This window comes from Microcebus murinus, chromosome 3 (assembly GCF_040939455.1).
Source record: "Microcebus murinus isolate Inina chromosome 3, M.murinus_Inina_mat1.0, whole genome shotgun sequence".
Lineage (NCBI taxonomy): Eukaryota > Metazoa > Chordata > Mammalia > Primates > Cheirogaleidae > Microcebus > Microcebus murinus.
In genome coordinates, this window is record NC_134106.1 from 88,426,555 (window position 1) to 88,498,643 (window position 72,089).

The 72,089-nt window shown below is 41.7% G+C and overlaps 1 protein-coding gene across 1 annotated transcript; it reads right to left on the bottom strand.

Annotated features, from left to right (window-relative positions):
• Nucleotides 1-29,677: 29,677 nt before the first annotated feature.
• Nucleotides 29,678-59,867, bottom strand: HS3ST1 (heparan sulfate-glucosamine 3-sulfotransferase 1). The gene is made up of 2 exons (XM_012737589.3): nucleotides 58,919-59,867; nucleotides 29,678-30,748 (listed from the first exon to the last, which is right to left on the bottom strand). The coding sequence occupies exon 2, from the start codon at nucleotides 30,637-30,639 to the stop codon at nucleotides 29,704-29,706; it is 936 nt and encodes a 311-aa protein (XP_012593043.1). The 5' UTR covers nucleotides 30,640-30,748; nucleotides 58,919-59,867; the 3' UTR covers nucleotides 29,678-29,703.
• Between the last annotated feature and the right edge of the window lie 12,222 nt (nucleotides 59,868-72,089).

Genomic DNA, 72,089 nt, shown 5'->3' on the forward strand with positions numbered 1-72,089 from the left:
ACTTATATGTTCAGTCTTCAGCACTTCTTAGGAAAACACTCTCCCTCCATGTGTTCCTTAATAATGCGAGATGTTCTCTATGAGCATGTCGAATAAAGTATTGATAAAGCACTGATATCCTTTCATTTGTCCTCAGTTTCCTCTGAGAACACACTATACATCTTTAATGTTATTATATTTTCATTGTGAGTGACTGTCAAAGAAACTGGGTGTGAAGGGAGAAGGCAGGAAGGAAAGAGAAAGAAAGAGATCTACCACCTCACCACACCAACCACACGGTTAACTGTGTTTTGAATACTGTATTGCCTTAGTGCACAGAAGAATAAGTTTATGTGTTATAGTTACATTCCCCTTTTTATCCTGTATTTTCCAACTAACATTATATTATAAACATGTTCACACATTTTTATGTAGCTCTCTGAAAAAAAAAACTTTGTGTAGTCAAAAAGAATACATGATACACCATTGTATTCCATGCCACAAAATTACTTAATCTGTCTTATAATTTTTATACATTAAGTCGTTCCTATTTAATATGTTTATAAGCTTTGACTATTATAAATGCTACAACATATATCTTTTGAAGTAATACTTTCTGTTGTTACTCTTTGTTTTCAATTTCTTCCTTTATGTTTTATTCTCAGAATTAACCCTATGTATCAAAACAGTTAAACAATTATCAACCTCTAGTACCATGAAATGTATAAGAATTTCTGTATAACAACACCTAGGCCAGTAAAATGTTGTCATCAATGGAGACCCTGTTAATATTCCAGTCCAACCTTTCTGGTGTTTTTTGTGGTTTTGGTTAGTGTTCAATCTGTTACACAAATGAATTATGGTATTCCAACCAAGAGGTTCAGGATATTAAATGGTTGTAGAGTGTTTTCCTCAGAACAGGATTTGTTCTAGACATTATGTCAGATGGGCCTGATGCTTGTAAAATATTAAACAAGACAGTTGATTCTTGAACAACATGAGTTTGAACTATATGAATTCACTTATATGTAGATATCTTTCAATAAATATATTGGAAACTTTTTAGAGATGTCTGGTGACAATTTGAAAAAACCCACAGACCAATCATATATCCTAGAAATATTTAAAAACATTAAGAATAAATTAGGTATGTCATGAAAGCATAAAATATATGGAGGTACTAGTTTATTTATTATATACTTTATTATATACTACCATAAAATACTTTATTATATACTACCATAAAATATAAAAAAATCTAATATAGTTAAGTTAAAGTTTAATACACACTGTATATGTTACCATCCGAAGTCAAGAGAAAAGTAAACAAATATAAATGCAGTATTATATTATAATTGTATGTATTATAACTGCATAAAATTAACTGTAGTATGTATTGTACTATTGTTTAATAATTATTTTGTAGCCACCTTCTGGGGCTATTACTCAAAAGTTACCAGTATCCACTTAAAATGCTATGCAACACTAATCATATGATTAGGAACAGTTTGTCTCTTTGGTAAATTGCATATCACAGTAAAAAGTGATCACTTGCAGTTCTCATACATTTTTCTATTTGTTTAATGCAATATCGTAAACCTTGAATAACACCATGGGACCTATACAAAGTGCCACTAGGAATGCTGGAAGTGCTCCTGAAAAGCAGAGAAAAGTCATAACATTACAAAAAACATTAAATTGTTTGCTATGTATCATAGATTGAGGTCTCCGACTGTGGTTGCCCCCCATTTCAAGATAAATAAATACAGTGAGAGGATCATTGTAAAAAAAGAAAAGAAAATTTGTAAAGATGTTGCTGCAGCTGTGCCAGCAGGAATGAAATCTTGCATTTATTTGTGAAATACCTTTTTATCTTGTATTGAAAATGCAGCTTTTATGTGGGTACAGGATTGCTAAAGAAAGTCTATATGCATACATATAGACTATAATATTTTTTAAAAGTGAATTTGTTTTTATGACAACTTAAAGAAAAAGGAAGGTGAAGGAGGTAAATCTGGAGAATTTAATGCCAGCAAAGGATGGTTTGATAATCTTAAAAGAGATTTGGCTTAAAATATGTCAAGATAATAGGAAAAACAGCTCCTAAAAACAAAAGATGAGTTCCCAGATGCCATTAAGAAAATATTAAGGAGAAAGGATATCATGTTTTTAATGCAGAAAAAAGTATTCTAAAAAAAAATACCACAAAGCATATTTCTTAGTAGTGAAGAGAAGCAAGCATCGAGCTTCAAGGCAAGAAGAGAGGAGCTCAAAACCAAAGGCATCAAAGTAGTCTACTTGCCCCCAAACACAATGTTCCTAATTCGACCTCTAGATCAGTGGGCCATAAGGACCTTTAAGCCCCATTACACATGGTACTCCCTGGAAAGTATTATCAATGCTATGAAAGAGAACCTTGATAGAGAGAACATCATGAAAGACCTGAAGAGTGACACCACTGAAGATGTTATCCTTGCTATAGAAAAAAGCCATGAAAACCACCAAGCCTGAAATGATAACTTTCTGCTAAAGAAAACTATGCCCAGATGTTGTGCATAACTTCCCAGGATTCGTGACAAAGCCAATCAAGTAAATCATGCAAGAGATTACGGACATGGCAAAACAAGGGGACGGGAGGGTGAAAAGTTTCAAGATATGGATCTTGGAGAAAGTCAAGAGCTATTAGACGCCACACCAGAGGAATTAACAAAAGATGACTTCATGAGATTCGTGCTTCTAAACCAGTTCTAGATGATGAGGAAGAAGATGTAGAGAAAGCAGTGCCAGAAAACAAATTGACATTACACAATCTGACAGAAGGGTTCCAATTATTCAAGACTCCTTTTGTCTTCTTTAACAACATGAATTCTTCTATGACATGGGCTCTGAAGCTAAAGCACATGGTGGAAAAAGGATCGGGGCCACATAAAGTATCTGTAGAGAAATAAAAAGCTAAAAGTCAGACAGAAATTATGATGAATTTCCATAAATTTACATGGAGCATGTCTGCCTCCCCTTCTACCTCCTCCACCTCATCCTCTTTGGCCAACCGTGAAATAGTGAGATCAATCCCTCCTCTTCTTTCTCCTCCTCAGCCTACTCAACTTGGATAAAAAGAGGATGAAGACCTTCCTGATGATCCACGTGTCAATTTCTTGAATAGTAAATATATTTTCTCTTCCTTATAATTTTCTTAATGACATTTTCCCTAGCTTACTTTATTGCAAGAGTACAGTATAAAATACATATAACATTCAAAATATATGTTAATTGACTGTTTATGTTATTGGTAAGGCTGTCTGTCAAGAAGACGCTATTAGTAGTTAAGTTTTGGGGGGCTAAATTATACTAGAATTTTGATGGTTTGAGGGGTCAGAATCCTTCATCCCCATGTCATTCAAGGCTCAACTGTACATATGATTGCATAGCACATAATAACATTTTAACAGATATTTCAATTGTTTTCAATATCACTTTTGCAATATTGCTATTATAGGATCACTTAATGAAATCTTTGTTCATAAATCTTTGCTTCAGATATTATTATTTCCTAAAAGAGATTTCTTGAAGCAGTAATAGAATTACTCAACAAAAGACTATACTCATTGTTACAGACCTCAGTACGTATTATTCAATTGCTTTCTGGAATGTTTTAACCATTTGAACTTCAGATGTCCTATTTCATAGAGATTGTACAGTCATATACTAGTTGACAGATACTAATCAATATTAAACAATACAGAATTATAAATTATATATTTTGTCAATAATTTCCTAGGTGAAAGTCATTCACTTATGTTACAATTACCCATATTCCTAAAGTATCCTAGAGCTTGAGCAATTATCTGTATCTTTGCTTAGTAATTATTTTACCTTTTGGGAGCATAAATTTTCCCCTGCTGCTTCTAGCATAATAGGCCTTATGAAAAGTCTCCTTACTATACTCACATTTCTTAAAGTTGACACAGCCCCTCAGTTTTCCACTTTTCAAAGTGAAGAGAACAGACAGCCTAGGAGGCAGAGAAGGAGAATTTGAGGATTGCAGCTGGTTGGTGGTTGTCAAAGCGTATCCCACTAATGTTCCAATTCCATCTGCTCTGGTGGTGTTTGTAGTCCTGGGTGATGCTGAATCCGTTACACAACTAGTTAGTGACCCAGAGGCATTGAGGTATCAATGATTTTAAAGTGTAGCCCACTGTGCCAGATATTATACAGACAGGTCTACAGTAAAAACCTAGCATGTATCTATAGGGGTCCCCAGAAGTGCCTATAGCCTGGGTGTGGTGGCTCACTCCTTAATTCCAGGCTGAGGTGGGAAGATCACTTGAGGCCAAGAATTCAGTACCAGCCCGGGCAACATAGTGAGACCCCTATATCTACAAAAAATAAAAAAAAATGTTAGCCAAGCACAGTGGCATGCTCCTGTAGCCCCAGCTACTCAGGAGACTGAAGCAGGAGGCTCAATGGAGCCCAGGAGTTGGGGCTTGCAGTGAGCTATGATCTTGCCACTGCACTCGAGCCTCAGCAAGACATTGTCTCTTAAAAAAAAAAAGTGTCTATAAAAATGGGCCTATATATTTTGAAAGGCATATTCATCTTGAGACAATGTGAGATACATAAAGGAGAAAGAGATTTTTCTCTTGAAAATCTCTGGTAACAGCCACTTAATTAGGATTTCTCACTTCATTTTCTTTCCTATAACATCTGGGACTATTGAGAAAAGAGATAGTCTGTGTGAAGTGCCTTTCACATTGTTCAGCATACACTCGGTATTTAGGGAAAGGTAACACATATTATTAGCTCAAGCACTACCACTAAATACCTGTGTGACTCGAAGTAAGCAACTCAACCACTCTGAGCTTTACCTAAGGAATTAATGTGCCCGATGAGATGAACCAAAACTCCAGGAATGCAACATAGACTAGACAGGAAGGAAAACTATTGGACCTGCTTTGTTTGCCCATTGGAACCGTGTGATGGAGAGCAAGAGGTGATGATTGTGTGGACTAAAGTAAAATTGTAAGGCTCAACCCCCACCTGCTGACTGAATAGACCCCCTCGTGGTCAAAGTAATATTCTAAAACTAAATTGTCTGCCAAGAGGAGGGAGGTCAGACATGCCTCATCATGCCCCCCTCCCTTCTTGGGGACTTCCTTTGTAACCCATTAACAGGCCTAAGGGTATGTGAGACAGACCTGCAGGTCCTCAATTTATACAACAAATCTATGTCCCCTGACTTATCTCTGATAACAGCTCCTTATTTTAAAACATTCCAAGCCTTTAGACAAAGCTTCATGTCTTTAACCAATTACAATCCAAAGAATCTTTAAACCCACCTATAACCTGTAAGACACACTCCCCCTTCAAGATGTCCCACCTTTTTGGGCCAAACCAATGTATGCCTCCCACATATTGATTGATGACTTTACCTGTAACCCCTGTTTCCCTGAAATGTATAAAAAACAAACTGTAACCCAGTCACATCGAGTCCACTTGCCCAAAGCCTCTTGAGAGTGGCTCCAGGTCATGGTCCTCAAATTTGACTTAGAATAAATCTCTTTGAAATTATTTTACAGAGTTTGGCTTTTTTTCCATTGACAATTGAAGAGAGAGACATAGAACCCTCTGTCTGCATTCACATGCCCAGTGCTACCAACCACAAGAGCCGGCCACAGAGAAACAGGCACTGGGACAACACGCACTCCATTTCTTTGCCAGACTTTGCCCTGTGCTGTCCAGAAAACTCAGAAGAGTATGCAGAGCACAGCTAAGCTGAAGTGGTAGCCTAAGAACAGGATTTAAAAGACAGGAGAAGCATAGCACCCATGGTCCTTACTGGGGACTTGGCAGGTGTTGTCCTGTAATATCCTTTTCCGACCTCAGGGCTTCACACTTGGTGTTCTCTCTGCTGAGAGCCTTCTTTTTGTTACTCACATTTCTGCTCCTTCTCTTTCCTCAGAACTCAGATCACCTTGCACCACCCCAGGCACCATCACTGCCACCATGTCTGAAGGCACCTGTCCTCCGTCACCATCACATCATCCTGGGTTGCTCTCCTCAAGCTGTTGTCACCCCTAAGTGTGTGTGTGTTTGTGTGTGTGTGTGCACATGCATTGAGTGGATACTCATTTTAATCTGTCCTCAACTGCAACTTAAGCTCTAAGAGAGGAGGAGCACCTCTTTCTTGTTCATCTTTGTATACCAATGCCTGCTCTATGTTAATAACTATGCAAATATCTGTCAAATGGATGGATGGATTAATAAGTCCTAGGAGAAATCCCTACAGAAACGGTGTGCATGACCGAAATGTTCTGCACAGAGAAGGGACCCATGAGTGATCCTGGCACTGCCCTATCAAGGATGGATTGGGGCTAAGAGTGGGCTAAAGGGGACTATTTTCATCACTGCCATTGGTTAGCATCACCTGTGCCTGGCAATAATAAAAAGAAGACCTACTTTCAATTGTTCTTATTACTGTTTTTATAATCCAGACCCCTCATTGCCTGCACTCAGGACAAACTGTTCCCAGTGCCCTGTCCTTGGTACACTACTGGATTTAAAAGTGAGTCCTCTGCTCAATGTGGACCAAGAAAATATTAAATTAAGGAAGGTGGAGGAACCTCAATTATCTATGAGCTCTCTGTCAAATATTTAAATATTCCTTCAACAAACATTCCTTGAGTACTTACTATGAGCCAATGGTGTATGAAGTGCAAGGGACAGAAGGTGATAAATGCGTAACTCCTGGGCACTGTGCCTTGTTGAGGACTCAGGGGCAGGAGGGACACTGAATGGTCGGGTCTTCCCCATAGGTGAGATTCAAGTGCTTGGTAGAAGCTATGGAAGTGCTGAATGCTTCTACCTTTGAGTACCAGGGGACATTAAACCCAAGAGCCAATGTATCAGGTGGGCTCTGAAAGTCACATAAGCCACTCTGGGTAGCAGAGGGAGGGAAATGTTTTGAGCAAAGCATAGAGACATGAAAAGATATGACCTGTTTCGGAATATAGGCTAGTATGTCTGGTACTCTTGTGGCTTGACATGTAGCCAAATACATAGAAGAGCAGGGAAAGAGGTCAAAAAAGTTAAAGTGGGTTAGGCATGCAACCAGATTTGACTGCTACATTGAAAATAAAATCCAAGAAAGAACAAAGAAAAATGACCTTACATCCATGGGAAGCCAGCCATCAAGGCAGGTAAGTGGGGAGTGACATCACGAGCCCTGTACTTTTGGAAAATTGCCCTGCTGGCTGTGAATATCAGAGCCAATGTGGCTGAGCTGAACTCTGTGCAAGCATCAGCCAGTGGAGCTCCCTATACCGTGCACCTGTTTTCTGCATCAATGTTTCCATTTCTTTATTTACTGCCATTTTTCTGAACCTCAAAAACTCATTCATGTTTATTAATGACTACCTATAGTACATCACAAGTGTGACATTTAAAAACTTGAAGCTGTTTGAATTATAAGATTGCCAAGGAAACAAAAATTCCTCTACATTTGAAACTCTTTCAATCCTACCAGCCCCCACAGCTGTGGAAGAAGAGCTTAAGGGTTTTCAAACTCCAAAGCATTTTTCATGGGAAGAAGAACTAACCGTGAAGTATTTCAAATAATAGTTGTTGTTATTGTCGTTGTTTTAAGCTATGACTATGTCAAGGTCTTCAGTAGGAAAGACTCATTTTCTCTAGAGTAGTCATAATAAAATACATAACATGGTATGATTACACATATTTTAAAATGACGCATGTGCAAGCACAGAGACCAAAACAGAGCAAAATGGAAAGCAGACTCAGTGTTGTGTGATAGAAAGAATATTGGCTTCAGTGTGAGACAGCCCTGGTCTGAACCCTAGCCTCAGCTTCCTCCCTAAGGTTCAAGGAGACAGAATACACCAAAGAATTAATTCTGTGCCCCAACAAGGTCAAATTACATTTAATTCAAAATGGTAGTGGCATTGTACCCTCCTAGCTTGATTGCAGGATCTCTATTCCTCTCATCAGAATCTTCCAATTCTTCCTTCCATCCCCAAAAGGAGTATATCATGTACTCACACTTAGTCCACTCATGGTTATTGCTCTATGGCAGGCGTCCTCAAACTACGGACCGAGGGCCACTTGCGACCCAAGGAGGACATTTATCGGGCCCGCCGGGTCAGGTGTGTTTGCCATCGCTGCCTGTCCTGCTAAGCAGCCAACTCGTTCCGCACCCACAGTCTGGATGTGTGGAATGTGCGCTTCATTCTTCAATGGCCCTCCAACAGTCTAGGGACAGTGAACTGCCTGTTTAAAAAGTTTGAGGACCCCTGCTCTATGGGTTGTGTTAGTCTGGTTAAGCTTTGGTTGTGTTACAATAGCAATGTCCCTAAATCTCTCTACTGTGGTGCTGCAGCTGTACAAAGCTCTATTTTATTTACACACTAATGTGTGTTTCTAGCTCACACTAAACCTACTGAAAGTCTAGGTGACTTTGGCACAGTTGTCTCCCATGCCACTCGTGCCCACTGTACATATGTCTGGGGAGTAAGGGGTCTGGGGTGTGGACGCTCGCCCTGCCCTCGCTCAGAGCTATTATCCACTGGAACTCAAGAAGTCTTGTTAGGTAAAGACGAGGGTATTCATGCAGCAAAGCAGGTGGTTAGACATGTAGGTGGCAGGACAGGCAATAGGGGGATGTGGTCAAGGGCTGAGGGTCGGGACCAATAAAAAGAGAGAAAGCAACCACAACAGCAAGAACTTGAGGATAGGGACTTTCCCAAACAGGAGCATGCAGAGAGGTTAGGAGCTTATGACCAAAAGTAACCTTTCCCTCATTAAATAGTAAAATTCACACTCCCTAGCACCATGACAGTTCTGTAAACAGCCACACAAAGAAAATGGGAGGATACATGATTCCAGGAATCTCCACCCACTTCCCCAAAAAGACATGAATATTCCACCCACAGCTTAACATATTATTAGGGATTAGCATAAAGGACAGATCCTAACCCTGGGATGACGCTGTTCCTTATTGGAGCAGTCCTCTCTCTACTGACTTTGAGAGTGTACTATACACTCTGTCTTTAAACTCAGGGTCATCTCCACTTATGGGTACAGACCTGTTCCTCTCTCTGGAACTTACTTTCCCTTTGCAACAAAGCTGCTTGTGTGGAAGTGCTTTGTGTCTGTCAGTACTCAGTCCCACCAGTCCTGCTTGCAATTCTTCCAAGCAAGGAGCCAAAGAACCAGGACAACACCTCTCAAAAACCACCCCTGATGGTCTCGCTTTTCTAGAACTCCACAATATCTCTCATGAAATCAGCTCCTCCAGTTAGCCTTTTTTTGTCTTCTCTCCTGTATGGAAATCTCAACAAAGTTTCACAAACCATCTCCACTTCTACCATGATTAAGATACAGTTTGTGGAACATTTTAAATCACTTTCCTTTCACCATTTCTTTGCCTGTCCCCAGCGCTAGACCAAGATGCTGCTGACTTGCTGACATAACCACTCCTACCACAGAAAGGACTGACTAGTATAGCGTGGGGAATGCAAATGTGCTTCTGTTACCCAGCCTAGCACTGAGCTCCTCTACGTAAAACGTCAGGATGAAGGAAGTGACTTCCCAAGAAAGGAGATTTGTATATGTTATAGATGACTCTAAGAACAGAGGAAAAGAAAACTGCAAAGGAATCGTCAAGTTTCCTCACCTAAGGAGCATGACAAAATGTCTATAGCTTTTTAGAGATTATTTTCCTGGCTTTTACCTATGACAAATTCAAAACTTGAAGTTACTAATTTCAGCCAGAGCACCCTGTTACTTACTTAAAATCTTGACAAAGTAAAGAGAGAGAGGGAGGAAGGAAGAAGAGAAGGAGGAGGAGGAGAGAGGGAAAAAGGGAGGGAAGAAAGACAAAACTTCCCTTTTCTTTACCTAGGAGAAGTTATCACATTTTAGAACTTGCCAGGAACTTGAAGATTATCTAGTTCTGTGACCTTTTTCAGAGAAGGAACTCTGAGGCTGGCAGAAGCGAAGCTCATTGTCTAAAACCATAGAGGTAGCAAACGGATGAACTAAACTATTGTGCAGTGCTTTCCACAGCTCTGTGTTGTATTCTCCAGCTAAACAACAGCTTAGGTGAGAGGAAGACCTTGCTGGGCAATTATCTCTCCCAGGTCCCAGGCATAGAATCCAGCCTTCCCGTGTATAAAAGCACTTCGTTTCTGTGCTAAATGAACAGTGTTTGTTTGAGCCTCTGGCCACTGGCCAGAGAAGCTGGGCTCTGGAAGCAGTTCAGGGAGACTTCAGTGAATGGGAAGGAGGCTCCCAGCTGGGAGGAGGCCCTTGCCCGGTAATGCTCCAGGGTGGTAAGCAACTTCAAGTGTGCAACAGGTGGCCAAGGATGAAGTACTAATGTGAGCAAAAAGCCAATTAAATGTCCCACCTGGTTACTCTTTTCTCCTCCCCCTCCTCCCTCTCCTCCCTCTCCCCTCCCCCTCTCCCCCTCCCTTTCCTCCTCCTCTACCTCTCCTTTCTCCTCCTTCCCTTCTTTTCATAAACCACCAAAAGTGATTTATTTTTTTAGATATCAAAACCCTGAATATTAAAAATTTCCCAGCATACATTTTAGAGAGAGCATGTGGTGATGCCTAAAGCACAGAGAAACTCCTTGTGTAATTGGGGTCTTTGCTGATCCTTCACCATTTCTTCTTGTCTCTGATCCATAATTCTGTGCTATTCTGTACAGATAGAGCATGGAGCTGGTGGTCAAATCTGCAGATTAGAATTCTAAATCTGCCCCTATCCAGCTGAGTGTCCTTGAGGATGTTACTTGTTGTCTCTGAGTCTTACTTGTCACAGGGAGAATAGAGTTAAGACACAGACCACATACACACATGAAGGTGAAATTGCAGATGTGTTTCATCACTCAGATCTCCATGTGTTGAAAATCTTCAAGCTTTACCCCCTTTTCTTCTCTTGGTGACAATTTTTCTGTGCCAGATAAAAATATCATCCATTCATTCATTATTGATTGACTCTATGGGTCAGGCATTATTCTAGGTTCTGAGGATTCAGGAGTGAACAGAAAACACAAAGTCTCTATCTTCATGGTGGTCAAGGTTGATAATGAAGTACTACCAGAAGAAAAACTTTATGATGAGATAAATTTCACCTTTTACTTACCGTTTCAGGCCCATGACTAGTGGCTGGCACATGGCAAATGTTCAGTTAATATCCATAAAATGATTAAATGAATTACATTTGGTACATAAATAAATGGAACAAGGGATAAAATATTAAAAAATAATACATAATCTATAAATATATAATATTCTATCCAACAATGATAGTTCTATGAAGAAAAATAAAGTACAAGAAAAAAAATAGACAGTTATCAGAAGTTACAAGGTGGTAGGGGAAACCCTTTCTAGAGAAGTAATATTTGAGTAGAGAGCTAGTTAAATTAAGGTAACAATCAAAGTGAATATTTGTTAATCACCTAATTAGGTAAGCACAATTCTTAATTCTCCATGTGTTATATTATTCAGCTGTCCTGTAGCCCAGTGAGGAGGTGTTATTCTCATTGCCATTTTAACGTTGATGACAGGAGGCATTTGTCTACAGTCAACCTCTCTTCTGTCTATCTGGATCTTTAGATATCTCTAGGACAGCCATGTGTCTCTAGGACTGTACATTCAAACTTTATGTGGCCCTACCTAAATTCATCAAGTAAGGACACATTCCTAAGCCTTGAACCCCTCAGATCCAATTATAATATTATAATTCATGGTATGGTGTCTTCATTCAGTGTGTTTCAGAATAACCTGTACTTAAAGTGTCAATGGCAGTTGGAGATGTTGTTTGGAGCCTTTAGCAGGCCCCCCATAGGTGAATTGCAGTGCAGGCCCTTAAGATTTTGGATCAAGACCCTGCCATCATCCCCAGATAGCCACCCTCCCTTTGAGAGACAGCTCTTGGCCTGCTACTAGGCCTTAGTAGAAACTGAATGCTTGACTATGGGCTGCTAAGTTACCCTGCAGCCTGAGCTTCCTATCATGAACTGGGTGTTATACAACCTACTAAGCCCTTACATTAGACACACACAGCAACGCTGCATCACCAAATGGAAGTGGTATATATGTGATCAGGCCCAAGCAAGTCCTAAAGGCACAAGCAAGTTACACAAAGAGGAGGCTCAAATGCCCCTAATCTCCACCCCTACTATCCTGCCTTCTGTCCCCCAGCCTGCACCTACGGCTTCATGGGCAGTTTCCTATGATCCTTTGACAGAGAAAGAAAAGACTTGGGCCTGGTTTCAGATGATTCTGCACAATAAGCAGATACCACCAAATGTGGACAGCCACAGCATCGCAGCCCGTTTCTGGAACATTCCTGAAGAATCGTGGCAAAGGGAAATCTTCCCAGTGGTAGAATTTTGGGCAATGCATCTAGCAGTGTACTTTGCCAGGGAAGAGAAATAGCCAGACTTGCATATATATCAGCTCACAAGCTGTATAATCAAAGGTTTCCTGCATGGTCAAGGACTTAGAAGGAAATGCAGTCTCCATTTATATTTCTGTCTTCTCCACTGGACAGTGGACTTCTTCAGGACAAGGACTGCACCTGAGCCACTTTTCATTCACTAGGATTTTGTGGTGCAGACAGAGAGGTCCAGGCTGTGGGAAGGGAAGACGGGACAGGATGGCCTAAGAAGGAAAGAACCTGAGGAAAGACAGCTGACCTTGTTGACTCCATCCCTCAAACTGTCCCAGGGATGGGCATCAGAAAGCAGCCCTGAGCTAGGAGAACTCCAGTTAAAACCAAAAATTCCACTCTCACAACTTTTATTTTTGAAATAGCTACACTCCCTTTCAGGGGTCCCTGGGTATGGTTAAGGGTCTTCCTTGAAGGAAGTCAATTGAGTTTCCTTTTATCTTGTGTCCTGAACTCTAGGCTCCTCAAAGACCTGGAGTTCATCTTTCAAGGCACAATGTGGCACTGCCCTAGAGGCCCATGGGAGGCTGATCCATGCCCCCAAAGATGTCCCTGCCCTAATCCCTAGAACATATGAATTATGTTACCCTGCATGGCAAAGGAGTGCATATGTAATTAGGGTGATAATCTTGAAATGGGGAGATTATCCTGCATAATCTGCATGGGCCCGGTGTGATCATAAGAACCCTTAGAAGAGGCAAGCAGAGGTCAGGTTCAGAAAAAAAAAAAAAAAGTAATTTGATGTGAAACCATTAGCCAAGGAATAAGGATGTTCTCTAAAAGCTAGAAAAGACTATGCAAAGATGTTCCCTAGTACCACTAGAAGGAACAGATCCTTGTCACTACTTTGATTTTAGCTCACCAGGACTGATTTTGGACATCCAAATTCTAGAACTATAATGAAAATAGATCTATACTGTATAAGGCACTAAAATTCTGGTGACGTGTTACAGTGACAACAGGAAACTAAGACATGGTGCTTGGTGGACCTTCTGAGTTGACAGAGCTCACTTGAAGATGAACAACCCATTTATTTTCTTTTAAAAAATTATTATGGGTACATAATAGTTGTATGTATTTATAGGGTACATGTGATGTTTTGATATAGGGATACAGTGTGAATTAATCAAATCAGAGTAACTGGGGTATCCATCACCTCAGGCATTTCTCATTTCTTTGTGTTAGGAACGTTGCGCTGCTACTCCTTTAGTTATTTTAAAGTATACTCTGACTAAGTGCTCATTTTAGTCACTTTTTTGTGCTATCAAATGTTGAACAACCCATTTCTATACAAGGCAGACACTCTTGTTTCTTATGGTTATGCAAATGAGCCGAAGATGACCTCTATGTATTGGTCACTAAGTTGTTTATTTCTCCACAGTAGGTGGCGATCCCTTAGCTCAAAAGCCCACCAGCTCCAAACTCAAATTTTTGCATATCTAATTATTTTAAACATAACCCAAATAATCCATTTAGAACCTGCCTGCTTTGCATACCCTGGGAAACCTAACCGGACAGCTGTCACCCTTTGATAAAATAATGCTCTGTAATTACCAATCCAGAAGAAGCAGTTGCTGTTCTTGGGAGGCCACTGACCCAGAGACTCGTAACCCTGCAGCTGAGCACTGCCTGAACACACGAGCCTCTCTCTGATCCCCCTCTCTCTTGGGAGTTCCCTGCTTTCACCCACTGCTGGATGCTGGTCACCTTGCCCTAAGCCCTAAGTGTCTGGATGGTCTCATGCCGTGAGACCTCTCCTCTTATGCAACCCTCTTATAGCAGCTCAAGATCATATCTTACTTCTTGCTCAACCCACAAACCCCTTAAAACTCCTATATTTATAAGCCTTTATTAGGTAAAATGTACACTTGCCCAAAACTTCTTTTGAGCAACTGAACTTAGTTTATCCATTCATTAGTTGATGGACATTTGGTTTGTTCCTGACTGTGAATAAGAGTTAGACTGGATTTTAATAAATAGATGGGTGTGGCTGAGTGTCCCTTAAACTACAACATTCTCCTTAAGTATCCTTTTCAATGTTCCCATTTCTCACCCCTCCAGAAAAAAAAAAGTTTGGAATCAAACTAAACTTTAAGTTGTCAAATTCTCTCTATATAAGGCTATGCATATTTGTATAATTAACTCTATGAATAAAGTTAACTACATAAACTCAGTCTTATTTCCAACTATAGAACTTTTTTCACTTGGTATCTAGCAGGAAGTGTTGCCATACGAAACTTAGTGGTAACTACTCAATCAATTAGCTTATGTGTGTGATGAAAATAAACAAAATAAAAAGATGGTATTTTAAGGTGTCCACTCTATTAATTTATTCTTTTGGTTATTTGAGGGCTAGCAAATGTATCATCTGCTTTTGACGATTAAGGAGGTCATCTTTTTAGTATTTATTTCAATTTGGTCAACTATGCTCAACCCATGATCAGAAATTTTTGTCAAACACAACTGAAAGGGTAATGGGTTAATTTTCACCCTGGGAATAGCTGACTGATGATGCATTCACACTGAGGTTGTAATATTAAAATTTCACAAGTGGATTTGGAACATGATTTGAGGAGGCAGTAATGTACTTCTCAGGATGGGAGAAAATGAAAACTCTGTGTACAGTAGTTTAAATTATAAGTGTAAATGATTTATTAGGTTTGAAGCTAATTCACAAGTTATGCACATGAAAAGTGGGTGTAATTCGGCCTGCTTCACATTAAGTACCATGTTTATTTCCCATCTATAAACTGATAAATAATGCAGCAATTGGAAACTGAAATTGTCACGCAACCATGATGCATAGATTTAGTGCTTCTGTGGAAGTTTTTATGCATATATTGCAAATGAATCAAGAACATGGTTGACTTGTTTGCAATTAAATACAAAGTTCATATACAGCCTAAGATTAATTTTTCCCCTTTTTTGGGATCTATGGGTATATATATATATATATATATATATATATATATATATATATATTAAAAAGTATATAATATTCATTTACCATTTTTATCATTTTAAAGTGTATAATTATAATTCAGAGGCACTAATTACATAAATAATGTTGTGCATCCATCACAACCATTTCCAAGTATTTTTCATTACCAAAATAGAAACTTTGTCCCTATTAGGTAATAACTCCTCACTGTCCCTTCCTCTTAGCTCCTGGTAACGTCTACTCTACTTCCTGTCTCTATGAATGTTTGCCCATTCTAGATATTCCATATAAGTAAAATCATACATATTCATTCTTTTGTTTCTGGTTTATGTCACTTAGCGTAAAGTTCCTAAGGTTTATCCTGTGATAGTCTGTATCAAAACTTCATTACTTTTCATGCCTAAATAATATTTTATTATATGTATATATCACACTTAGTTTATCCATTCATTAGTTGATGGACACTTGGGCTGTTTCTACATTTTGGTGACTGTGAATAAGAGTTAGATTGGATTTTAATAAATAGATAGGCATGGCTGAGTATTCCTTGAACTATAAAATTCTCCTTAAATGTCCTTTTTAAAGTTTGTATTCCTCACCACTCCAGGAAAAAAAAAAAAGAAAAAAAAAGTTAAATAGGACTCTCCATTTGGAGAGAGGAGAAACAAATTTTAAAGGAATAACTTCGGTAAACATGAAAAAATATATAGCTAACTGAAAATAGTAATTTTGTGTTTTTGAAAAGCAATTAACAGTCTTCTCTCAAAAGAGAGGTAAATTTCCAAGCTATTTGATAGGAGAATTTTTTTTTAATTAGCTTTTATCTGTATCTGTCTATGTATACAGAAGAAAGGAAAAGGAAGACCATTTAACATTTTGTTTTTCTTTATTTCCTTAATTAAAAAAATAAAATGATCTTCATTATTCTGATAATTATCTCAAAAATGGTTGTTGTTTTTTTGTATAGGAAAAAATAAACTTTTTTTTCTGTACTCTCTCTCAACTTCCACATCACCATTTCACTTCTGATCACCAAAAGTGTTTTCCCCCCATTCCCACCGAGAGATTTTTCAGTTCTTGACCAATATCAACTGAGAATCTTATGATTTAACTCAATCCTGAAACTATCCTGAGTTGATATCAGACCTCACTGGTTAAGGTCTCATTCCCACAAGACTACTCCCACTTCAGAAGCCAAGAACAAGTCTTAGTTTGTCATCGGCACTTCTGACTTGGCCAGGTATACATTGAAGTGTTTCCATCACCCCCTTCAGGTCAATAATTTCCTACAATGGCTCATAAAACTCAAGAAAGCCCTTTACATGCTATTACCAGTTAATTATAAAAATTACATCTTCAGAAACAGCCAAATGGAAGAGATGTACTGTGGCTTGAATGTGTCCCCCAAAAGTCATGTGCTGGAAGCTTAATCCCCAGTGCAATAGTGCTGGGAGTGGGGCCTGTTAAGACGTGATCGTCAGGATAGCTCTACTCTCATAAAGAGGTTAATGTCATTATCATGGGAGTGGTTAGTTATTCAGAGAGTAGGTTTGTAACAAAAGATAGTTTAACCCCATCCTGTTCTCTCTCACCCTTGCTTGTCTTTCTGCCTTCTTCTGTGGGATGACACAGCACTAAGGATCTTGCATGCTCTTGGACTTCCCCGTTTTCAGAACCATGAGCCAGATAAATTTACGTTCATTATAATTTACCCAGTCTATGGTATGCTGTTGTAGCAACAGAGAATGAACTGAGACAGAAAACTGGTACAGGGGAAGTGAGGTTGTTGCTATAACAAATATCTGAACATGTCAAAGTAGCTTTGGAACTGGGTAATGGGCACAGAGTAAAATAATTTAGAAGAGCAAGCTTAATATGATAGAACAAACCCAGGTTCCATCAAGACAATGAGAAAATTACCCAGAAAAAATTTCAAAGATCTTCTGTTCAAGCCATATGCTCGAGAGCAAGGTTTCCAGAGAGGAGCTCAAGGGAACTCAGCATTTGCTGTTTTATGCTATTTCAAGACTCCCTACTTGAATTCCAGTGCAGCACCTCTTAGCTGCCTCAGATATGGCTCAACTTGGTCTCGGTGTGGCTCTACCCACTGCTCCAAAAGGCACAAGCCATAAACTTAGCAGCATTTATGTGATTCTAATTCTGCAAGCATACAGAGTGCAAGGGCTATGGAGCCATGGAAACCTCCACCAAGATTTTAAAGGCTGTCTCAGACAGCCTGGGGGCTTACACTTGCCACAGGTGTGGAGCCACCACAGAAAATCCCAAGTAGGGCAAAGCCTACTGACATTGTGGGAGTGGGACAGCCCCTAAAACCCCAGAACTGTAAATCCACTAGAATGCAACTCTAGCCTGGGGAATTTCAGGCATAAGACTCCAACCTATGAGAGTTTCTGAGGGTACTGAACTTTGCAAAACCATAGGGTAGGACTCCCTGAGGCATTGGGGGCCCAACCTCTGCCTCAGTGTGCTCAGGCTGTAGGACATGAAATGAAAGGAAATTATTCTCCAACTTTAAGACTTATGCTGTTTTCAACTTTAATTTGAGTTTGGGACTTACTTGGGACAAGTTACCCTCTTCTTCTTGTATATTTCTTCCTTTTTAAATGGTAATATTTATCCTATGCCTGCTCCACCATTGTATTTTGGAAGCATATAGCTTGTTAATTTTACAACCTTACAATTGTAGAGGAATTTGCCTCAGGATGAATCCTGCCTTGAGTCTCATCCAGATTTGATTTAGAAGAGACTCTGGACTCTGGACTTTGCAATTGATGATGGAATGAGTTAAGACTTTTGAGACTATTGGGTTGGGATGAATGTATTTTGCATTGTGAGAAAGGCATACATTTTAAGGTCATACATTTGAATTTTAAAGGGTGGAATTCTATGGTTTGAATGAATTCCAAAATGATTCGTGTGTGGGAAACTTAATCCCCTACGCAACAGTGTTGAGAGTTTGGATCTAGTAAGAGATGATTAGGTCTTGAGGGCTCTGCCAGAATAAATGGATTAATGTCATTGTCTCAGAAGTGGGCTAGTTATTGCAAGAATAAATTTGTTATAAAAGCCACTTGAGCCCCTATTTGTTCCCTCACACTTACCCTCACTTGCCCTTCCACTTTCTGCCCTGGGATGGCTCAGCATGAAGGCCTTCACCAGATGCCAGCACCCTGCTCTTGGACTTCCCAGACTCCAGAACCATGAGCCAAATAAATTTGTGTTCATTAAAAGTCACCAAGCCTGTGGTGTTCTGTTATAGCAGCATAAAACAGACTAAGACAAGACACGTAGGGCAAAACATGTGGGAAGAAATGCAGAGCTTCAATGCCTTGTTTGGGCATGTCATCCTCCTAGCATCTCTACATGTTTATCAACCTGGAAGCTTTCTGAACTCTAACCTTGGATTTTTATGGTGGCTTCATTAAGTAGGTATGCTTGATTAAATCATGGGACATTGGTGATCAGCAAAATTGCCAGCCCCTCCCTCTCTCCTTCCTGGGAGATTAGAGTTGAGAAAGGGTGAGAGGTAGGACTGAAAGTTCAGCCCCTCTAATCACATGGTTGGTTCCCCTGGGAACCAGACTATATCCTATGGTTATTTAGGGCCTTTCCGATAGTCACTTCACTAATATAAACTCGGGTGTGGTTGAAAGGGGCTTGCTATGAGTAAGAAAAGACTCCTCTCCCAGCTTTATCACTTTTATCATTTAAGAAATTCCCAGGGTTTTAGAAACTCTGTGCCAGGAATAGGGATGAAGATCAACCAACGTGCAGATGGTGCCTGACTTACAATGACTTGACATACAATATTTTGACTTCACGATGGTATGAAAGCCATACAAATTCATCAGCAACCATACTTCAAATTTTAAATGTTCATCTTTTCCTGGGGTAGTGAGATCTGTGGCATGATACTCTTTTGTGATGCTGGGCAGAGGCAGAAAGCTTACCATTCAGTCACCCATGTGATCACCAGGGTAAACAACTGACATCTGATATCTTCCTGCAGCACACTCTTCTTGCTAAACCATCAATAGGTGTCCATGCCCCAGTGCCTTCTACCAGAGATTCTTGGGCTTCATTGGAAGAGAGAAATTGATGAGCTGTCAGTGTAGTATCTGCATTCCCAGCAATTAATTTTAGTTCAATGCTTCAGAGATTCTTTAGGCACAATGTGCTTTCAGCTGTGTATGTAAATGGTGAGCACCCACACAACTATTTTGTTTTTCAATAAAGTATTCAATAAATTACATGAGATATTCAACACGTTACTATAAAATAAGCTTTATGTTAGATGATTTTGCCCCACTGTAGGCAAACTGTTAGTGTTCTATGTGTGGTTAAGGTAGGCTAGGCCAAGCTATAGTATTCTGAAGGTTAGATGAATTAAATGTATTTTGGACTTACGATATTTTCAACTTATTGAGATATTTCAACTTATTGAGATATTTCAACTTATAAGGCTTCTCAGGATGTAGCTCCATTGTAAGTTGAGGAGCATTTGTGCATATTTTTTATTATGTCACTGTATCATACTTATTCATGGATTGTATTTATGCAAGTGGTTATTATTGGTTGTTTATACATTGGCCTTGAAGTTCATGATGGTACAATGATAGCTAAAGAGCTGTTCTATTGCAGATAGTGAATTCCTATTTATAGACCCTTTGAATGGGCTCAGGAAATGTATATTAAAAGAGCAACTACTATATGCTGGGCCGTGCTCACAGTCTTTAAGATCCACAATAATTTCTTAAATAAAATCTTATTTCCATTTAACATGCCAGCAAACTGACCCTCTGCAATGGATAATCAAATTTGCCCGGTATTACTCAAAATTTAAATGATGATGCCAAGATTTAAAACCTAGTTTTCTTTCTGAGAAGATAAACAGATAAGTAGGAAAAAAAATGTAAATCACAGATGAATTGGATACTTGAAGTGCAAATCAGAACTAGGTACAGTATTTAATTGTGTGGAAAATGTAAATTGCAACTAAACATAGAACTCCCAAATTAAAGAAAGTGGAAATCAAGTCTGCCATGCATTCTCTTTTAAATGCTGTGTGCAGCTTTTAATATCCAGTATTAAATGCCTCAGCAAGCCACATTCTTTCACGTTTGACAAATTATCTAAGAGGTCTTGCAGATCTATCAGGCTGTGTGCTTTCATGTAACACAAAATTCTCCAAGCTGACCCTAGCTCACAGTTTGTTCTAAGTGTATACTATATTTTCCTCTCATGGTTTCGCGGAGCCATAAGAAAATTCAGAAGAAGCAAACAGTGCTCGTGCCTGCATTCTACTTGTGGAACAAATTGATTTATGTAAAAACACTTAATCACCATCACATATAATCAAAAGATTGGAGTGAAAATAGTCAAATGCCTTAGGTCAAAATAGTTGAAATTATATAGCAGTCTCATGGACTTTTAATAATGATATCTTACATTTGTATAATGGATTCTAATATCATGAAAGCTTACACCTATATTAATCTCCCTTTTTAAGTATGTCCAAAAATCCATTAGGCAGGTGTTCTGTCCATTTGATTGTCAAGGAACAACCAAATATGGTAGCTAGTCTCCAAAGAGGGCCCCTCTGTGAACCACGCCTCCTATTATTCAGCCTCTTATGTGGTCCGTTCCCACACTGAATCTGAGCTGGCCTTGTTGAAACAATAAAATGTAGCAATACTTTCTCCATGAAATACTTGCAACTTTTCTTTGGCTTCTTGGAACATTCTCAGAGAAAGCCAACCGCCTTATAAAAATTCCCACCCATATCCCTAAATCTGCCATGCTGTAAAGAAGCCCAGGTGGCCACGTGGAGGTGTTGCAATCATCCCAACTTAGGTATCAAACTCCTGATGAAAGAAGCCACTTGAGACATCTAGCTCAGTTCGGCCTTCATATGACCTCAGTCCTAGCCACCATCTGACTATGACTGTGTGAGACCCCATGCGAGACCTGCCCAGCTGTGCCCAACTTACCCACAGAACCACAGGAGACAATTTAGACTGTTTTATTGTTTTTCCCATCTCACCAAAACATTATCAAATAAGGAACATAACTTTAATCACCAACTCTTAGTTGGATATCTGCTCTATGCAGAGAACTGTGTGAGGTCCTGGTTTCCACACTAAGCAACAGGTCTTCACTTGGGGAGCAACTGATTAGACAAGAGACATTCAGTGTGGGAGGTGTCAGGAAGTAGTTCTGAGTTCTCATGTGGACTCTGCCACTATTTATGTGAACGTGAACAGTGACTTTACTCCTCCCGGCTTCAAGTCTTCCACGAAACCAGAAGTTCAGCTCAAATGGCCCCTAAGATCCCTATCAACTGATGAAGCTGTAGTTTTACTTTTGTTTGTTCATTTTGTTTTGTTTTTAAATCTGGAAAGATACAAACCAAAATGTTGAAATGTTGTCAACTGTTATCTTTGAATAATCTTAGTTGGAGGTCCTGGTTATACAATGGGCATGTATTTTGGAGGCAGCAAAAAGGCCACAAATTTTGTTCGTTCTCAAGAGAGCATACAAAAAAGTGAGTGTAAGGCAAGATGAACAGGTTAGAAAATAGACTTAAGTCTTTGTATTAGTTACCTATTACCTAACAAACCGCTGCAAACTTAGCAGCTTAAATCAACACACATTTATGATCTCTGCTTCCAAGGTGCAGAGCCCTGAGCATGCGGAACTTCTGCTGCAGTCTCCTTAGGCAACAATCAAGGTTTTTGGCCAGATTGCTTTCTCAACTGAGTTTGGGGCCCTCTTCCAAGATGACAGGTTGGAAAAATTTTGTTCTTTGTAACTGTAGGACTGAGGTCTTTGTCTTCTTGCTGGATGTTGACTGGGAACACTCTCAGCTACCACTGGTCCCTGTAGCATCTTGCTCCATCACCCTCTCATAGGCCTCTCACAATATGGCAGGTGATGCCTCCAAGGCCATAGGAGACTTCTTCTCTCCAGTCTGCTAAATCGGAGTCTTATATAACGTAAATGTAGTTATAACCCATCATCTTTGTCATATAATCTAACCATGAGAGTCAATATTCCATCTTACTTACATTTCTGCTCACATTCAAAGGGAGGGGACCATGCGAGGTTCATATATCAGCAGGTGGGAATCTTGAGGGAATCATCCTATGATTCTGCCTACCACAGTCTTTTTCCTCCTATTTCTATTAATTTCCTGATTTTTATCTCTGCCTCATTTGTGTTCTAGCTCTTTCCATGAGCAGTTACATTGGAGAAGGGATTCTCTCTTGCTTTGAAAGGTGGCGTAGCATCCTCTTAATGAAGGATCTGAGTTCTACCATATGGTGTCATGAAGAAACAAGTCTAATGCCACTTTCTCATGTTGGTCTACTGTCAAGAGTACTGGCCTGAGACAACTTAGAGGTTTATCCACACCTACATGGAGGTGATGCATCTTAGCTATGAAGAGACTGATCAAGGAACAAAACTGACACTAACACTTACCAGGCATGTGAAATTTGGCAGAGTACTTGATATCTCTGTGCCTTGGTTCTCCATCCATACATAAAGCAAGGTTAATAGTAGTACTTAGCTCATAGGTTGATATGAAGTTTAAATGAGATAATAATACTCACCTAGATTTTAGTAAACACTCAGCCATTTATTTATTAACCTTCTATAGAGGATGACACCAGTCATGATAGCTAACTAGGAATTAGAGGGCTTACTTTTCAATATTAAGAGACTGTTTATGGAGTTATGATCTCTTATACTTATACATTGTTCATTATCCATGGAATACTCACAGAGGCTCTGTGAAGAAGGCATAATCATTCCTGTTTACAAAAAGGTACTGGAAGTTCAGAGAAGTTAAGGAAATTTCCCAAGGTCACACAGCTATTAAAAGATGGGATAAACCTCTAAATTTAGGTCTTCAGAATCTCAGGCCAGTGTTCTTTCCAGTAGGGCAACATGAGAAAATGGCATTAGACTTGGTCTCCATGAAACTGTGTTAAAGAACTTAGATCCATGAGAGGAAGCTAGAGGAATATAGGTTTAGGTGCAGGAAGTAGGGATTCAATAGCCAATTTGGAAATGTAATGGGTTGCTTCAGATAATACTGAATTATCCACTAGTTCATTATTCAACAAAAGGTTGTGTACTATGGCATAGTGGGAAAAGTTTGGGTATTAGGGTGATTTCTTTATTTAATAAATATTTATAGCTTCTATGTTGAGTATTGTACTATTTGCTGGGGATATTATGGTAAGCCAACATACGAAGTGTGGCTTGATTATTTTTAGAGGGGTTTGTGAGGATTAAATAAAACAGCATATTGTAAAATTCCTACAAGTGCCTGCACCAAAGAAGGCACTCCAAGGACACCTGCCAGATTATGAGGCTGGGATGTGGTGGAGAAGATTTTCACATTGGATTGACAACTAGTCCAGAGTTACCATTCAGTCCACAAACAATATTCGCTGTTTACCATGTGCCAGGCACTGGGCTGGCTATCAAGGGGCTTGCAGTAAAGAGGAAGAAACACCCATGTATTATCTCTGAGTGGAATACTCACCAAACAACAGTGATACAAGACCCTGTAACATAAGATGGAAAAATACATTGAGATTTGCAGGACCCAGAAAGGTTTCGTGAAGGTAGAGCTTACACTTGATAATAATGTGTTAATATTAATACTATTCGATAGTCTAATAAGCCAAAAAAGAGCCCATTATTAATACTTGGTAATAATTTTATCTATTATCATATTTAACACTTTTATGTGCCAGCTAATAAAATAGGCTCATCCTCTGTGATCTCTCGCTTAACTGGAAGAAGTATAGTAGCCCTGTAAGTTGGTAATATTACCCATACGAAAGAACAAAAGAAAAAGCCAGGCATGCAAGGTTACTATCTTGGATCGGATTCCCTAGAAGCAAAGACTCAGATGGGGATTTCTGTATTTTTGGGCAAACTGACACTGAGAGTGCAGGAGAAATGGGTAAGGCAGTGAGGGACAAGGATAAAGTTTGGGAGGAAACAAGCAAAAGTGTGGTTTTGGGAGAAGTCTAGCCTCAGCCTGATCGTGGAGGTTGTCCTGCCCAGAGGCAAGGAGGCCTCCCCACTTTCTCCATCTCCTCACCCCACCCTACATCAGTCAGTCAACCATTAGTTATGTGAGTCATGTGCTACCCCCAGGAAAGCAGAGGCCTGGGGTGGACAACACTTTCCAGGCATCTCCAGGTAATATGGCTCCAGCCAACTAAGGGAAATCCTCCTGAAAATAATAAGGTGAGCCACTAGTAGTCAACTCTTGTGGCAGCTGGGTTTGAGGGCACTACCCCAGTAATTGGGATCTGGATGTAGCATTAATATCAACAGCTATAGTCTCATAGCTGGTAAGTAAATGAAGGAAAAAAAGACAATGAGTATCAGCTGACCAGTTCAAAACCAGTTTGTGTCTGTCTCCCAGCGTCCTAAATGCTCTTAGCCACTAAGCCACATATGCATAGAGTTTATGGTTTTTACCTACTTTATCTCACTGAATTTTCCCCAAACAGAGTAAAGTAACTATCAGCCCATTTTTACCAAGAAGGAAATTAATGTTTTGAGAATCTGAATCAAAGGCCACATGCCAATAATTGGTAGAGCCAGGATTCACAAATGGATCTCCTGGCTCGAATTGGTTTTTCTATTCTAACTGAGAAATCTGGGGAAAAACGGATTAAAGATCTTGATATCAGAGATAACTGAAGTGCCAAGGCCATTTTCTATATCAAAATACTTAGGGAAGCAACTAAATCAGATGGCGTGGTCTTTAGCTTTGGTCCCTTCTTGTTTGGCATTTGGAGAGCTCTGTTGTGTTGCTATGGCCTTTAGCTCAAGCTCAGTCTTCCTGAATGAACTTCTGCCAGTTAGGAGCATGTTTTGTCATGTCCCTGTTGCATCAAGTCCCAGCCACTGTTTTGCCTGCAGGTGATCTTGGCATCCTCTTATCTGTCCAACCTCGAGTCCTAGATGGCCATAATTTCCCTGGAAGGCTCTGCTTAATAGACACTCATGCTTTATTTCTCCTTCTGTTTACCTACAATTGGATGGGGTGAAAAGTAGCAGAGCAAGGATACTGGAGACAAAATTTCAGTTGTAACAAGCAATGGCTCTGTCATCGTGGGCAAACCCTTTAATCTCTTGAGTTTGAGTTTTCTCTTCTGTAAAATTAGTACTCCATTTCCTACTTCTCAGAATTGTTAGGTGGGTTAGAAGCAACATATTTAAAATATCGAGAACATAGCAGGTGTGCAATCAATGATAGTTATTTTTATGTGACAGACACACCTGCACAGGAGCCAAAGACATACGTAGGGAGCTTGCTAAGTAAGCTTGCAACACTTCAGCCTTGGCAAGCAGTGGCTTCTCAATGCATTTCGCACACTCAGCATGCCACCCAGACAGGTCTCTTGCCTACACCAACCCCTAGCTCCTCCCACCTTTTCCCCACTCCCTGTGTCCACTGTTACAATTCCTTAAGCTTCTCCTGTCCAGAGATCCTGGTGTGGTGGCCTCATTACCTTCCATACTCCAGCTCCATGGTGATTCCACCATGAAATCTTCCTGTGCAAAGAACAGGATCCCTGTGGCCCACAATTTAAGTGACCTAGGTCACAACTCTGTCACATTACCTTTGGGAAGAGTCTTCATCTCTTACCATTTCTAAGAAATGACATTCTGAAGGAGGTCTGTGCCATTTCTCACCTCCTCTTTGTGGTCCTTGATGTTAAACTCCCCATTTCTGGACAGCTATTCCACTAGAGTGAGTAATAATCCTATTTCTTCTAAAGCAGTGACTTAAGGGCAGGACCATTTCTTATACCTCAGTTTCCTCCTTTCTATAATGTGGCTCATTGATTCCCCCCCACCCCCGCCCCGGGATGTTGCTGCATTAAATGGCAAACTACAGAGCACACTGCCCCACCCACTCTTTACACAGCTGAATGTCATTTTTCCAGCCCTCTGAGCCCCTCTTTGTTTTTAAGGCTCAGAGTAAATAATTAATGACTATTAGTTCCAGTTGCATTTTCTTTTCATGTTCTTGAAGGTTTAATACTATGTTGAGCACATAGTAGGGGCCAAGAAGAAAAATATAATTTTAATGAATAACAATGACCTCCAACCCTATGCCTGCAAACAGCAGTCACACTGGGCACTGGCCTCTCATCCCTTCAGCTGAGTAACAGCTCCTGGGATAGAAGTGACAAAGCACCCTGAGCTTAGAAGCACATCATTATTTTTATTGAACTGGAAAATTTTCAGGCTGAGAGCTGATAACCAAATGGTGTTAGCAGGATCACAGCAGTATCTGATTCCTGGAGGAAGGGAGGGGACAGGGCTATTCTGATGCCAGAGCAGTGAATATTCAAATCCAATAGCTGAGGCTTTGCTTAGCTGCTCTCAGTGGCCTCTCTGGAAGGACCTCACCTAGGGTCCCTGGGCTGCCCATGGGTTGGGCTAGTTGGGGCAGGAGCCTCATTCTCTCCAGTTTGTTTTCTGTCTTTGTTGATAGAATTGGTATTTGGCGTGTTTGGGAGAGACTAGGTGCCCATTAGGGCCTTTCACCTTTTTCAGGACAGGCTCGGATCTACTGCAGGGGGGCCTCCTCTGAATTTGACAGTGCTTGGTGAGATCTAAATACCTGGGCTAGGTCTTCAGTGATGGTTTTTTACTTCTATACTTTTCCAATGACTGGCTGGGGTTGTAACAAAAATGAATACATACTGCCCCTAGGACCTTTGACCCCTTGCCTATGGTAGACCCACATGAACACTACCCTGGTCAAGATGCACCCCCAAATTTAAAATGATATATATTGAATTTACATCAACCAATCATTTTACTTCAGACCACCCCCTCCCATCAACTATGTGAGCCCCAGCAGGTAGATCATGACCCAGGGCTGGTCCTGTCTTCCTTCTACCTACCCCCCTTGCCAACAGGGCATGCATCAACCAGACTATCCCCATCAGGGCATTTATAGGCAGTTTGCAAAGAGCATCTTCTTGGGAGTCAGCTACTCTCAATAGAGTTTTCTCTCAGTCACCAAATTCTTGGACAAGCTTAGAAACTCGATTTAACCTCTCTAGGTCCACTTATTTATTCAGCTATTAAATGAGTTTGATAAAAGTAAGATCCAATGATATGCTGCAGAGGAAAGCACTCTGTGTATTGCAAAGCAGCATGTCCATGGGGAGATTGCTATAAATATCTCTGCTACTTCCTCTGGGAAGATGGTGGTTTAATGACAACCTTGATGGGTTCTGAAGAGGAGGGCATCTGCTTTGCTGCGCGTGCATGACCTGGGGTGGGACATGGGCCATGCTAAGGTCAGGCCAGCCTGGAGCTGCTGAAACATAACCAAGGTGACTCACTTCCCTGATAACCTGGCTGAGAAAACTGCAGGCTTCTTCTTGCCCTTCCTCTAGCTGGGCCACACCTCTTAGGACAAAAGATGTTTGGTACCAGAAGAGAAATGTCAAGTCAAGTCAGGAAGAGCTGGCTCTGAGTTTAAGATTTTCCTTTTGAGTTCAGAAAGAGTTTGGCAATAATTAAATAACCTGTGCTTTGTCTTTTAGTGGACTCTAAGCCCTGCCTGAGAGTCAATGTGACCTTGGGCAAATTTCTCAGGTTCTCTGGGCCTATTTCCTCCTCTTTAAACTTGCTATAATTTCACTATTAATGGGGTTACTTGGAGAAATTTCAATGAATTCTTGTAGGAGAAATTTCAATGAATTCGTGTAGGAGATGGCCAATAATGTTTATTTCTGTCCTTTTCCTTAAATATAAACTATATTCAGAAATGGTTTATTTTGCTTGTTTGTATTTTCCCTTTTACTGTGATGAATGTTTTACTTTCATACACACTTGAGGATCTGACTTGAGGGAGGAGGAGGACAAAGGCAATATACATAGCCTTAACATTTATACCCCCACAATATGCTGGGGAAAAGATGCAAATAAAAAAATAAAATTTGGTTTAAAAAAAAGAAAATAATTGCAAACCATTTAATTCTCTAAAAGAAAACCTAAATGAAGAGTGCATAAAAAAAACCTTAGGATCAGAGGGGCTTATATGACCACCTGCAACAACCTGGCTGTTCAAGGGCAGAAGTGAAACTCACATCTTGCCTCTAGCCTTTGGGTGTGGCTTCCAGGGGTTTCATATGTGCTACCCTTAACTCTTTTTAACTTCAAGTCTTGGAGGGTTTACGTTTTCTTTCACATTCAGGGCTCCAAAATTAGAGTTGATTTTGTAAGATACACATATTTATATCTCAATGCATATGGTATATATGTCTATAAATGCATATTGATCTTTCAGGAAATAGATAAACAGACTCCCAGACTAAGTGAAAGGCCAGCCCTTAAGTCAGCTTTTCACAGACTCTACAGGATGAAGACACACACGGATTTTGCAATTTATGTTTTCTATTCTAAGCAGCATTCTGGAAGCCAATTGCCACCTGGGATAAAGTACCCAGCTCTAAAATAATTCTGAAGGCCAAGAGTTTAATCCCCTTTACTGCAGGGTTTGCCCCTTGCTAAAATCGGAAGTGTACGCAAATATTCTCTGAGGCAAAGATGGACCACAGGGGGCCTCTAGCCAGTTGTTAACTACTTCTGCATCCTTAATATTGCCTTGTTCACTTTGAGTTTATATGGGGTTAAAATCCACATTCAAGTACCTGCTGAAGTTGGGAATGGGTAAAATTGCCACCACCAAGAAGCTCAGTGAAGATAAATCTTACAATGCAAGCAAAGAATAAATCTGATGAACACAGTGAGATATTAAAAATTAAAAAGAGCAATGCAGAAAGGAAAAGGGACAGAGAGGAACATAATAGACATGAAAAACACTTTTTTTTTCTTTGAGTAAGGAAAGAATCTAGGTTTTGAAAAGAGTACAACACAGAGAGCTGTTTTGAGTTGGGGGCAAGTTAATTATATTCAAAAAAAGATACTGTCTCCAGAAAAATCTTTTTTTTTTTTTGTTGCAGTGAAATATTTTAGTTCCTTCATATAGAGACATATTACACAATGTTAACAACCATGAAAAACAATACAAAATGCCCTCCATTTAACAAGTAGAAAAATATAACTAGTATATATGGCAATTGTGAATCTAATACTGTACAGAAGTAATTTATGGATTTTACAAATAAATTATAGCTTAAGTTGCCTTTTTAAAATCCTTTCTCCCCCCCGCTAGATGTACACCAGAACTTACAACAGGAAAGTTTCCGAGCCTAGTTTATTGTAAATCAGTGCCAGTCAAATGTTCTGCCGACAAGCTCGAAGAATTTCTTATTTGGCTCGTGAAAATATTCGTGCAGTTTGTTGAGCAGTTTGGGATCGACTTGGGGGTGCGCCCGGCCTTTGGACTCGTGTAAGCAGCGGTCCCGGCCACTGTCCCGCAGGCAGTAAAAGCCCTTGGTTTTGTTAAAGTAGAAGTTCGAGGCATTGATCTGCGGCGACAGCTTCAGGAACCTCTCGACCTTTTGGATCTCGGGGAAGGGGTCCCTGATGAGGCGGTCGCCGTCGACGATGTGGATGCGGCGCAGCGGGAAGAAGCGCAGCCAGTTCTGCATGTGCACGTGGTACAGGCTGCGGTTGAGGGCCTTGTAGTCCACGTTGAGCCGGCCGTCTCGCACCAGGAACTCCTCGATGGACGGGTAGGGCTTGCGCTTCTGCACGTGGTTGTAGAACACTTGGGTGTAGTCGGACAGCACGCGCTCCGACGGGTCGCGCAGGATAAGCAGCAGCCGGATGGCCGGGTTCATGCTGTGGACTCTCTCAGGCACTTTGGGCGACGTGAAGTAAGCGGGGGTCTTTTCCACCGTCAGCTGGCGCGGGGACGAGAAGGGCATCTGGCTGAGGTACCAGCCCAGGCCCTGGCTGTAGTGCTCCTCCCAGTCGAAGAAGTGGACCTCGTTCTCGGCGGCCGCCACGTCGGGGTGCAGGCTGAGCATCTCCAGCAGCGCGCGCGTGCCACCTTTGCGCACGCCGATGATGATGGTCTGCGGCAGCTGCTGGGCAGAGCCGTTGGGAGCCGCGCCATCTCGGACGTCATCCTGGAGGGTCCCCGCTTTCCGCAGAAGCTCCTGCTGACCCGGCTCGACCCCCGGGGCGGCGGGGCGGGAAGGCACTAGCTGGGGCTGGGCCACCAGTAGCACCGCGCCCAGGAGCAGCGCGGCCATGCCGGACACCACCGTGGCTTCACTGGGCCGCGCGCCGCTGGGTCATGAAGCGCTGCAGCGGGGAATGTCTCCCGATCAGTGGCACATGGGTGCCGCAGGCCTCCAGTTACTAGGGAACAAAGGGGGGACATATTAAGCCAAAATAAATGCAGGGGTAATCAATCCAACTGACCACTCTGTAGCCACTCTGTAGTAGGCGCTACACTCCCTTCCCTGCCCGCCCCCCCAGCTCCCCGAATGCTCAGTTTCTTCATCCAATAAAGCACCAGGTGGCCAACATTTCCTACAAAGGGCCAGAAGGTAATTTTTAGGCTTTTGAGGACATAACTGTCTCTATGGCAACTCCACTCTATGCTGATATAGATCTAACGCAGCTATGGAGAACACACAGAGGAATGGCCGTGCTTGTGTTCCAAGAAAACTTTATTTGTAGAAACTAAGATTTGAATTTCATGCAGTTGTCATGTCATTAAATACCGTTCTTCATTCTATTTATTTATTTATGTACTTATTTTTGCAATCATTTATATGTTTAGCTCTTTGGCCACACAAAAATAGGGCCAGGTCTGGCTGACGGGTCATAGTTTGCCAACCCCTGCTATAAAAGGAAATGATTGGGAAGGTCCTTTATACCTCAGCAAACATCAATGAAATATCTACTACTTGCCAGCCCCTGGCAGAGGGGCAAGTGACACAGAAACTGGCTTGTTTCCGTGCCCTACTACCCTGCCAGGGATTCCTAGTCTAATAGAGCAGGTGAATCTGTATGGAAGATTGAATATTTAGTCTTGATGCATTACCCTGCAGCCAACCATCACCATGGCCTCACTGTGGGGGAGTGTGCTTCCTAACAATTTGGTTTGGGCTTGGCCAATGGCATGTGCACAGACAGATAATGGACAGAAGCCTTGTGTGTTTCCACCAGCTCTCTTTTACTCTTGCATGGCCAGGAGAAGAATGCACCCTGGCCAGCTTATGGTCCCAGGGGGAGGATGAGAGCCACGTACAGCAGAGCCGCCCACGAGTCCACTGCATGCAGCATGGCCATCCCAGCTCAGGAGTTGAGAATGCACCAACTGTGGTTTTAAGCCACTGATTTTTGGTGTAGTTTGTATTGCAACATGAATTTCGGAAAGGTTCATTGATGCAACCTGACTACCGGCATCAAGGTGATATATATTATGACTGTAATTTAGATTCTATGAGGACACATGTTCGTTCATTTTGCCTGAAACAATTGGAGATGGCTTTATAGTAGAAGAAATGTTTGAAGTGGGCCTAGAGGAATAAACAGGTGAAGTTACTAGAAAGAACAAAAAGCCCTCATGTGTACAAAGCTTCACTATTTACAAAGTGGTCTCACATTCGGCTCCAGTTGATTGTCACCACAACCCTACAGCACAAGGCAGGGAAGCAGGAAGGGTATCACCACCATTTTCCACATGACAGTCTTGCCTAAGGACATAAACGTGGTCTATTTCAAAATTCACAGCTCAAATTCAAAATTCTAAATGCAAGACCTCTTCCCACAAACCACTTCCCTTCTACCAAACTTCTCCTCTTTACCTATCTGAGGTTTATCACACTTAGGCAAGAAAATCCCTCAGGGACACAACTGCCTGCCTAGATGCTGCCAGTTTCCAAAAGATGGGTGAGTCAAGGGTTCATGTTTTTAAGAAGCTGATAGACAACAATCTGAGTTTGACGATCTCCCTAAAAGAGTAGATTGAAAGTTCTCATTTAAGTCAGCCAAGTTTCAACACATTAAACAAAAGGTTAGAGATAGGCCTGGCCTGGAAACTGTGGGATTTACAAAGCTAGTAAAAATATCTCGATCAAGAGGATTCATCACCTTCTTTATCACAGTTTTAAAGTTTATTTCATTACTTTAAAACTTGTCCAGAATGAATAAATGGATAAAGTCCAAAACTTTCAGTTTTATGACCAACCAGTTGATCTACCTCTGAGATTATGTAATCTGCTTTGAAAAACATATATTAAAGATCAAGCAATTAAACAAACGGAAGCTTTTAGAGAACCACAATACACTGGAGAAGGGCTTGAGAAATTGCGATGAAAGCCTTTAGGAAAAAAACAAATGTTTAGGCAGGGATGGCCAAGCAAGATGTGGTTTCAGGTTGGTTCTTCTGATTGGATGAGCTCAATTTAATGGGACATTTGCTTTAGTCAACTGAAAGTTTCATTACGTTTCAGTCGAATTTCATTTCCTTCTCAATTGCCTAAGTGGGTTGACCAAATGGACCAATTGTGCTTGCCTTTTACATGTCTGGGGTGTGAGTATGTGTGCATGTGTGGCAGGGGGTGGGTGAGCCAGCAAGAGACTCTGTGGTGGGCACTACTGTCACCAGTGTGCAGTTCTGTATTCAGACTCATGCACAACAACCGATGCACGTCTCTCAATACTGAAGTGATAGAGCCAGAAGCCAGATGTGAAATTGATATTGTCTAACTGTTCATGGTCTTTCCACTCTAACATGAGGTGCCCTGGTTAGCACAGTGCACATGTGAGATTTTTTTCCTACCGGGGAATTACCAATAGACAGAAGGGAAGAAACTAAATATAGTTTGCTCTTCATGAAAAAAAGAAAAAGAAAAAGAAAAACCTGGGCAGTTAGTATTATAGTTTAAAAGCTCCTTGTCTGTACTTTAATACTTTCTAAAAATGTATTTACTTATGTCTAGACCTTTTTCATTCCAAAAATATTTGAGGTATATGGAAAAAAATTAGCTGAAGTCTTACATACACATATGGCATATATATACACACATACTATCTATAGCATAAATATATATAGCCCATACATATAGCATGTTTGTATATAAGACTATGTGTGTATATGTATAAACATGTGTATATGCATATATGTATTTGTGTATATGTTACATACATATCTGCATATCTAAATATATGTAACATATATTACACATACACAGTAGGCAATGGGAGCCAACTCCCTTTTTTTTTCCTACCCCTTTAAAAGTAAGATCAACTTCCTCTTGTATGGTTTGAAAATTTAGACTTCCCAGTGGCACAGACAGAATTTCTGGGCCTTTTGGTAACACTCTCAGAAAAGAAAAGATCCCCAAGCTCAGGTGAATCTATAAGCCATCCTGATCTTGACTATGGAATTATAAACATCAGAGCAGAAGAGAATCATTTAGTCTTCACCTCCATACCCCAAGATAACTTGCCCAAAGTCACATAGAAAATCTGCACCTATAACTCTTGGGTCCTCAATTCCAGATCTGTAGTTTAGCTGCTATTATTTCTGTCTCCCGAGTAAGAGGTTATAACACAAAATAATGACAATGTTTTTAGGATTCCAAAGAAGAGACATCCAACAAAATCTACCTAGCAGTGACAACTCTCTGCCAGCCAACTCTAGAGTCAGCTGACACACAGGTTATGTACAGCACAGGGTCATACTCATTCATTTGTTATCTTCAGTACAATGGTCAAAAGGAACTATACAGGCTTTGGAGTCAGAATTCCTATCTCTAGTTTTGACCTTAGTCAAAGTGACTTAAACTTTCCCAGCATCAGTGTCTTCATCTGTAAAACAGTCCTAATTCTACCTGTCTCAAATTGTTACTATGAGACTGAAATGAGATAATGTGTATACTGTGCAATAGAAATATGTGAGCCACATATTCGCGTTAAAATGTTTAAAATGTTCCAGGAGCCACATTCAGAAAATAACATACTTTACGTAACCCAACATATCACTCCAACATATAATCACTCCAACATATAATCACTATACAAAATTAATGAGATAGTTTGCATTTTTTTGTACGAAGTCTTCAAAATCCAGTGTGTATGCATCTAGCCTTACAGTATAGCTCAAGGCCACATGTGGCCAGTGGCAGCTGAGCTGGACAGTACAGAGACAGAGAACCGAGGACAGTTGCAAATCTTAATCCGAAACCTCTTTAAAGTGTGGGAAGCTCTCACTTTCTTAATAGCATGATTTCCTATCTATTCACAGATTAGGAGCTTACTGAACAGGAAAAGGACCAGGGAGGCAAGTTTGAATTTGCAGGCATCACAAAGACAAATTCATTATTCTCTCTCAAGAAATGAGCCAGATAAAATCAAACAAATGAAAGCTTTTGAAAGTTTGGAGTATTTAGATGGCATGTGCATGGGCAGAGAATGCTCAACAGCACCTGGACCTGAGGCCACATCACTTGGCAAAAGCAATGATCGGAGCTTCCATCTGTGGCACTTGCTGAGCAGGCACCAGGCTGACATGCTTGCACACAGGGCTCCCTTCAAGCCTCACTGGAAGTCCTTGAGAGAACTCGGATTATCATAAAAAAAGTGAGGCTCAGAGAAGTGAAGTGGTTTGTCTAGTAAGTTTAAGGCAGAGCAATGATGAGAAATGATTCAAACTCAGTCTGAACACACAAAGCTAGGGACCTTACTGTCCCTTTCACTCCTTGGCAATGTCTGGAGTTAGTATGCAAGTAAGTTCCTGGCCCCCTTTGTTTGATTCTTTGGTCCTGTTGAACATTCATGCCTGGTACCAATTCTTTGATGGGGGACAAAATTTTTTTTTAAGGCCCAGACTGGCTAGGATGGGCAAGATAAATCCTTTCCTTCCTTTTGTAGATGGGTCAATAGGTCCCAATGGGAGATACAGCCGCCTCCCTGTTTATCTCCCTTTATTAGGGAGGCTGTTTTCTGGGTGGTGCAGTGATACACCAAGCCCTGCGTTTTAAGAATTCACTAGAGTCCTTCCCATCAGCAACACTAGGCTTCCATGAGCCTTGCTGTGAGGACATTAACCACACGCCTGGCATGGGAAACCCAATGGAGTCCACAGCATTCTCCAGATGGAGGCTTCCTTTCCACTTGAAATTAAAGCTAAACTTCTTTCCAGGCTGGGGAGGCCCTTAGACATGGACTCTCCTGCCTCAGTTTGCTCCTTCAGCCAAGCTGCAGCCTCACTCACCTTTCTGTCCCTTTGAACCCACCAAACTCATCCCAGCATTGGGCCCTGACTTTGCTACTCCCTCTTTCCAGGATGCTGTGCCCCACGTGGTCTGAGCCTGGCCCTTCCTTGTCATTCTGATTTTATTTCAAATGCTAGCCTTCCCTGTAACATGAGCCCACCCTCACTCTTTTCATCACTTTCTTTCACATCATCCCCTTTCATATTCCTCATATACTAATAAAATGATATTTGCTTGTTTACTGTCTGTCTCTCCACCCAACAATGTATATTTCAGAGTCTATTTGTTAGTGTTTTGCCTTTCTCTGTTGCACACCCCAGGACCTGGCATGATTTCTGGCACATAGTAGGTGCTAGAGGCATAGTTTGCTGAATGAACTTGTTCAATGCAGCACACAGTGGGGCAAATGGCTGGAAGTTGCTGGGAGAGGATTTTAACTCAGTAGAAAGAGAAGCTTTCAGGTGGTGAATCTTCTCTCCCTGGAGAGTCAAGCAGAAACCAGATGTTGAAAGGGGACTCAACATGTCTAATGGTGATTAGAAAAGATCACCTGAAAGTCTAGGAAATATTTTAATTAAAAAAGGAGGGGAAGGTATGGAATAACCCTTCAAAAATATTTTAATTTTCTCCTTACGTCTCCTTATTACATAATTCACATCATGACCTAGATTTCAAATGTAATTAACTATAATATATTCTCTTGGTCCCACTACTAGAATGCATTCATGGATGAAATGAAATATCTAGAATATTTCATAAAAAAGTAGATTTTATACATGAGAAACAGTGATAACTGCCATCCCTCTGTCTGCAGGACACTTGCACAACGCCTCAACAAGAGACGGTGACACAAATGTCACAGGCAAGAATCTCCTCTAGGGTAACAGGGATGATCAAAATGCTCAACCACAAGCAGTTTAATGTATTTAATGAGAGGTTGGAAAGAAAGAGATTTCTTGCTGAACACCCATTGTGGGCCAGGCGGTAGGACTTGCGTATATTATCTCTTCTAATACCTGTGACAATATTGAGAGCTGGTTGTGCTCATTTTGTATTTTTTAAGCAATGAAAAGATGGTGAAGCGTAGTGGATCAGCAAAGAAGGTTTTGCAGTCAGAGAGATCCAGCCTAGAATTCTTACAGGCAACTGACCTCAGGTAAGTTTCTTACTTCTCTGGGGCTCAATGTGCTACTCTGTAAAAATGAGCTTAAATCTACTACATAAGGGCATCATCCTGATTAAATAAGATTACCCTTGCCAAATACTTAGCAGGGTGTCTGGCCTACAGTAGGCATTTAACAAATGCTAATGGCCTGCCTTTCTCCCCGCAAAAGGTATGGAAACATGCTATTAATGTTAAATGACCTTCTCAAGGTCAAAGAACCAGGAAGTATTAAAACTAAAATTCCAAGGGCCATCCCCAAAGCTTCTGCTGTTTTTCCCTCCACCTAAACCTTTTGAATGCTTCCTCTTGGGCAGTGGAGAGTGTTTTTCAGGAAGAAGGGGAACTTACTCAAAAGCAAGATAAGATAGCATAAAGCATGAGATCTATTACACTGTTGCATAAGATCTGCTTCTTTCCAAGCATCCCCTCGTGCTGAGTAATTTAACTTTCTGGCATGTTCTGAAACCTTAGAAAGGCAATCTGAACAACAAACGTGTCACTTTCTTTTTTAATCCAGCCAAACTTCTGGGCAATCAAACGTGTAAGATATTTATTCATCATTAAGATCCAAAATGTCTTTACGTTTGTCTTTGCACAACTACTCAGGAACACCTTGCAGCGGTGTCGAATGTCCATCCTTGCCAGGGCATCTTGGAAACCAAGAGATCAGAAATAGATTTAGTTTATGCCTGTCAATCTGTGAAAGGACAGTGATATTTTAAGACCTGCATAAATATTTATTTTTTTGAAATTGCCTACACTTGACACTCTTCAACAAATGTTGACATTCACTTTTGCTTGGATTTACTCATGGCAACAGTTGTGTGAGGTGGGATGCAGTGGAAAGAGTTCAGGGTAGAAAAACACGAGTCCAGATAATGTTAATAAGTTTCCTGGGACTACATTACTGTCTGGGGGGGGGGGCGGGGGGCGGGGAAATGTGTATTAGCCCCATTTTGCCCTTAAAAAAGAGGAGGACTCTTTGAACATCCCTTCCTCCAGACTTCTTTTCTGTACTCCCTTGAATCCCAGGCAAAGCTTAGAGGTTCCATATTTACAAAAGGTTAAGCATATGATGAACACAACTCTCTGGGACTGAAGGAAGGAGATGCCTTGGCAAGCCAAGGAAGGCTGCATCGTGTGGTAACAGGAGCAGGAATTTCAATCCCCATGTGACTCCTGAGCCTCTGAGTGCCCCATGATAAAGTGAGAATGTTACCTGCAACCTGTCCCGTGGTACCCTGTGGGTCTGAAGTCCCCTCACTCAATATTATTCTCCAGATTAGGGGCAAGATTAGGGTCAAGGATCCCAATAAGAAACTCAGATGGGAGGTGACTAACAATTCCCTCCAAGGATTTCTAACTGCAAATTAAAATCACCAGACATAGCACTTTTCAACCATGTCTATGCACAGGGATCACCTGGAGGTCTAGTTACAAATGCAGATTTTTATTCAGGAGGTCTGAGGAGAAGCCTGAGATTCTGCATTCCTAATGAAGGTGCTGTCCTACCCACCTACAGTCCTAGGAATGGCAAGGACCAGGAGAGCTCAGCATGCTGGTACTTAGATTCTGATCACACTGGCCTAGGGCAGGGGTGGGCAATGTCCTTTGTTTTTTTGTTTCCTAAAGTTGTGGGATTGTTTGTTTTTAATTTCAGGACTGAAAACAATTGTGGTAGACAATATAGGGAAGGATTAGCCTGCCATGAAGGTTGTATTATGGGAGGAGAGAGATGGAGGTGAGATGCTGGAATTAACAGATAATTTAGAGCCACAAACCTGTTCTCAAATGTCAGCTGTATAACTTAAAATCTACAAGACAGCCCTGAAACTCAGAGCCTGAGGATCAAATGCATTGACGCTATATATTTATTGTGGGGATTAAATAACACAGTACTTGTGGAGTGCTTAGGGTATTGTCAAATTGCCTAGCCTGTGACAAGCCCTCAAATCATGGTAGCTATTTTTGTCCCTACAAAAAAAAAAAAAAGAAAAAGAAAAAAATTGCTGTGTGGTATAAATGGGACTCAGGGATGATAATTAGTCAAACTCATTTGTTCATGATCCAAAGTACTGCAGTGACTCAACCAGACAGAGACTCAAAGAAAAGAAAGGACAGTGACACACAGAAATGATCTGGCTGTGTGTGGAACGGCACGCAGTAGGTCCTCTGTAAATGCCTCCTGAATGAATGATGAACAGCCAGGTGTGTGCAGTAGCCAGGCCCCACTGTAGGCAGGGGAGGAGGAGTTACTTCTTGACACATTTAATCTGAGATGCTGTGCACAGAAGGCAGCAGTGACCTAAATAAATCCTTCATTAGAAGCAGAAACGCACTGGCTCAGGCAGTGCGCACACGGCTCTGTGACAGGAGGCGGACGGGCTTCTCTTACTATTCAGTGCAGCTGAGTGGAAAAGGGGAGCCGCAGCAGACAGGCGGCAGGAGCTGGGCTGCCTCAGCCCACTCTGGTGTGTGTGGCTCAGCCCTGCTCCAGGGGTGACTCAAGCACTGCAGGAGCCTCCCTGCCTGAGGTAGACAGTCATCCATCACCCTACAGATGGCGAGCACCCACGAATCCCATGCGTTTCCCCAGAAATGGCCAGGAAAGAGACACAAGGCATCAGAGGCAAAGGGCCATGTGCCTGCCATCATATTGTTTTGTTTTTATCATTTTGCAGAAAGGGAAACTGAGGTAGGCAGAGAATGAGAATCCCAAGGTCAAGCGTGCGAGGGCTGAACTGAGTCAGAAACCTGCAGGGTCTCCTGGTTCTCATCCACTGGACCCCATGTTGCATGTTGGGGCAGGGAAGATTAGAAGAGTTCGAAGCTGAAAACAAATTTGGGCAAACCGAAGTAAATTCTTTTTCTGGGCCGGCAAAGGTAGAGAGACAATTGGTCTCATTTCTTGAGCTGGCCTGTTATGGACTGAATGTGTCCTCCCCAAATTCATATGTCGAGGCCCTAACCCCCAGTGTGATGGTATTTGGAGTTGGGGGCTTTGGGAGGTAATTAGGTTTAGATGAGGTCGAAAGAGTTGGACCCTAACTTGATAGGATTGGTGATCCTATTACAGGAAGAGAAACCAGAACTTGAGTGCATGTGTGCTCTCTCTCTCCTCTCTGAAGTGTGAAGACGAAGTCAGAATGCAGCCCCCTCCCAGCCAAAGAGGCCTCGCCAGAAGCCAAATCTGCAGACACCTTGATCTTGGACTTATAGCCTCTAGAACTGCAAGAAATAAATATCTATTGTTTAAATCACCCATTCCATAGTATTTGGTTGTAGCTGTCCAAGCTAATACACAGTCCTCAGAAAACATAATAAGGACAAGGAGTTTGCCTGGGACCTCTCCTACTGTTTTAAGTATCTCTAGGAGCAGCACACAGCTGCCTCTGAATTCAGGCAGGTGACACCCACATGTGATCCCTGCTGGCCAGTGGGGGACCACGGCATACAACCACACAAGGTCTGTCTAAAGAAGTAGCCGCTGCCAACTCTGGCAGATACGATCAGAGACCAGGGTCCAGAGTGGTGTATGATCTTCAGATTTTTCAGGATGCAACTGTGGATATTTATGTGAAAAGTCAGTCCCAAGTGAAGTGAAAGAAAGGAAAAATAAAAAAGAACAGAGGGCAAGTCTGCAAAGATTAATACCTAAGGTTAGTGCTTTGCCAGTAGGTGAGCCCTCAAACTTTTACAAGGCACATGTGATGTTTCTAGGGTTGCACATTGTTCCTGGAGATGCTGAAATAATCCAGTCCCTGTCCTCGAGGAGCACTCCTGTAACAAGGAAGACACACATGGAAGGTGCTAATCACCAGGCTTCAGGTTGGACCTAGATCCGGCCACAGCAACGTGAGGGCCCAGAGTAGAGACACAGAGCTGGCAGAGGAGCAGGAGGGCCTGGCAGAGTCCCACGGAAAAGGGAATGTTCATGCACAATCTTTGAGAAGACTTGGAGTTTCTTCAGCAGAAAGTCCCCCGGAGGCGTTCATTCTGGGTACAGTTTGCAGGAGGAGACACCCTGGGCAGGGTGGAAGGAAGTCCTTGGCCCATGCCTGGGTTTGCTATGAGGGCACGTACTATGGGGGGTGTTGGTGGAGATGAGGCTGCAGGAGCCTGCAGGCGCCATGACTCAAGAGGCTTCAGTGCCCCGCCTAGGAATTTAGAAGCAAAGTAGATGAAAAATGGCCTGGCAATGGAACAAAGCAGAAAGTCCTAAGCTTGAATCCCAGCAAGGCCCCTTTACCACGTATAGGTTCCGAATTGGGCAACATTAGTGGAAAATCTTGAAAACTTCTGCTCAGGTTTGGCCCAGGAGCTTGTTTTTATCTTTCTCTTTGGAAAAGCATGTTCCTAGTTTATCAGCATGATTTAAAAGCAAATATTTAGGAGAGCACTTAATATCGCCAGGCACCATGAAACACACAGGGTCAGAGCAATGGCTAACACACAGCCTTGCCTGCAAGGAGGTGGGGGGAGGAGGGGACTGGCATGGAAACAATGGAAGTACAGTACCATGGCGGGTTTTGATTTTATATTGGCCATATTGTTTTTTTCACTTTTCTGAATACAACTGTTGCTGATCATGTGACAGCACTGAAAAAAGTGATTAGTACACCAGTTCTTTCCTCTGTCCCACATGTACACACCATTACAATTTTCATTTGTCCCTTACTCGAAAAAATTTAATATGCATTATTCAAGTTGAATATCCCTTTATTCTGATGCTTTGGGTTCTACAAAATGAATTAGCACCTCATTTGCTTCTGATTCAAGCTTTAAAGTTATCTATAATGAATGTACTTTAAACAGTGGTGCCTGTTTTGTTATCTCACTAATCTTGAAATATTTAAATGCCATGTCATCTATCCAGAGGAGCAACACCCTTGCACTCTACACAACCCACTCCGTGATCTCTTTTTATGTCTTATAATTTCTCTATCTTCAGATTAGTATCAATGGTACGTGTCAAGTTAAACCATCTGGGGCCTAGGTCATTCATTCTTTCTGAATGTTGATGCAAAATGATTTATATTTCATGCTTTTAAAATGTTACTTATTATTACTTAAAGTATTTGAAACAAGCTGGCAAGGGGGGGAATTCAGGAATCACTCAGATGAAATAAAGGAGCTCAGAATGGGGAGAAGGCTGGCAGTTAGAGCCTGACTTTGCCTCCAGGTCCACCCTATACTGCCTCTGGGTGAATAAGAGCAGCCAGGTGACCTCTGTGTACCTCATTTTCCCATCTGAAATGTGGGCATGACAACATTACCAATCTCGTAGGATTGTCATGAGGATTAAAGGAGATACGACAGTATGAAGTGCTCAGGAGTAGTGGGTCTGGAGTATAGAAAACCGTTACCAAATGTCAGTTATTGTCACTGTCAGGTTTTCATCTTCCACTGTTGTAGCTGATAAAGGTTCTATTCAGGTGATCAATATTGCCAGCACAGATAATTTCAGGCACATAAAATGCATCTCCACAAAGTGTCCTTTGCTTGAAAGGGCTGATGCACTTAGGCTGAACAGGTGCTGAGCTGGGAGGCAAGAGCTGGGTCCCAGACCTGAGCTCAGCCTTGACCTCCATGTGACCTTGAGCAAGTCACAGACATACTCTAAGCCTCATTTACAACGGGAAATGATTGGATCATAAATTATAAGATCTTTTAATATCTATGTAAAACATGAAGGTTTCAGAGAATTAAGAAACATATTAACGCTTGTTTGTCATGGCAAGATACTAGTGTGCAAAATTCCAAATCAAACAGTTGCTTTTAGAAGTTAAGCACAAAGTTTTGTCAAGTGTGTCAGAATCAGTCTATTCTTTCAGAGGTTAAAAATAGTGACATATAAGAGTTTCTCCATCATTTTCTTCTAGAATTCTTATAGTTTCATGCCTTAGGTCTAAGTCTGTTATCCACCGTAAACGTTTGTACCCTTGTAATATGCTGGAAAAAAAAAAAAAAAACCCGATAGTGACATGTATTGAATTTCCAAGCTGCTGAGGTTTTCTTCATAAGGGAGGTAGGGGGTAAATAATACAATCTTTAGTGGGAAAAATGACTGTTTCCTTGGGTTGGTCCTCTCAAACTGCACTTGCTATGATTGTATTCAGATCATATTTAGCTCTCATTTACTGATTATTAATTGAGCACAGGATCTGATTAAGAGGTGGATCAGTCAGACTAGGGAACAATTCATAAAGAGAAAAAAGCATTATACTATTACAGACTGAATGTCTGTGTTACCCCCAAATTCATATGATGTTATTAAAGGTGGGGCCTTTGGGAGGTAATTAGGTTATGAGTCTGACGACCTCTTAAATGAGATTAATGCCCTTCTAAGAAGAGGCCAGAGAGCTAGTTCACTTTCTTTCTGCCATTGAGGATACAATGAGAAGTTCACAGTCTGCAAGCAGTGAAAGGGCCAGGACCCAACCATGCTGGCACCTCCCGGCCTCCCAGCCTCCAGAGCTGTGAGAGGCAAGTTTCTGTTATTTATAAACCACCCAGTCTATGGTACTTTGTTATAGCAGCCCAAGTTGACAAAGATAAGCATTGTGTAAAACAAAATATACCACGAGAAGAAGCCTTTCAGCTTGGGGTGTGTCGTGGGATAAGATTTTCCATATTTCCACTCCAAAGGGGCAGTTTAGGGACACTCGAGGCTGGATGGAGGTGGTTTGCTCCAGGGTTTTTCCTGCTTAAGTGATGTAAGCTTGGGAGTAAGGAAAATTATTTAGGACAACCGAGGAAGGCTGAGAGCTGCCATGGGGGTCCAGCTTCCTGGTTTTTGCCACGTATCACACTCGACCTCTCCCTAAGGAACTGGGGAAGCAACCTTTGAAGAACATCAGGCTGGGAGAGAAGCACCTTATCAGCTTGCCCAGAGTACACACAATTCAGAGTCCAGACACAAGCAGACAGGCAGCACATCAGGCACTTGGGAATTGGAGACAAAGTTGTCACCCGTCCTGCCCCTTCCCTTAAACAACTCATGGCCATACAGGGTGTATGGTGTGGACAGGGAACAATGCAGAGGGAAGGCAGACAATCAGCTGTGATTACATTAGGGTTAGGGCTGTGAGGGGACTAAAGACAAGCTGCTTGTGAGTAGGGCAGAGAGATTCATGGATAATGTAACTATAATAGACACATACGCATCACACATAAAAACCATTCTGGTCTTATTAATGTGTTATGAAATAAGAAGAACTCTAAGAAAGCTACGTTTAGAAACGGTTTGTTTTATATTTCAAAATCAAAGAGACATGGGTAATCTCTTAATAAGTATTTCTTCCTCTAACTCTTAGAAGACAAAGATGTTGGGGGAGGGAAGGAAGAGCAAGTAGGAGGCTGCATGAGATAGGCTTTCTTTTTCTTTTTTTTCTTTCTTAAAGTCTACAGCACCGGGTATTCCCAGGCAGTCTCCTATCCAAGTGCTAGCCATCCTTAACCCTGCTTAGCTCCTAAGACCATGCGTGTTCTGGGTGGTATGGGTACAGACAAGATAGGCTTTTCTCTTTTGCTTCTTCTTTTGCAGTCTCCACTGGATTTGACAGGACCTTAGTAGGGCTCACTCATAAAGTACTTGATTTCAGCTCCTTCAGAGAGAAATCTAAGGCATAAAACCTTTGTGTGCATGCGAGAGTATGTGCACATGTGCGTTTCTGTGTGATGGCTCCAATGATGAGCTATGTTTTCAAGACTTCCAGCTACTGGCACACCCTCTTAAGGCCATCAGCGCATTAACGAAGCTAGCAAATGCCTCAAGGTCATGCAATTTTTCAACCCATAGGATATTTCCACGAAGATGAGATCTCAGAGGTATCTGAACAATGAAACTAACTGTGGCTGCCTTGGTCAATAAGTCACATTGCTTTTCTACTTTATCAACCACATTCGCTTCCCCAACAAGCTGGTTTGAACACACAGGGCTGGGTTTGTATTCCAGATGGTTACCAAAACTAAACCAGCACAGTCATTAGTGTTCAACATGCCACGGAAAATAAGTAGGTTTGGCCAAAGAATGATGGTATGGTTTAAGTTAAATGAGGCTTTCAAGACTGTGTTGAGATTTCTGGATTAGCTTTCCATAGTCTTTCTTCAAATGCTCAGATTTGTAGGTAAAGAGACTTTTAATACTGTGAGTCACTAGTATTAAGAAGTAACTTTTTCTTGCAATTATTATCCTCCTTCCTCCCTTCTGCAATATAAAACTAGCAAATTCAGACACTTCCTAGGGTAAATGTCATTTGCTCAGGACACAGGTAGTCAGGCCTCATACGTGCAGGCTCTGTAGGCATTACCCAGGAATACACGAAGAAGATGGGGTCCCATCCCAGGGAGCTTACTGTTTAAGGCAAAAGATGCACATGGAAACTAACACCACCAATCTAATGTGATGAAGCAGGCTATGAAATAGGCATGATTTTATCAACTTAAAGGAGGATGGGAAGAAGAAATTTGGGATATGGTTCATGGAGAAGACACCTGAGAAAAAGAGAAAAACAAAGTTCAACACTTTTAACTAAAGTCCAAGTTGAAGTATATAAATAAGAAAAAAGAGACATAAATGGAGTGGTGTGGGAAGATCAAAGCAATTGGATCTAAATCACCTTGGTTTTAAATCCTGAGTTAGTTATGTGCTCTTGGAAATGCTACTTTTCTCTGTGGGCCTCATTTTCCCATCTGAAGAAAGGGAATATTGCCTACTCTTTTGGGTGTCCATAACGATTAAATAAAATATTATAGAAAAAATTATCCTAGCCCACCTGACACATGGGAGACTCCCAATAAATAGTAGCTCAGTGGTATTCATTCAATAAATAATAGCTTGAAGAGAAAATGAAAGAGCAGTATTAGTAATAATTTAGGTTTTATAACTAGTCGTGTCTGCTTAAATTGTCATAAGGAAAGAAACTACAACATTCTGAAAATTGACAAGAAGAAAACATTCTTCAGTGAAAGCACAAAACCGTTGCTGCATTGAGAGCTACACAGGGACAGATGACAGAGGAAAAACATAATAAAAAGCATAAAGTGGCTCTTAGTCTAGTGTTTTTAAAGGACACTTATTATAAGACAATTAGCCTTTGTGCTGCCTTTAGTGGAGAAAGCTTAAAGAATTACTCAAGTTATAAAAAGTAGCAGGTGATGACAATCTTAAGCACATGTATGGGTTTGCTTAAAGCAGTGGGGCCTCCTGGCCTCTGTACCCAGAATTCCACCAAATGGCCCCGATTTGGTGGAATTTCCAACCCAGAGCCCCTCTGCTGCTTTTGTTGGAATTTGTGTGGCCAAGGAAACATGGCTGGGAGTCAGAGCAGGCAGGAGCAGGTTCTACTTGTAAGACCGGAAGTGTAAAGACGTCCCTGGAACAGGTCCTGCATGGCTGGGGAAAAGCTGATGCACATCATCGGAGAGCTCAGGAAAGGGCAGGGCACAGGTGACACTGGCCTTATCCAGAAAATATTTTCTTGAGTCACTTTCGTTCCTTTACGAGGTGCCAAAAGACAGCTGCCAATCTGAACTCAGGAAATATGACCTAAAATACCAGCTTCCCCTCAAAGACTCTCACTTGCCAACTGCCATGACTGAAGGCCCCTCCTTCCAGCCCCTGTCCCCTGACCAATCCATAGTTCGGGCAGTGACCCAGCACTAATACCCTGGACCAGGCGTGATGGGGATGAAGGGCTTTGCCTTGCTCCCCGGAAGCTGTTTCCTGAGGAATGCAGCCAAGTCAACAAGTGATTATAACAATGTCACCTGCAAATTAAGGATCTGCCTCACTCAGGACACACTAGGTTAGGTTAAGTTACATACCACATCTCAGCACTTCCTCCCCGTGGCTGCTTGTCCCACAAGGGTTGGTGGCAGGACTCTGCTTACTCGAGTCTCACAGAGACCCAGATAGAGCAGCTGCTGCCCTGAGTCCTGCAGGTGGCCAGGCTGGACGCGGGGAGAATGTGCACAGAGCATGGGCTGGCTGTGACGGTTTCAGGCCTGGTGACCACATGGCAGGGCCGTCCCCCTCACATTCACAGGGCCATGCTGAACTTCAACTAGGAGGGAAAGCCCAGTCCTGCCAAGGGCCTAGAAGAGAGAGATCCACTGTGATTACCACACAAGCAATGATTTGCTGTGAGATGGGGAGGCAGTGGGTCAGGAGAGCATCCAGACAGACCTTAAAAGGATGATGCAGTCTGAACCTGATGAGAAAAGGTTCCAGGCAGAGGGAACAGCATGTGCAAAGCGTGTGAATATCTACATCTTGATTTATCTGAGCACAGAGGACGGTCCTGTGGTCAGATTATGAGGTTGTATGTATAGGATGGAGAATGGCAAGGGTTGATGCCTAAAAAATTAGAATGTGACTGCTATCCTGTGAAACTTCCATTTTAGCACTAACTTTATCATAAAAAAAATAAACAGTAAAAGAAGAGCTAGCTTTCAAGCACCCACTATGTATGTGCATTAAACACTCCAAATTAATTAAATGCATTATCACATTTAATCCTGATGACTTTATGAAATGGAGGGTATTAGAGTCTGTGGATTTTCATTCAACAATTATTTCTCAAGTGCTAACTGCTAGGCATTGGTTCAGGCTGGGTACAGATTTGGGGGCTCTAGACAAAGTTCTCATCCTCCTATAATTTAATCTATTGAAACAGATTAAACATTAAATAAATGGAATGGGTGAAAATGCATAATTAAAAAAGAATACATAAGTTTAACATGTACTTACTAGCAAATTGGTATTAACGGATCAATACCTAAGTGGACATATAGGATTAATATATATCAGGTGTCGGGAGGGTGGGAGGGGGGAGGAGGGAATGGGTATAAAAAATCACAACGAGTAAATTGTACAACAGTTGGAGGATGGACACACTTGAAGCTCTTACTAGAGGGGGGGGGAGGGCATGGGCAATATATGCAACCTTAACACTTGTACCCCCATAATATGCAAAATAATACATAGGTTTAGAGAGACTATTAACTTGCCCAAGGTGATATTGCAATGAAGCCACATGGCTGAGACTTCATCTCTTCTAGCCTCTGAGTCCTGCACGTGAACACCAATGCTGTAAACAATGGGAATTCATGGAACACCCTGCATCGGGAGATAGAGTAGGGGCCTGATTATACTTGTGTTTTACTAAGATTGCTCTGGTCAGTGGGAGAGATTAACACAGAGAAATACTGCAGGTTGCAAACAGTTATAAAAGTTGCAGAGCTAGGGAGAAAAACACAAACGGAAATCAGAAAGAGACAAGATTGGTATTTTAGCCGAAGATAGCAATAAAAGAGAAGTCAGGAAGCTCAGCAGGATCAATTACCAATTGCAATATACAAACATAAGTGTAATAGTTGCCCAAAGGCAAGAAGGATTGATTCAGAGTTACCATATTCAATTAATTTTCCTTTTTCATTGCTTCAAATGTCTTTGTGCCTCAGTTTACTATTCTATAATTTTTTTTTTATTAATGTGGGCATGTAACCTAGTTTGTGGCTCAAAGAATCTCAAGGAAAATCAGGTTTTTTTTATCTGATATGGAACAAAAATACTTGCCACCAGGTACTGAAATGATTATTTGAATACAAACTATGATAAAGATTATTTCTCCTCTGTCTTGCAGTGGAAACAGATATTCATGACATATTTCTCATCATATTTATCTGTTATTTGAATAACACTTGTTTAAAAAGTAAAAACAAAAACAAGAATCTCAAGGGAAAAAAATCTTCTGGAGGCTTTTAAGAAAGATTTCCCTCTCCGATTAAAAGAAGAGAAGTTGCCCCAATTTGCTCTCTTCCTATGTTAGAGCAGAGTGATGAGATCAGATGCTTGGGGACACTGTGGCCCTGTCACCACCTAGAGGGGAGGATCAGCCAGAAGTAGCAGGTGGACTGAAAGGCAACAAGCGGCTAGGTCCATGAGGACATTCCTAATCTGCTTTTCAATCAAAACCAGGCTAACCAGCAAGAAAAATTAATCATTACTATTAGGTGCCACAATATAGACACTGAATTATGTACTAGGCTCTTTAATGGTTGCTTTGCATACATCATAAAATGTGATTCTCATAGCAAAAGTCCACAGGGCTGTATGTTTGCATTTTATAGATAAGGCAGCCACGTTTCAATGAAGCAAAATCATTTCTCCAATGTCCAATAGTCGAATAATACACTCCCTTCTACATCAGGAAACAGTCTCTTGTGCCCAGAGTCACCATGAACTCCAGAGTGCTTGGGGAACGGAGCTCTGGCCCCAGAGATGAGCCTGTGTGGCGGCATGACTGATGGGGTTGGACCCGTCACCCCAGAAATGATCAGTTCATGCAGTGCATGCAGATGGGGCTTAGAGACAGGATTCCCTGAGCAAACCCTTTCTTAAGGAGGAATCGGGGCAGAAGAGATAATACCCTGAAACTCTTTTATGATGGTTGAAGTTCAGCTAATAGAAATCTGGGACCACACCACACAAAACCCCCACACAGTAAGAGTACCACGAGGGACACCGGGTCTGTCCCTCCACAAGATGGCACTCGGATCCCTTGTCTTCCATTTTCATCTGCGGTTTTATGTTGTCACAGAAACAGAACAGGGAGAAAGGCAGAGGCTTCACTGTTTCCATAGCACTTCATGTTGACCATTACAGTTCTGTGTCTTTTCATCAAGGTCATGGGGCATTAAGTTGTGGTCCCGAGAAGCCCCTGGGGCAGGGAGAGGGCGTGACATTCACCTAAATGACTGCATTGGGACTTACTCAGGTGCTGCCCAAGACTGTGCTGTCACGAAACATCACCGGACTTTCATGCTCCTTAAACCCCTTTGTCTGTTGTCCACGGCTGTTCTGTCCACTGGTCTTGCCTTCCTCTTCTTCCCTTTCTCTCCTTGTACTTTATCTCATCATCTAACCACTCCTTCCATATCTTTTCTACATTGCTGCTTCTCATCTGTTGGCCCAGAAAATGAATAAGGTTTGCTTGAATTATATAAAATAAGACTAAAGAAACAATGGACAAAAGGCTGAGATACTCTCCATGAATATGATGTATGAGATTTAGTTTCTTGTCTCTGTGATATGACATTGAGTTTGTAATCCAAAGGCCATCCTTGCTTTCTCTTATCTTATTGATAGCATCTTTTCTTTTCTTTCATGCTAACTGTGAACCAGGCAGAAGAGAATGGGCACAAGAGAATGTCCCCCTGATTTAGAAGGAGGTATATTATTTGAAGTATTAGACATTAAGGAAATGATTTTGCTTCATTGAACCTTGGTTGCCTTATCTGTAAAATGGAATTATACATTCTTATGGACTTTTGCTGTGAGAATCACATTTTATAATATATGCAAAGCACCATATAAATGCTTGACATAACTTATTCATTTAATAATGTACATGAAACTATCTTTTGCTATAATTTTAATTATGCCCATTTTGCAAATGTGGAGACTGAGGCTTACAAATATGAAGTAATTCACCTCCTATGGCCTGCCGGAGAAGTAGCCTAGTGGATTCTAGCCAGATTTCTCTGGATAGTTAAGTGTTTATGCTAACCATGATGGGCTTATGACTTTTTTCTGGTCCAAAGTCCATATAAACACACTGCTAGTAAGCAGCTCAGGTTAAATGAGGAGTTATTAATATTATATCCATCAGAAACTGGTTATTTCTACATGCAATACCTCATTATTGAAGAAAGCATAAAACTCTGCTTTGGAAAGTTTATATGCAACAAAATTCTTGTTAATTTATTTCCCCATCAGATTATTACCTGAAATGGAAACACAACATTTTCACAGCCTTCCTCAGAACAACATGCTCCAGCAGTCTCAGGGGAGATCTAGGATTCAATTTATAATCTGAGGTCATCTACTTGGGAGGGAGGGAATCTGAAAGGCTCTCTAACAGTTTTATTAGCTTTGGATTCATCTGATGCAGGAGCAATTTCAGGTGTAAGTTTTCAAAGCACAAAGTATCCCTTCAGTGCACTCAGTGGAGCCCTTGTGTGAGCCTGGCCTTTCTAATTCCAGCTCTACAGTAACCAGCTTGGAGCAATATTTGTATTAATAAGGCACTGTCTTGGTGGACTGAACACTACCCTGGTGGCCCCACAGGGTTGAAATAGATGAGAAAGAATAGGGCTCACTTATTAAATGCACAAAGACTGCTGTTTTGCTCTATGCTTGTTTTTCTCCCTTTAGCAAACAAATAAGCTTGCCTTGGTTCCAGCGTTCTTTTACTTAGCTCACCAAGGAAAACTCCCTTTGGACCATACCCCACCTCCCCATAAGTCATAAGTCATTTCACCTTCGAAGTTACACTGTTCTCTTTCTCTAACTTCCTCTGGTTACTAAAACTTTGAGAAAAGTAATCTTTCAGAATTGTTACCATATGATGTTTGTTTAATAAAATACAGGATGCCCAGGTAAATTTAAATTTCAGATAAACAATGACTAATTTCCTAGTATTTAGTATCTGGGACATAGCTATACTGAAACATTATTTGTCATTTATCTGAAATTCAATTGAACTGGGTGTCCTGTATTTTTATTTGCGATCAATAAATCTGGCAACTCTATATAAGAAGAACATAACTCCTATTGAGCATCATGCCAGGTACTTCATTTCGGCAATCTCCTTTAATACTCATTAGAACTGAGAAAATTGAGGCTCCCAAATTTGTCTATTTCTCAGGGTGACACAACCAGTAAGGACCAGGCCAGAAACTCCAACAGCCATGTCTTCCAAAGTCACGTTCTTCCTACCACAAGAATAACTCCAATATCTAATCCCAGAAATCTGTAACTGACACCCCTCCACTCCTCGTTCCTAACCTGGAAACTGGGAAAAATCTGGTTTGAGAAGTAATTTAAGAAAAATGCAAGCCAGTTTTCCAGAGGAGGCTCTCAGCCCACACTCACTCCCTGCCACACAAGTATTTATTTTTCTGAGCACAGCTAGGCGAGCATGCCTTTTCATTTCAGCTGCATCTGCAATCACCTTTTTCCCACTGTATTTTAACTGCTGATACAGAACTTTGATTTACTCTCCTAAACTAAAGAGTGAAGACATTTACATAAAACAACCTATTGCGGGGTGTATGTGTACCTAATATGCAGGAATTCTAAGGGAAATTCGACAAGACATAAAATGCTGAAAATGGAAGTTCCTGAGGGATAAAAGGAGACTTGAATGTTTTAAATCTAAGTGTATTTCTTCACTTATAGAAAAAAATGGGCTACTCAGTCCTCCAGGGATTTAACAAATCTCTACCTTTAACGATTTGCTCACTGCAGGGAGAGAATCATGACTGTGGATCCAGAGTCTGCCTCTTTCGCTCTTGCTATCTAAGAAAAGCTGCTTCACTTCTGGGCCTCAGTTTCCTTAAATATAAAATGAGGATGGTAAGAGCTCTTCTGCTGCTCTTCTAGAACCAGTGATGGGAGACAAAAATGACGGCGGATATTATCACATTTTCTGAAAGTAAGGAATTATCGTCACTACATTCTTTTCATGCCAGAGCGCTTCTGCACGAGCAGACCAGGATCTACTCAGCAAAGGGCTTGTGTTAATGTGCCAGTTATTCAGCTGGATGGACCACATTGGGAATCCCTAAAATAGACAAATGAGTTCTCGACAAGGGTTTGAGGGCTACACAAATTTAGACTGTGTTTTATCATACTTCTTTGGCTTTTCTCTCCATGTCTCTCTCTTCTCTGAAATATTTCTCCCCCTCTGAAGCCTTCCCTTGATTTCCTCAGACAGAAATGCTGACTGTTTGTTCTTTTCTGAGCAACTATTTGGAACCAGACACACTGTTCTGGAAACTGGAGCTAACATAAACCGCCTGGCCCCTGCTCTCGTGGAGCATATATTCTGGTGGGGGAGTTGGAGATAGTATTCAAGTGAACCAATCGAGTATCGAGATGACTCCAGAGAAGCCTATTTGCTGCACAATTATGCAACAGAAGGAATTATTGCTATGAAAGAAAGAAATAGGATGATGAAAGGGGAATATTCTTGGGATGATCTGGCTAATGAGACAGAAGCTTGCTAATTTGTCAGACTCCCATCCTAAACTGTAAATTCATCAAGAACAAGAACTATTAATTTCCTGCACAACTGCCCTGCCGACGACAGTCAGTATCAAAGGTTGGGACAGATTTGGGAGAGGGTGTGTCAGAGTCTCAAAGGGCAGAAGTACACTTCATACTTGGAACGATTTTTTAAAAAATATTTTGTTTTCATAAGGAAATTTTGTAATAATAAAAGTCATTGCCAGATAAAGAAAGTAAAGCCTCACACACACACACACACACAAATCTCCACTGATGATAGGAGTCAGGTTTAATGTGTGTTGAAAAGCACAGATCAAAATTGGTCCTGGCACAAAACTGATGCTCAGTTAAAAAGGTGCTGAATGTCAGAATTCTGAGCATGGATACTTCACAGCTAAGGCATCCTTACCACACTGCTCCATTACGGTCGTTAGCTAATCATTTGTGATCATGTGTCAATATCTTCTGTGCTGGCCTAAATTTCCTTGAGGACTGGCCCTTGATTGGTTTTGTTCACCAATGTATTCTAACACGTTGTGCAATGCTTGGCACATGGTACATAATAAACGTCCTCAATAGTCAATTTCATAAAATTGAGAATACAGCCCAATATGGGGTAATTAATGCACAAATGTAATTCCCAGAATATAATCAAGGATCCAAACTCCCACAGGTAAAAATCCTTTATGTCAGACAAGGCCACTTGGCCTTGGTTTTGTTGAGCCAGAGACTGAACAACTACAGGTGTCCCCCCCCCCCAGGCTATAGGCCTAAGCCTCCCCCAACCCAGTACCCTGACATTTCCTATCACCTTCCCCTGATTTGTTTGGGTTTTTTTGCTTGTTTTTCTATCTAAGTAGGAGAGATTTTGCTTATCTATCTTGCTTTTTGTCTGTCTCCCTCCACTAAAAGATAAGCACAAGGACCAGGATTTCCATCTGTTTTATCCCCTGCTGTGTCACCAGTGAGCAGAACAATACTTGGTACAAGGATGGAACTCAATAAACATGTGTTAAAGGAGGACACGTGATCCTTGTAACTTCTTACAGAGGCCAGGACAAGAAAACCCCACGCACACTGTAGATGTGAACTGTAACTAACTAGAGCACTGTCTATACTGCACTCTTGCCTGGATATTTTGGGTAACTGATTCTTCTGAATCTCATACTCCGATCAAATTTCCTTTCCATCCCTGGAAACCAGAGCCCATAAATGGGAAGGCCTGTGCCGCAGATTTGAGGTCTACCTACAGAAGCGTTTGCTTTGGCCCACATGGTGTTATCTAGAAATATAGAATTAGCCGCTGGCACTTAAGTCAGTAGACTCCACATTAAACTGTGAATTCACAGTTTATCTTGAAAATACAAAACCAGATTTGGCACGACCAGGCGTGATTCCCACCTGCAGCCCCTAGTCTGGGCCTGGCCTACAACCACGCCCCTTACTCAGCCACCCGCCCAGGGCCTAGTCCATGCGGACTGTCACTTTCCTGGCTGCTGAAAGCCTTTGAGTTTGCGACCCCTGCTGGAAAACTACCAAAAAGCACATAACATAGAGGAAAAAAACAAAAAATAAAAATGCCCATTGGGCTCTATTTCTGTTATGTTCAGGCTATTCCTTGGAACAATGATGTATTCATTTTTCCAGACATCGGGTAGTAGCACATAACTATCGAGAAACTATAGCCTAGTAGATATTATCCTAACGACCTGAAAAAGCTATAGACTTAATTCCCCATGGGTAGAGGAAGCTGAGAATGCTTCATGCTGGAGACAGGCCTGAAGATGAATTGTGAGAGGCTGTGCACCAGCCGGTTACAATTCTGGCTAACTCAGAGAGAAAAGGAATTTGCTCGAAGACTAAGGGTTGCCTCTAGGAATTGGTGAGAAGCTGAGCAGCCAGGATTGGAAGGAACGAAGGGAACCTGAGCACCAGGGAACATCTCAAGCTAGTGCCGAAGGAACGGTACCCGCTGGGACCACACCCTGGGACACCAATGCTGCTGACGCCACCTGATTCACCCCCTAAGGTGGCAAATAAACACGAAACTGTCCCTGTGTCCTTTAGCTAGTCCCTCAAGATTCCAGGCTCCAGGTGGGATCATTCAGCTAAGTTCTAGTTCAGGGTTGGAAGATATGGACAAGGAGAAACACCAGCAAACAAACAAATCAACAAATAAAAAAAAAAAAAAACCTCTATGGAGGGAGGGTGTTGTTTCCTAAATAAGAGGGTGTTTGGCTGTTCAGCACTTTCCAACCACTTAACAGGGAATTAAGTGGAGATGGAGGGAGAGAGTGTAACAAGCAGAACAGCAGAGTGGAATGAGAACAGACAGACCTGAATTCCGATCTGGAGTTCTTTGTACCTTTAGAAAAGTAATTAAGGTTTCTGATCTGCAGATTCCACATCTCTAAAATAGAAACGATGCCATCTGCTCTCCAGGGTTGCTGTGAAGATTCAGTCCAATCATTCATTCACTTGTTCCAAATATATTTATCGACTACTGAATGTCTGTTAAGTACCAGGCACTGAGCTAGGTTCTGGGGAGAAATTCTGAACAATACCTAAAAGGCAATAGGGAGCCGGTGCTTTATGCTGATGACAGATTTAGACAGGGGAGATATAGGTCATCTTGTGAAGCCGGCCGTGTTTCATTTTTCCCAGACTTATTCACTGATCTATGACTTTTTTCCTTTTTTGATTAATCAATATCAGGGCCCTCCCTCCAAACAGATTTTTCTTAAGATATATAACAAGCATTAAGTTAAAAAGAAAAAAAAAATCTCTGAAAATTCACTCTGATCCAGAAAACTCTGATTAATCATTCTTGCTGAGAAGTAGCAAGCCCTGGTGCTTGTAGAATTCAGATGGAGTGAGGACAAGGAGAATGGAAAATTATATGAGGTCTTCCTCCTCATTTAAGGTTTTGCATATGTAATTTACTCAGACATATCAAAACTACAATTAAAATGAACATTATACATAAAATAAAAAAATGCAGGAAGGGCAAATTAAATATCCCTGTACAATTCCACAAGTGTTTTATAACCATTAAGGTGCTTTTCATACACATTTTCTCACTTTCTCATAGTAATCCTCCCGTCACTATTTTACAGAGGAAGAACGGGAGGCTTAAGAAGGGAAACATGGTTTGCCTAAGGGTGTGAGGCCAGAATCCAGCTAGCACTCTCTTGCCCTTCCCTGTAAGTAAAAGACAGCCTCAGTCAAAAGCACTAGGTCACATAGCCAGGTCGATGGACGACAATAACACCAAATTAATAGGGACCAGCCCTGATCCTTTCCAACACCAGCTGGAAAGTTACTACTTTCTGCAATAGCTGGAAAGTTACCGGGTTTCCCATGGAGCAGCTAGAAATTACTCTTCTGCCACAACTGTCTCTCGCACAAAGACCCTGGCTTAGACGCAGGAACCCTGGGTTAGAGGCAGGCTCTGACACCTGGTATCTGAGCACTAACTTCAGGTGCAGGGTCAGTTCCACCAGAACATCCATACATTTCGCTGTGCCTCACTCCAAACCCCAGCCTCCATAGACAGAACCTGACTCAGTACTCATGGCAAGTATGTGCCACCGTGCGCACTGATCAAGCAACTTACACTAGCCAGTCCACCTCTCTAGCCCCATTCCCAATCAACATCAAGTTTTAATTTAAGACGAGAAAAGCTTCCCCATGGCTTTGCCTTTCAGAGCGCTCTGAGGAGGGAGGAGGACTTTTTAATAAAAGAATTTCTTCTTTCAACAAGAAGAGCACAAGATCCAACTTACAAGGAGTGTGGTGGTGGGGGGGTACAAGATTTCATACTAGGCAATACCAACAGGGGAGTAAAGAGCCCTTGGCTTTCCCAGACTCCCATTTGCAAGTTCAAAGTACCACTTTGTCACCAGGTTCCCAGAACCAAAATCTCCCATCTTAAAGCTACAGTGCATGTATGACCTGCAGCTTCACGGTAGAACAACAGTCTAGAAGCACCGCTCAGGTAAGCCTCACCAAAGGATCTTCGCTCTATGCTACTGTCATAATTAACTGGTTCCCCTTAAGAGTGCTTAGTCATGAAGTTGTCCACCTCTGTCAAAGTTGGCTGAAAGAGTTAGATGGGCTAACTGAATCCTGGGAAGACTCCTTTAGAAGCTGATCTTTCTCTGCCTAGCGCTGGAGAAAACCTTATGTAACACAATGGTCCATTTCAATATGCTATTTCTACAATCCTGTGGGGGAAAATCTAAGCACTGGAAATACAAAGGGAAGGGCAACGCGGGGATTTGCAGCTGAAGGGTTCGTCTTCTGAAATTTCGGTAGGTAAGGCTTATTCTAACTGCACCCAGAGTTACCCAATGTTACCCGGAAAGCAGGAAGCAAGAATAATTCCGGACGCCAAAGGATGCGCTTTATAAATGCCAGGTGGCAGAAGTTAGGTTATCACTCCCTTCTTTTTTTTCCCCCTTGAAGATGTAATTCCTGGAATTAACCCTTGCGTGGAAGCTAGTAATTGCATTTCAACAAAATAAGGTGAGATTTGGCTGCAAAGCAAGAACGCGCTGGGGAAACAGAAGGATCTTGCGTGCGCTCAGGTTGCTGCCACAGCGCTGCCGAGCACCCAGCACCCCAGCACGCGGGGACTCATCTGGGGACAGGCTCCCGGGCGAGCGGTGGCAGGGTTTCCCTCCGGAGCTTGGGCTGCCGGGCTGCCAGAGAAAGAGCGGGCACCCTAGCTCCTCGGCTTCTTGGGCTACTCTCCTCGCCACTCCTAGCGGTTGCTCCCTGCCAGAAAAAGACTGCTTTTGGGAGCGCAGCCCAAAAACGATGGATTTAGAGTCGCCTCCCCAGAATCCCCCCCAAAAGCATCTTGGCATAAGTTGTGGATAAAAATAGCCCGAGATAACGCTGGGGGAAGGGGAGGAGCGAGACTCGCGCAAGGCAAAGCAGGGATACGCCTGGCTCTGCAAAGCCGGGGCAGAGAGGGAGAGATGCAACCCCTAGCCCGAGAGACTGCCCTGGGTGTGCTAGGAGGCGCGGATGCTCTTCCAGCAGAGAAGGGTGAAATGAAAGACCTATGGCGCCAGCAAATAACTGCACAGCCCGGCACACCCCACACCCTGCGCCGGCATCCCGGCTTTAGCTGCCGCTTCTCCAGCCTCTCACCGGCCTGCACTCCAGGTTCTGCTCTCAAAGCCGGCCCTCGGTCCCCGGGAAAGGATGGGGCCAGGAGGGGGAGCAGCGCGCGGGCTGCAGCTCGGCTGGGAGAGCGCACCTGGAGAGGGCAGGCGGGGCGAGTAAGCTCCTCGTTCAGATCTGGGGGCTGTGCATTCCCACCAGAGGTTCGCGTCCCGTCACCCCTCATCCCCATCCTCTGCCACTACTCAAGGTGCCCGAAATAGAAATCGAGAAGGAAAAAAATAGTAAAAAGTAATATGAAAAATCACGAGTCGCATGCAACTGGCATTTGGAAAGAGAGGCTACTTACTGTCCCAGTTGTCATCTCAATCTCTCTCCTTGCTAGCACCCCCGCCGGTGGGGAACTGCCCAATCGCCTCCCTACTCCAACCGAATGCAAAGGTAAACCAGATCAAGACTTCTCCAGCCCGGAGGCTCCCTCGGCCAAGTTACTTTTGCGGACTGTACCCCCAACCCAGTTCCCGGCCCCGAGTGGTACCCGGCTCCACTGAGCGCTGCGCTCCGGCTGCCTCACACCGCCCCAGTGCGAAGCTGCCGGCAGGAGCGAACCTCCAGACTCTGCCTGGGGGCTTGGGGGGATCCAACCTATTAAGAGTCAGAAATCCAGATCCCTGTCCTTATAGACCAACAGTCCCTGGGGACTTCCACAGCTGAGGTGCTAGAGCAGGAGGTGAGGAGGATGGGAAAGCCCTGGGTTTCTCTTTCCTTGTTCCTTGTACATCTACCCCACCTACTCCAGCCCCGACTCATCTTCGGTTCTGCACTTGCCCTAAGTCCAGGACGACAGACGAAGTCGCCGCAGCGGCCCCACGCCTTGGCTCTCCCCAGCCTGGAGCCCTCAGCCCCGCGCACGCTGTACTTACCTGAGCCGCGCCGCCGTCCAGCCCGTCGGGCGCTCTGAATAGGTTCTCGGGCTGGGCCATGGGCAGCACTGCAGCGCACCCGCGGCGGGTGGAGCGAGTTTCAGGACGTCGCGGGAGGACAGGCGGAGAAGTGGCGCGAGCACCCACTGAGACCCGGCGGTGGCGGCGGCTCGTGCCTGCCAGCGCGCTGAGGACCTTGCAGGCGGGCGTTTTGGTGCTCAGTCCCGGGGAGGGGAGGAGCAGGAGGAGGAGCAGGAGCAGGAGGAGGGGACGCAGGAGGCCGAGCCCTTAGGGAGAGCGCGTGGGGCCAAGGAGGATCGCGAGCGCCCACTGCTGCCCAGCCTGCTCTGGTGCTGCCCCAAGTCCGGCCCGCCAGGTGTCCTGAGCTCCACCCTGCGCTCGGCGGCTCAGCTCCGCCCGGCCTGGCACCCAGCTTCCGCGGTGGGTCCAGGAGGAGTCAGTCCCGCCCACCTGGTGCGGCTGCTCCTCGGGTTTCAGTCCAAGGGGAGGGACCAGCGCTACCGGGAGGGTGGGCGGTTGGGTTAGAGAATCCTCCGTCACTGCAAATCTGGGACGTCCGGTCTACTCTCAGATCCTAGCTGGGTCGGAGCTTACCTCTTTCCCCACTACCCAGCTCCGCACAGGCACTGGCACCTGTGCTCCATCCACGTGCGTCTGCACCGGGCGTTCCCTTCTCGGCAGGTGACCCACCTTAGGCGCCGGTGCTCCTAGCGCGGCCCGGGAAGCAGAGGGAACCATCCTCTGGAGCTCGCTCTGAAGCCGGGCTGGGTCGCGGAGCTGCAGCCTGGCCCGGGATCCGCGCGGGGAGCCGGCTTCAGAGAGCGGCCTGTGGCCATTGCACACGCCCTCTCCTTTGGTGTCGCGTCTGGGAGTGGACGCCGGTTACCGGGAGAGCGCGGAGAATTCCGCTCGGCTTTTGCTGGTGTACTAGGCTTGCAGACGTCAACTCGGAAATAAAGCGGGGTCTCCCTGCCCCCGCCCCCCGTTCCGGAGGCGGGGAGCTTTTGTGGGATAAGTGACCGGCATCCGGTAGTTGGATCTGAGACTGAAAATTTCGAGGAGCGCGCAATTGGTTGGAATCTCCTTAGAGAAACTGGGCTGCCTGCTTGCTGCTTGCTGGAGCTAACGCAAGTTGCCCTCAAAGGCAGGTCAGCAACCGTACAAAAAAAAAAAAAAAAAGCCGAATGCACATCAAAGTAACTTCCTTAGATGAGATTTCAATAGATCCTCCATATTTTAAATATTAAAATACACATATTGGGAAGAATTAGAATTTGCGATTTACTTTTAAAAAATATTGCATTAATTTTTTTTAACACATTGACTGCCATACTAGAAAAAAAGGTTTTTCCTTGGGGCCACGATGTTTTATTACGAAAATAGAAAAACAACTTTGAAAACAAAAGAAACCTTTCTAATGTAATTACAAAAATATTATTTTTTTATTGTTTTCTGTGCATGAGTTATATGCAGCTTGAAAAATAGTTCACGCTGCTACCAAGGTAAAGAGATGTGTGAGTTGCATGTGCTTCAAGAGGCCCCGGGCTCAAAACTAGCGTGAGTTAAATACAACTCGCACTAATGTGTTAAATTTAAAAAATATTCTCCCATCTAAGGGAAAGCTTCTATAGGAACTTGAGCCCTTAACTCATGCAAAAATTACCTCCAGCTGTTTTAGAAAGCAAGGCAATGACCAGTATTTTCTGGCTGTTTGATAAAGCCAGAGGCAACCTGGAAGCTGAAAGCTCATTCTAATGGTGCTTATGGAAAATAAGATTTTAGGAGTTGAATGACCTTAGCTACTTCTTAGAGTCAGACTACTATTGACATACCTATTTTAGGTGAAAAATATGAATTTTTAAAAGTCATGTTAAAGTCCCACTTTAAAAAACCTTAGCATTTAAACTTACATTAGATTTAAAATAAATGCTTTTCTCCTTTATTCTGTGAAGCTGTGTAAAATCATGTATGAGGTTGTGTGGATTGCATGGAAGTCTGAGATAAAGTCCTGTCAATTACTGGTGTCTTTAAGCTTCCACGTAACAGCAATCAGCACCGTGCAAATCTTGAGTTCTTCAAAAGAGGGAGTGATTCTGATGCTGTAAGTTGGTATGATTACTTTTTCTAAAGAGTTCAATGTGCTTTGCTGCCCATAGTATGAATTTCACAGCCCATTGTGAGAGACGAAGCTGGTTAGCAATGATTCTATTTGCACCATGCAAGCTAAAGCAGGTTACTGACATACTAAGTTCCCCACCACAAGAAATTGAAAGAACCTAGAACACCAGGACCCAGCCTTCAGTCTCTGTTAGAAGCTTCCATTTATAGGAAATGACTATAGGTAAATGCACCAAGTGACAAGAATTTGAGGACTGCCATTTATTTTCAATTCCAGGAATCATTCATTGATCAGTAATCAATGTTCTTATGAATATGTTCAGATAAATAAAAGTATCAGCAGCTATTTTGTTCTTATTTAGCTCTCTGTCTCTACCCAGACATTTGCAACCTTTCCTAAACAGGTCTCCCTGAAGTCTCTTAGTCATGAGTTAGGCTTTCTCTCCAGATGCTCATACAGTAGCAGACCTTAGCTCTTCTATAACAACACAAACATTGTGCTGAAAATATCTATTTAGGGATCTGCCCTCCCCACCTGATTATAAATGCATTGAGCATGGGCGCCATGATTTAATTATCTCTCCTAAGAACCACCTTGCATGGTGTCTGAAATACACTATGCTTTAAAAAAAGAAAAAAAAAAGTTTGTAAATTGAATTTCCCTCAAGGAGTTAGGGTTTAAGTCAGACATGTTTCCCTTTCTAAGCTATAGGCATAAGAATGGGGGCTTTTAGAAGACATAGTGGTAGTCAGCTGGAGAAGTGACTGTCACTTCTACATGTGTGGCCCAATACTCTCTTCCTCAGTGTCAACAACTGGAAAATGAGAGTTTAAGTAGATGATCTCTGCACTGCTAATATTCTAAGATATCAAAGTCTTTATGGATCACCCGGTATATGTTCAACACTATGCCAGCCACTGAGGGAGAGATGGAAAGTTAAGACATCTACGCTCCCCTAAAAGAACATAAAATCTTATTTCAAAGAGAATAAGGCTGACACCTGTAGCTCACCTTTACAGAAACTCTCTAGCATCGGTTAAATTATAACTGTTTTCCATAGAAAACAATGGCTCAAAGAGTATAATAGAAACAAAAGCTACTGATCTATGAGTTTGGTCTATATTCAGTAATAATACCAACTGAGATATATCCAAGGCTTATGTACTAGGTACTATGCAAAATGACTTACATGAACTGCACCTTTCTTTCATTTTACATATGAAGAAACTGAGGTTTAGAGAGAAATTAGGCAACTTGTTCAAGGTGACATACTTATAAGTGGTAGGACTGACATTCAAGTCCTAGATCTCACATGACTCCAAAGTGCATGCTTGTAACCCATCACAGAGATCATTAGCCCAGACCCCCTATTTTATAATTGAAGGAGTTCATTAGAGCACCAGAGGAAGAAGTGATTTATTTAGGATAGTTACCTTTGCAGTAAAAACTAGACTCTTAGTCCAGTGTTCTATGTAATTGTATGGTTGGCTTACATTTGCCATTATTGTTTTTGATTATTTTCTTTTCCTCCAAATATGTGATAGGAGAGGGGAGGCAGGGAGAAGGGAGGTGAGGAGAGAAGAAAAGAGAGAGGTTGTTTCTGAATATGTCCATGATCCACACTATTTTACCTGCCTGGACTCAGGAGGGTTTTATTTGTAACTCCTGTCTATTGGGCTGCCCTATATAGCCTCTCCTCCCTTAATGGCCATTTGGATCTTTCAGGTTAATAGCATGAATATTAAGGAGTCCAATGGGATTCTTTATAAGCAGAGGAAATTGGGATCAGGTTAAAAATCCAATTTTAATAAACTTTCCAAGTCCTGATTTAGATGGTGCACTAATGGCTCTTAGTGCTGAATCACCTTAAAAGTCAAATGTATTTTTAAAAGGTCCTTGTTGTATTGGAAGCTTGATGGGTATTGTTTAATGATACATTGTGCATTCCTGTCTTCGTAGAAAAAGATTATGTGAAAAACTGATGAGAACAGATAGGAACTGCCTCTAACCATAGAACCAGTTGGATAGAGGGAAAGGCATTGGATTTGAAAGATAATTTTCGCTCTTTTGACCAAAACAAAGAGAGCATGATTACACTGTGTGAAAATGATATCCTCAAATAACTCCACTAATTTGATTGTGCTGAGGTCTAGAATTGTTTCTTTTTCTTTTGATTTGCTAATTAGCTGGAGCAGTCTGCTAGTGAGAGAGGAATCGAGGGTCATGACCACAAAACGTGGAGAATCGTGGTTGCTTCTAACTCAGCTCACCCACCACCTGCCTCCCCCACCAGACCGTCCCAACTCCTGACTCTGTATGTATGCAAAAGCAATCATGCATCTATGATTAATGGATTCTTCAATTTTATTTTTCTGAAAACAGGATTTTTATCTCCTTTATGACAACAGATTTACTCTTGGCATGTTTGGTAACAGGGTTGATGTCTCAGTCCATTTGAGTTGCTATAAAGAAATACCTGAGGCTGGGTAACTTATAAAGAAAAGAACTTTATTTGGCTCATGGTTCTGTAGGCTGTATAAGAAGCACGGCACCAACATCTGCTTCTAGTGAGGGTCTCAGGGAGCTTCTACTTATGGAGGAAGGAGAAGGGGAGCAGTTATCTCATGGTGCAAGAAAGGAAGCAAAAGAGAGGGGAACGAGGCGCCATTCCTTTTTTATAATCAGTTCTTGTGGGAACAAATAGAGCAAGAACTCATGCATTACCAGGTGATATAGTATGTCACATCCATGTGATATAGATGTCACCAGGACATTCATGAGGGATCTTTCCCCATGATCCAAACACCTCCCATTAGGCCCCACCTCTGACACTGGGTACCATATTTCAACCCAAGACTTGGATGGAACAAATATCCAAACTATATCTGTTTAGTTACGACATTTAGAATTTTTGCCTTTTGGGGCCACTTCCTTCAGAAACATATATAAATTAAAATTATATTTTATGACTGCATGAGTATAAAGATGAATATATTTTCTTCTTTATATATCTCCTTTAATCTGAAGCTTCATTTTTCTATTTTAAAAGAAACTAAACAGTTTTTGAGAGTCCCTCCAAGCACCGTAGGTTCTAGGCACTGTGCCTCTGACTTCTAACGGAAAGTTTGACCCTGTGTAGACAGTGATATTGCAGAAGATGATTCCTTAGTTGATTCAAGTAAAGTATGTATGCTAAATACAATTTCACAAAAATAGCCTATAGTCCATTTGTTGTGTTGGATAAAGAACTATAGACAATATATTGCTTTTGTTTCTGATCCTGTGATAAACTTTGGCCCAAATTACACACATCAGCTCTACAAAAATTGCAATATTGCAGGCTTTGAAGTGGTCCCCTTGTTCAAATTATTAGAGCCTGCTGAGTACTGGAATGCTCTCAGGGCAATGGAAAATTGTGTCACTCTCTTTGATTTTAGGTTTGCTGGGACGAAAGCCGGCTGATTCTTTGATGAACAGGTCTTGATTTTCTGTTTTTGGCCTTATTCAAGGATACTAGGAGGCTCACACCTTCAGGAAAAACAAAATAAAACACAAAAATCTTTCCCTCTTCCCATAGCCCCATCAGTTCAGTTGAAGCAGTATTCGCTGGGTACCTCTGTACTATGTACATGGGTGGAGTTTATGGAGAAGAATGAAATTCAGTTCCTTACTTAAAGGAACTCACAGGTATGCATGGACAGAAAAATTACAATTCAACCTGAATATCACAGGAGTGTTTAAACTGTGATTCTCAGACCCTTTCATCTTACCCTGAACTCTCAGCTTCAAGCACCACACGGTATTTCCAACAGCCTTCTCCTGTCTTCGAGTCCTCACTGAAGTCCTCTAGAGTGTGGCTGTGTTGTTCCTGAAAACTAACAGGGCTGGCTGACTCTTCCCTTTTAAACTTTCTTTTGATTTCACATCTAAAACAAAGCCAAACTCATGAGAAGTCCCTTAAAGGATGCTGAAGTTCTCTTTCTATAGACTTCGGTTACACTTTTTTTTTGAAAGTGTTTATATTGTCACTTATAAGAGCTAACTATTATGTATATACTGTTCTCCTTTGTGGTTGTAATAACTATTCCATAGAATGCTCTAAACCTCAGGCAATAAGTTCCTGAATGAATATCCTGAAATATATATATATATATATATATATATATATATATATATATATATATGGAGAGAGAGAGAGAGAGAGAGAGAGAGAGAGAGAGAGAAAGAGAGAGAGAGAGAGCATTTTATATTTAAAATGATCAAGTTAGGATATCTCAATATGTATACAAAATATTTATTATAAACTAAGCTGTGTAAACTAATGAAAAATAGTTATCTTGCACAAAGTTAGGAAAATCCATTAGATAATATGAGGAACAAGGGAGAAGTATGTAGAAGTAAATAAAAACTTATTGAATAGTTTTATGTTAGAAGAATTGAATATATTCTCATTTTATCCCAATTTTACATACAAACATAGAAGTTTAAGTAACTTCTTGAAGGTTGAGTGTTTCAGCATGATACTAGCAGTGCTGGATTTAGATGCAGGTCAAAGTTTAGTTGTTTCATGCTCTTACTGTCTCATGATATAATTCTCCCCTTCTATCCCTACCTTCTGTACTATTTAAAACCTGAAAGAGGACTCCAGTGTATTTTATTTCTTTAAATGAAGGAGAAGATATCTCAGTCATTCGTGTCTTCAAAAGGTACTTATATTCTAGGAATTTAACTATCCATAAGGTATATAAATCTAATATTCATGATATTGTTATAATTGCATTGAGTAAACTAATTGACAAAAGAAAATGCTAGGCTTAAAAGCTCAGTTCTCAATGTAATTGTTTTTCTCTCCCCACATATAATCATCCCTTAAATATAAAAGATGTTATAGAGATAAAATTCCCAGAAAACTTTATCTCACATTGAGGCCCTTGGTTTCATGTGGTGCTTCAAGATTTCATTTTGTGTCAATAGTCACTCATTCATTCCAGCATCACTTAATTCTTTAGTTCTTAATGTCTGCCCAGCATTGGTGTAGACCCTGGTGTAGACCCTTTCAAACAAAGGTTTGAAAGTGTTCAGGTAAGATTACGTAAGTAACCACATGCTAAAGATGACATATCAGGAACAGCCAGAAGAGCCAACAGGGGGTTAACTGAACCATACTTAATAACCAAGTCTCAGAAAACTGAACCATCACCTGCAATGTTTCCTAGAGCCCATACAGCTTGTTCACTGATGTGAGGATGGGGAGATGCCAACAGAGAAATGAATGCTGGGATAACACCTCCATCTACCACAGCCTTGGTCTGTTCTGATGTCTCAGAAGCTATGTTAGTGAGCGCCCAAGCAGACTCAAACTGAATGGGACTACAATCAGTTCTGCCCAAGAAGGACACAAATTTTGGAATAAAACTAGACCAAATTATATTGTCTATGGGGGGCTGTTTTTCTCTAGAAAGTAGTTTCCTGGCAGCTTGAGTAGCTTGGAGCTGGCTTTCCACATTGTTGCTATTCATGCCTTTGACCATACATAAGCGAGCTAGAGACAACACCTCTAAAAATCAGAGAGATAGTGGGACAGGATGTTCTTTGGAGGATATAATGCTCTTCCCAGCTCGTGTTCCTTATCTGTGGAGTCTGCCTGCCTTTATGGAATCAACTTTTCCTGGAACCTGTCTTGAGTTGGCAGGAATACTCTGTCTGCCTTGGGAAAGGAAGAGATTTATCTATTGGTAAACTTGGGCAGAATAATTTCAAATGCTCCCATCAGCTTTGTCTTTCTTCCTCTTGGGAGCAAGTTTCCTGCAGGGAGCATCCACCTCCAAGGCTTCTCTGCTGCCCCTCTGGATGCTTTTCTGTAGGACAGAGGCCTGACCTTGTCTGGGGTTGCCTCTTCCACCCTGGGTTAATGTGCCTAGTTCTGGAGTTCGGGTAGCAGGCCTCTTGGCTCTCCCATGGTTATACTCTCCAGACTAGCCTCTCTTGGTAATAAAGAACACCTACCTCTTATCTGTCTTAGTCTTTGTTGTATGAGCAGGGAAGAGCCATGCCATTCATTGAGGCTTATTTATTTATTTATTTATTTATTTATTTATTTATTTTTTGAGACAGAGTCTCACTTTGTTGCCCAGGCTAGAGTGAGTGCCGTGGCATCAGCCTAGCTCACAGCAACCTCAATCTCCTGGCTCAAGTGATCCTCCTGTCTCAGCCTCCCAAGTAGCTGGGACTACAGGCATGCGCCACCGTGCCCAGCTAATTTTTTGTATACATATTTTTTAGTTGGTCAATTAATTTCTTTCTATTTTTAGTAGAGACGGGGTCTTGCTCAGGCCGCCCGCCTCGGCCTCCCAGAGTGCTAGGATTACAGGTGTGAGCCACCACACCCGGCCTTATTGAGGCTTATTTAAAACTGCAAAATTGATGAGCTTCCTGCATCCCTTTCTTGCCTGGCTTCTAATTCACTTCTTCCTTAGCCCACAGTTATCACTCATTATGTACTGTCCTGTTCTTTCATTGTTATGGCTGTGTATTTTTCCTTGGGTTACTGTGAGTCTATTGTATTCATAATCTGTATTTTTTTTTTTGCTCTACTTATAAAGCAGAAAGAGAATAGAAAGTGAACTCCACCAAAACAGACATGGATAGACGTCATAAACCCCAAGAGAACAAGCTGGCTGGGCTCAGATCCCAGCTCTGGCAATCCATGAGCATGGTAGGGATTTCCATCTATTTACGTCTTCTATAATTTCTTTTCTCAGTGTTTCATAGTTCTCCCTATTTATGTCTCTCACCTCCTTCATTAAATATATTCCTAAATATTTAATTTTCTTTGATGCTATTGTGAAAGGTGTTGTGTCTTTGATTTGGTTTTCTGCTTGACTGCTATTGGCATATATGAATGTCACTGATTTGTGTGCATTAATTTTGTATCCTGAGATGTTACTGAATTCATTTATCAATTTCAGGAATCTCTTAGTGGAATCCTTGGGATTTTATAGATACAATATCATATCATCAGCAAAGAGTGAGAGTTTGACCTCTTCATACAACCCCGTCAATAAATGGGCAAAGGACATGAACAGAAACTTCTCAAAAGAAGACAGACTAATGGCCAGCAAACATATAAAAAATTGCTCAACATCTTTAATCATTGGGGAAATGGAAATCAAAACCACAATGAGATATCACCTAACTCCAATGAGAATGGCCTTTATCAAAAAGTCCCAAAACAACAAATGCTGGTGTCGATGTGGAAAGATTGGAACTCTCTTACACTGCTGGTATGACTGCAGGGATTAGTATAATGACCTGTGGAAAGTAATTTGAGATACCTCAAAGAGCTAAAAACAGAAATATAATTTGATCCAGTAATCCCACTACTAGGAATCTCCTCAAAGGAAAAAAGACATTCCATAATAAAGACATCTGCACTCCAATGTTTATATCAGCACAATTCACGATTGCAAAGATGTTGAAACAACTCAAGTGCCCATCAATATATGAGTGGATTAATAAAATGTGGTATATGTATACCGTGAAATACTACTCAACTACCAAAGACAATGGTGATCTAGCACCTCTTATATTATCTTGTATAGAGCTTGAGCCCATCCTTCAAAGTGAGGTATCACAAGGATGGAAAAATATGCACCACATATACTCACCATCAAATTGGTATTAACTGACCAACACTAAGGTGCTCACATGGTAGTAATACTCATTGGGTGCTGGTCAGGTGGGTTGGAGTGGGGACGTAAACCCACAACTAATGGAAGTAGAGTGCACTGTATGGGGGAAGGGCATACTTGTAACCCTGGCTTGAGTGAGACAAACCCATTACATGTAATAAAAATGTTTGTACCACCATAATATCCTGAATTTAAATAAATTAATTAATTAATTAAATAAAATAATGCACCTTTCTCGTATTATTACACACAAAGTACCTGGCACATAGTACACACTAAATGCATGTACATTGTTATTATAAAGAGAAATTAAATCAAATAGTTCCATGTTCCTTAGAAAGCAAAAAAATGCAAAAACCCTCAACTCTCTTAAGCACTCCTAATGACCTTTGTACTACAGACCCCCTAAGGAACAGTTCTTCTTGTGAACAGACAGCATCTGCTCTAGAGGTCATTGCTGCTTAAAAAGGCTAGTTAAAAAAGGAATGTTCTCAAAGAGCAAGACTTTGAAGTCAGATAAAGCTAAATTTGTATCTCGGTCTTTCAAATTTACTCACATATCATCTCTGAATCTCATTTCTTCCTTTATTAAAAAATGCAATAATATTTACATATAATACAATATTTCGAGCTTTATGTAAGATGGTATAGCCGAAAGCCACTAACAGTGCATGGCGTACAGTAGGTCCATGTATTTTAAATGACCAAATACAGGGAATATTCCTTCTGCTACTGATTTCAAGTAGTGCCATTCACCAGAGCCATGGATATTGCCTGAGTTGACTTGTATTCACCTGCAAAGAAGTGACCCTAAAGGGACAGACCAAGAGGAAGAGGCCTTCCATGGAAAACCAAACAACTTGCCCATTTCTTTCTGAATAATCAAGACTGAGAGGTGCTTCTTATGCAGAGCACACTATTTTGTAAGTTTGACAGCTCTACTCCACTCACAGTGATGACATGCCATTCATGCTGGAGCAGGTAGGAAACTTCCCACGGTTTCTCTTTCATCATTCACTTTTGATATAGGCAGAATAATGGATAATGGCTCCCCTAACGTGTCCACATACTAAACCCTGGAACCTATGAATACATGATTTTACATGGTTTTATGGGATGAACTATATGTCCCCAAATATGTTGATATTGTAACTCCCAGTACTGCGGAATGTGACTATTTATAGATAAGGTCTTTATAGATAAGTTGAGATAAGATGAGGTCATTAGGGTGGACCCTAATATGATATGACTAGTGTCTTCATGAAAAGGGACAATTTGGACACAGGTATAAGGACAGAGGGGAGGTGATGTGAAGACACAGAGTGAAGTCAGCCACCTATAAGCAAAGGAAAGAAGGATGGAATGGATTTATCCCCACAGCCCTCAGAAGGAACCCTCACCCCTAACATCTTGATTTTGGATTATTTAGCCTCAGAACCATGAGACAATACATTTCTGTTGTTTAAGCCACTCAGTCTCTGGTACTGTTATGTAGCTAGCAAACTAATGCAGACCCATAAAGCACTTGGTTGTTGGTTTGCAAGAGAATATAGAATTCTTGCCCATTCCTACAAATAAAGACATTGGCTTCATAAAACCATATATATATAAACCCCAATGTTCTGGGTTTTTTTTTATATATGCTGCCTTTTTATTCCAATGGCAAATCTAGTGTGTTTTAAAACACTTTTTAAATGATAATTATACTCATCATATGTACTTCAAATAATGCTCATATCGCAGTTGAAGTGATGATAGTGTGAATGTATTAGCTATACATTGCTGCATAAGAAACCATCCCTCCAAAGTTAGTGCCTTAAGACAACACATTTCTATTATATCACAGTTTCTGTGGGTCAAGAATAAGGGCATGGCTTAGGTGGGTTCTCTGGCTCCAGGTGTCTCAGGGTGAAATCAAGTTAGTGGCCAGGGCTGCTGTAATGCTGAGGCTCACTGAGGCAGGATCTGTTTCCAAGGTCACTGGGGAGGTAATTGGTAGAATGTATTTATTTATTTTTTTGAAAGTTGTTGAACTGAGCGTTTGAGTTTCTTGCTGGCTGTTCCAGAGATTTCCTCAGTTCCTTGACATGTGGACTCTCAGTAAGGCAGAGGTTTTCTTTCTCAGAATATTACAGGGGAACAAACATTTAGGTTGCATGCATTGCCTTTGCACCACCGAAGTTGGAGCTATAAGCATGCCCATTCCCCAGACAGTGCACATAGAACTCATTAGGTGTGAATATACCCATCATCTCCTCCCCCTCCCACCTGCCTGACACCCGATGAATGTTACTTCCATATGTGCACATAAGTAATGCTCCATTAGTATCAATTTGTTAGTGAGTACATGCGGTGCTTATTTATCCATTCTTGTGATACTTAACTTAGAATAATGGGCTCCAGCACCATATAGGATAATACAAGAGGTGTTAGTTCACCATTGCTTTTTGTGGCTGAGTAGTACTCCATGGTGTGTATATATATATATCACATTTTATTAATCCATTCATATATCGATGGGCACTTGGGTTGTTTCCACATCTTTGCAACTGTGAATTGTGCTGCTATAAACATTCGAGTGCAGATGTCTTTATTATAGAGTGACTTTTTTCCCTTTGGGTAGATACCCAGTAATGGGATTGCTGGATTAAATGGTAGTTCTTTTAGTTCTTTGAGTATCTCCATATTATTTTCCAGAGAGACTGTAATAGTTTGCAGTCCCACCAGCACTGTATGAGTGTTCTTATTGTAACGTGGTGGTTGGATTCATCTGAGTGAGCAAATGAGGTAGCCAAAGAGGACACCCAGGATAGAAGTCACAAGTCTTTTGTAACCTTATCTCAGCAGTGACATCCTGTCACATTTACCATATTCTGTTTGTTTGAAGCAAGTCATTAAGGGTCAAGCCCATACTCAGAGTCTCTCAAAGGCATATAAACCAGGAGGCAGGAGTATCTGGAGGCCAGTGTAGAAGCTGCCTACCATAGGAGCAAGTGCGTCAACGAGCAGGCAGTGATGTCAGCACTGTGTTGATTGCTTGGCCAACAACAGTGGTGAGATGCCATCAATCATGAAATAACCTTAATTTTATGAATATTAAAATGTCAAAAAGAAGGTCATTTTGAAATCAAAGAAATACAATATGTTATTTCTTAAAATTTTTGAAACAGCACCCTGAAGTCATGTTTTATAATATTTTTTCATCATTTGTTTGTGTGACTTGTACATTACTTTTCACATTATATATTCCAGTAGAGAATCAAGAAAGTAAAAATAACACTGAATCAAATTTCTGGGTACTGATTAATTAATAGATACTTTAATAAGTGGATACTACTGT

What these genes read in the sequence shown, in the direction of transcription:
- HS3ST1 (XM_012737589.3), bottom strand. Translation starts at nt 30,639, where the DNA reads ATGGCCGCGCTGCTCCTGGGCGCGGTGCTACTGGTGGCCCAGCCCCAG.